Source organism: Callospermophilus lateralis, unplaced genomic scaffold (genome assembly GCF_048772815.1).
Source record: "Callospermophilus lateralis isolate mCalLat2 unplaced genomic scaffold, mCalLat2.hap1 Scaffold_161, whole genome shotgun sequence".
NCBI classification, from domain to species: Eukaryota; Metazoa; Chordata; class Mammalia; order Rodentia; family Sciuridae; genus Callospermophilus; species Callospermophilus lateralis.
Window position 1 is genome coordinate 2236762 of NW_027512709.1, and position 72089 is coordinate 2308850.

At 36.5% G+C, this 72089-nt stretch overlaps 1 protein-coding gene and 1 non-coding gene across 2 annotated transcripts; one reads left to right on the forward strand and one right to left on the reverse strand.

Annotated features, from left to right (window-relative positions):
• The first annotated feature begins 16676 nt into the window (after positions 1–16676).
• Positions 16677–57068, forward strand: LOC143388520 (transport and Golgi organization protein 1 homolog). The gene is made up of 29 exons (XM_077108132.1): positions 16677–16809; positions 19620–19753; positions 22626–22712; positions 24566–27374; positions 28953–29156; positions 31485–31633; positions 37502–37633; positions 39864–39885; positions 40796–40884; positions 41122–41199; positions 41286–41396; positions 42621–42692; positions 42890–42994; positions 43637–43759; positions 43858–43966; positions 44997–45052; positions 45141–45231; positions 45403–45541; positions 50258–50359; positions 51216–51276; positions 51391–51426; positions 51502–51569; positions 51681–51781; positions 51965–52102; positions 52872–52940; positions 53044–53120; positions 53246–53317; positions 54721–54883; positions 55893–57068. The coding sequence occupies exons 1-29, from the start codon at positions 16677–16679 to the stop codon at positions 56204–56206; spliced, it is 5844 nt and encodes a 1947-aa protein (XP_076964247.1). The 3' UTR covers positions 56207–57068.
• Positions 34676–34782, reverse strand: LOC143388533 (U6 spliceosomal RNA). Its single transcript, XR_013090020.1, has one exon. It is a non-coding gene; the product is annotated as a U6 spliceosomal RNA (small nuclear RNA).
• Positions 57069–72089: the final 15021 nt, after the last annotated feature.

A 72089-nucleotide genomic window follows, 5' to 3' on the forward strand; every position in this document is an offset into this window, starting at 1 on the left:
CCCACAAATGGCCTTTTTACAATGACTGTGAGATGATAGAGAATCTTCATAAACTTTCTAAAAGCCATTATTCTAAGAATCTCATATATTGTGACCTAGTTTCAGATTTTTTTGTTCACTTCTTTTTATATCCCACCAAATCATAAAAGATCTTTCAGCTTTTAAGCTCAACAAGAATAATACAGAACAGACACTTACAATTATATTGTTATTTACTTTGTAGATATTTGGCTATCTTTCAGGCTTCATCTTGATCCCCATTTGGTGATCAGTCATTTGGTGAAGGCCCAGACAGTTTATCCAGTAATGAAAAAAAAGTAACATCAACAGCTTATTAATAAACAAAATGCCAGGTCCAGTGATGCACACCAGCAATCCCAGCAGCTTGGGAGGCTGAGGCAGGACAGAGTTCAAAGCCAGCCTCAGCAAAAGCGAGGTGATAGCAATTCAGTGAGACCCTGTCTCTAAATACAAAAAAGAACTGGGGATGTGGCTCAGTGGTTGAGTGTCCCTGAGTTCAATCCCTGGTACCTGCCACCACCTCCTCCCCACAAAAAACCCAAATTATTTAGACCAAGAAAGAAATATGCCATATTCTTTTTCTATTTATTTAGTTAGATTTACAATTTTTTCCATTAAATTTCCTCCTGATCAATAAAGATAATTAGGCATGCAATCTCTGCATAGGCTTAAGACAAAAATAAAACCAATACAATTTTATGAAAAGTCTACTTACCTCTACAAAACTCTTCACAAAAGGGTCCCAAACTCCAGGAGTTTTAATCAATCCACAAATGTTTACAGATGTCTTCCAGCTGTCACTGAGCATACTTTGGGTTGCTGAACTGTATGCATAATCATTTTCATCTGCCCAAATATAAAAAAAAATTTTTAAAGTCATTTGGTGAAGGCCCAGAGTTCAATCCCCAGCATCACAAAAAAAAAAAAAAGAGAGAAAAGTCATTTAGTATTGAGAACTTCTGTTAAGACAATAGTAAACTGAGCTATTGTTAAAAGAATAATACATCATGCTCAAGTGGGATCTATTCTAGGAATGCAAGGTTGGCTTAACAACTGAAAATCTATTAATGTAAATAAAGATCTACTGCTCTAAACCAAATCAGTAGACCAAAGAACAAAAACCACATGATCATCTTGTGACCATCGACAATCTAGGAACTTTCCACAATCTGATTAAACAGTATCTATGAAAAACCCACAGTAAACATGAAATTTAATAGTGAAAGATTGATGCTTTTTTCCCTAAAATCAAGAACAAGATAAGAATGTCCCCTCTCACTATTTCTATCCATTATACTGGAGGTTTTAGCTAGGGCTTACAGCAAATTATAGAAAAGACATCTAGACTGAAAAGGAAAACTATATTTTCTGTCTAGAAAATTCTAAAATTCCATTAAAAATTTATTAGAATTAATAAATGAATTCATCAATGTTGCCAGGTACAAGATAAATACAATAAATGAATTTACAATGAAGAAGCAAACAATAAAATTAGGAAAACAATGCCATTTGTAAAAGCATCAAAAACTAAAAATAAAAGGTGTAAGTTTTAAAAAAGAGATGAAAATTTCCATCTGAAAAGTAATATTGTTGAAACAAATTTCAAAAGACCCAAATAAATATAAAGACACCTCAGATACATAGGTTGGAAGACTACTATTGTTAAACTAGTCTACAGAGTCCTATAATTTCTATCAAAAGCGCAGGTAATCTTTTTGTATAAATGGACAAGCTAACTATAATTTATATGAAAATCCCAGGGACTGAAAATAGAATAAAAAATTTTTAAAAAGAACAAAGTTGGAAGATTCATACCATGACTTTACAAATTCATTACAACGCTACAGTAAGCAAGACAGTATGATATAGGTGTAAGGACGAAAATACATAGATTAATGACAGAAAACTGAGTGTACAGGAACAACACCTTCATGTTTATGGTATCTGATTTTCAAGAAGGGTACCGAGACAATTCAGTAAGAAAATACTTGTTTTCAACAACTATGTTGGCACAACTGAACATTCACATGCATAATAATTTAGTTAGATTGTTTCCTAACTCATATCACACACAAGAATTAACTCAAAATAGATTAAAGACCTAAATGCTAGAGTTAAAATTATAAAACTCTTGTAAGTGAAAATCTCTTGTGTCCTTGAAGTGGGCAATGGTTTCTTGGATATGCCAACAAAACCACAAGCAACAAAAGCAAAAACACATAATTGGACTTCATCAAAGGACATCAGCAAGAAAGTAAAAAGGCAACCTACAGAATAGGAGAAAATATCTCCTATTAAGAGATTTCTATTAAGTCTATCTATTAAGAGACTTCTGTCTAGACTATATAAAGAACTCATGACCCAATAACTAAAAATTAATGGTTTAATCAAAGTATATGCAAAAGATATAAATATAAATTTCTCCAAAGGCATACAAATGGCTCACAGGCACATGAAAAGAGCTCAACATAATTAGTCCCTATAGAAATGCAAATCAAAACCACAGATACCATGGACTTCAGTACCCTTCCATTGATAATGGTGGTAATTTAAAATAGTGCAGCAAATTTTCAAGAAAGGGGTACTGCTGGTCGGCATGTTTTCGGTTGGTGCCCAGCACCTGAGGCTGCACGGAGCGTGGGTGGTGCTCCTCCAGCCCCAGGGCCGCACCTGGCAAGGCCTCCCACCAGGGAGGGGCCGGCAGGCCGAGCAGCCCCCGAGCACAGGCGGCAACGGTACCCTTGCACTCCCCAGGGTGCTACCTCCAAGCACCACCTACGGGAGCCAAGGGGCGACACGGGAAACCGCAGGACCCGCCCACCCCGGCGAGGGCCCAGCCTCGCTGTCACGTTCCTGGCAGGAAGACGTCCCCGGCCAGCGCGGGGGGCTCCAGGCACACAAAGGGTAATGTTTGCCTCCGGTCCTGGCGTAAATGGGCTGTCTATCCGCAGGACCCCTGGCCCTCCAGCTCCTGACCCTCTGACCCAAAAGAGCTGGGTCAGAGCTCCACGTGCGGAGGCTGCGGGCCAGATGGAGACGCGCCGCCCAGCACGCAGCCCCGAGGTCTGGGGCACTCACGAGCCTCGGGCACCTTCTGAGGCGGGGGCCTGGGACCCAGACCCCTAAGCGACCCAAAATCCAGTGGCACCGCGGTCACGCGCGGCATCTTGGGAGCCCCCCGCCCCCCCCCCTCAGACGCCATCAAGGCCCCACCGGCGGCAGGCGCGCGGTGCCCCGCCGCGCTTTCGTCATGTTGCCGAGCACCTCCGGGGAGAACACGAAAACAATGTGGGTCCCCTGAGCACGGCTGCTCCCAAGGTGGCAGCACGTGGGAAATCGAAAAGGAAGGCCTACGGATTTTCCAGCTGCTGAAACGCTCCTGGCCCTGGCGAATCTGCCACTACCCTGCAGGAAGTGTGGCCCTCCTGCCGGAAGCTGACCTTCCTCCATTTTGTGGCCCGCCATGGCGGCGGTGTTAAGGTTGCGGCCAGGATGCAGCGCCTTTGAGGGGGTAAGCCAGGCGAGCCATAGGGGACGTCGCGGGAGCAGCAAAGGACCGGCCCAGACACCGGGGAGGCTGTCATGTAAGCGAGGGTGGGGCCGCGCCAAGCCCGAGAGGAAAGGCAGCGCGAAGGAGGAGGCCGGCCCAGGTGGAGCCGGCTGCTGGTGTTCAGCTATGCCTGCAAGTCGTTCCGGGACGACAAGCGGGCCCTGGCCCAGGAGCAGGGACAGCAGATCATCGCCTGGATGGGGGACCACAAGCTCCTGATCGACAGGTGGGTCGCGCCGCCCCTGCCGCCCTCCCCTCCCCCTCGCGGGTCCGCCTGGCGCCGACATGGGGTCCTGGTGTGGGGGGGGCAGGATCGCCTCGCCTGCCCCAGGGCTCCGGCTGCAGCTGGCGTCCCGCCCATAGCCGAAGGGATTGTCTCTGCCGCGCCTGGCCGTGTGCCCCAGCGGCTGCGACGCGACGCGCGGTGGAGCCGTGGGGTCGGCGGCAATATGCACACTGCAGCGTCGCTGGGAGCGCGCTTTTGTTCTCCGCATCGCGGCCCTCGGACCCCGCGATTTAGGTGCGGCCGCCCAGGCCACCAGAACCCGGGCTCCATGAGCCCTCCCGGGCGGTGGGCGAGGCCCTGCGCGGCCGAAACCCTGCCGCAGGGGCGTTCCTGGGGCTGGGCCGCCGCGGTTTCTCTTCCAGTGTCACCGCCCCTGCCGGGGGAGGGCCGGCTGGCGGTGGAGTGTGGTTGGAAAGGGCGACATACGTGCTGTAGGGTGTTTGCTGCCCGCTCGCTTCCCTCCCTCTCCCCGGGGTGCTGGGATGTCCCTGCCGCTGGGGCAACACTACTTCTGGGGCCCGGACTGAAAGGCTAACCGTGGAATAGTCTCTCCGAGTGAAGGAAGCCGTGTTTGAGACGATTAGAACTGGATTCTGCAAAGTCCTGGAACCTGACTGTAGGGATGACTTCTGAGCTGCCTAGAATGGACACAGTAATGACCAAATAGCCCTTTTTCAGTCCCTGACATTTCCTTTTGGAGGTAGAGGTAGGAAACAAGGACTCCGAGAAGGGAGGGTTGCAGATAAGATTGGCTCTGGATCTAATGCTCCACGCTATGCTCAGACGTGCTGTGCCTTTGAACTGCCATTTCTATGGAATGATGTTGCCTGAGCTCTAGGGCTTGCTTTCCAAAGTGTGACTTGTAATGTGCATTATTAAAGTTCGGTGAGCGCTGGTGTCTCAGCTTTTCATGCAGTTTCCATGTCATTCTGTACATGATTTGACTTAGAACTCTCAAGACTGGTGGGGAGCAAACACTACACATGTAAATGTGTAATATTTTTTTTTCAAAGAAAGAGTGAGAGAGAGTGAGAAAGAGGGAGAGAGAGAGAGAATTTTTTAATATTTATTTTTTAGTATTTGGCGGACACAACATCTTTGTCTGTATGTGGTGCTGAGGATCAAACCCAGCTGCACGCACACCAGGCGGGCGCGCTACCGCTTGAGCCACATCCCCAGCCCAATAAATGTGTAATATTTTTAAATAATAATTTACATTTGTAAGTTAAGGAGGCTTACATTAAAATAAATCTAATTTTAAATATTAATAAAATGCAAAAAAATAAATAAGTAAAACAGTGCAGCTATTTTGGAAAACAATCTAGTGCTCCTTCCAAAGGTTAAACATAGTTATATAATCCAGAAATCTCACTCTTAGGAACATATTCAAGAAAAATAAAACTGAACATAAATATTCACAGCAATATTATTCAAAAAGTAGAAACCACCCAAATGTCGATCAATTGATAAACATGGAATGGTTAAATGTGGTATCTCTGTACAATGGCATGTTATTCAACAACAAAAAGGAATGAAATACAGTTACTTGCAACCTTAAAATCATTATGCTAAGTGATCACATATTGTATAGATGGTTCCACTTGCATGAGATTCCTAGAATACATAAATCTCTAAAGACAGAGAGTAGATTAGTGGTTGCCTAGAAGCTTATGAAGAAATGGAGAGTTCAGGGTTTCTTTCTGGGGTGATGAAAAGGTTCCAGATTTAATGGTGGTGATGATTACTGGGCAACTCTATGAATGTATTAAAAACTATATGCTTTAAGTGGGTATATTTATGTGGCATATAAACTATATTCTCAATTTTCAATAAAGCTATTATTTTCTTAAAAAAAATACGAGACCACTATACCCAATAAACTAGCATATATAAAAAAAATTCTGAAATTAACACATGTTAAGGAAATACTGACAAAAGAAAACCCTCATCAGATTACCAGTGGAATATAAATTGGTACTACTTTGGAAAGAGTTTAGCATATTATATATTGCCATGGTTTTTGTTGCCCAAAGACACACTATGATTACTGGCTTGGGCCTCAGTGTGGTGCTATGGGAGATGAAAACAGTGGGGGATGGAGCTCTTCCAAATGGATTTCAGGACTGTTTTTTCTAGTTCTGGAAAAATGACATTTATTATCATTATTATTATTATTTTAAATATATATATGACAACAGAATGCATTACAATTTATATTACATATATAGAGCACAGTTTTTCATATCTCTGGTTGTATACAAAGTATGTTCACACCAATTCGTGGGTATTTTGATGGGAATTGCATCAAATCTGTATGTTGCTCATAAAACCAATTTCAAACATATACAATCATATTAGTAGTGATTTTAGTGTCCAAAAAGAGGTCTACTAAACAATAATTACTGGGCTGGTTTGGTGACTTGTAGTCCTAACTACTCAGAAGGCCAAGCCAGGAGGATTGCTTGAGTCCAGGAGTTGGAGATCAGTTTAGGCAACATAGCAAGACCCCCATATTAAAAATAATAATAATTACTGATGTCAAAACACATCTCAATCATTATGATAGTCGCTAACTCTTCAGTGTTTTCCTTGAAACTCTAATATACAAATAGTGAATGTCAATTTAGGACTAATTGTGCTGTTTTATATATGAGAAAGTTGATTATAATGGTAAATGAAATCAGCTATCATGAACTGATTTGTGTTTATTTAATTACAATTATCATGCTGATGACTCTACATATTAAGTCTCCACCTATAGTCCCCTAGGTGCTAATTTTAAAAACATGAGTTTTCACTAAAAATAAGAAAATAAACCCCTCCATATGCATTTCAATAATTCAAATTGTATCATAATTTGACTGTTAACACAAAGGAAAATCAATGCAACTAATTCAGATTTAAATTTAAGATTACACAGTGCAAAAGAGGGAATAGTCTTGGAAAGGGAAGTAGAAAAATGTAAGATCCCTCTTAGATGTCAGAAAAAATAAATTCAAAAATGTGAATTTTTTTAAAGGTAGTGTTAACTTGAAGTGAAAAACAAAAAGCAAAAAAACCTTTGAAGCAAAGTCAGTTGTGTTTACAAGGGCCTTTGGGTTTCTTTGATGTTTTAGTGCTTCTGGTTTTTAAAATGTTGATTTGTGGAGGATGGGCACAGGGGATTGAATCTAGGTGCTTAACCACTGATCCACATCCCCAGCCCTTTTTTACATTTTTTTTTTTTAATTTTGAGATAGGGAATCCATAATTACTAAAGGCCTTGCTAAATTGCTGAGGGTGACTTTGAACTCAAGATCCTCCTGCCTCAGCCTCCAGAGCCACTGGGATTACAGTGTGCATGATGAAGCCCGGTCTTAAATGTTCATTTTATAATCCTTTCTTTTTAGCTGATAAGAGAAATTACAAAATACAGAATACTTGCAAACTACAAAATATAGGATACTTACAACTAAAGGTGCTTTGTTAAATGATCAGAGTTTAACTTAAGTTTCAGGCAGTGACTCTCAAACTGGGAGAGTGACACTATCTTATCAAGAGAAGTTTAGAAATGCCTGGGGGCATTTTGTTGTTGTTTCACCATGACTGAGGAAACTACTAACATTTTTTGGCCAGGCCCATAGATAGTATATAACCTTTAGCTAGAAGGAAGAGTCCAAACCAAAGTACCAGTAGAGTTCTGTCAAGAAACCCTGGTGCAAAGAAGTAATCTACCAAGGTCTCTTCCTTAACTGCAAGGAAAACACACTTGCAGTTAAGTAAGAAAACAGAGCAGGTGCCGGGTGCAGTACTGCATGCCTGTAATCCCAGTGGCTCTGGAGGCTGAGGCAGGAGGATCCTGAGTTCAAAGCCAGCCTCAGCAAAAGTAAGGCCCTAAACAATTCAGTGAGACCCTATCTCTAAATAAAATACAAAATAGGGCTGGAGATGTGGCTCAGTGGTCTAGAGCCCTTGAGTTCAATCCCTGTTACCAAAGGAAAATAGACCACCCAGGTGACTTGTTTGTACCAGTACGTCTACCTAAAATGAAAAGGGATTTTATGCAGTCAAATTGTTTTATTATCCATTTAAATATAATTCTTTATTTCTTTATGTTTGTCAAGAAGTAAATATATTTAAGATAAAAATGAAAAATAATAAAAGAATGACAAGTGTAGGAACCTAATGATGATTTACACTTTTTGATTACAGACTTGAGATTCATCTGAAATGACAATGCAATCCCTAGCTATTGCAACAGAAATCTTAACCTCTGAGTGAAAAAAAAAGAGGGATGTTGAGATACCTTCAATCATCTTTTCTCACTTCTGCGTAAGTATCAAGAGAGGTTGGCCAAAAATATTTTAAAACCTAAAACATACGTTTAAACTTGGCTTTTCTTTAAAATAAGTGCAAATGTGTGATATGGCCTAGTGTTAATTTACAATCTCTACTTTCTTATGCTGCGACTGTCTTTAAATGTGCCAGTTTGAACTGAGATGTGCCATAAGTCAGATATCAAAGACTTATTATGAAGAGTGTAAAATAACAGTTATATTTTTATTTTGATTACAAGTTAAAAGGATGACATTTTGAATATATTGAATTATGTAAAATGTATTATTAAATGAAGCTCATCTGTCTTACTTTTTAAAATATGACTTCTAGAAAATTTAATTTACATGTAAAGTTAATATTATATTTCTATTGGTGGTTCTAAGGGATCAGTGAGAAATAAGAGAAAGATCATGTTCAGATTCTCTATTTCATCATTTGGGTTTGATGTCATTCACTGATCCTCTTATGTATTCCAAACCATTTCAAATTTCATGTGGATTTGGGTAAGACTGAGCTTTCATACTAATCGCAGAGAACTTACTTTCCCATATATGTTTGATCAGTGTCCCCCACTGAGTATAGTCTTCATAATAGTGTTTATGATCCTGTTTATAATTTTATACTGCATGCATCAGTTAAAATGCTGAAGATTCAGGAGGGCTTGCTTTGCTTCAATGTATGCTCTGGTAGACTATATGTTATCCCAAAGAACATATTTTCTCCTCCACTCTCCCTGTCTCCTCCAAGAGGTGCTTGTGATCTTCCAAGCACACTTTGGGAGGATGTTATCAGCCTTACTTTGTTTCAGTGAGAAGAGAACAGTTTCCAGAGTAGGCACTATCTAAAAATGGCTCCTTAGTGATGAAAGCATTTATTGCCAAGACTTTTGTTGCTTCGTCAATTGTCTATATTGGCAGTAACAGCCAGGATTTTGCTGTTTAATTATTTAAAGCACATAAATGGGCAATCTTTCATATATTATCTCATTTTCTTCTTAAAAAATGAACTATACAATTTTAACTTTGACCCATATTTGTATAGATGAAATATCTGAGACTCAGAAAAGTTAATGATTTGCCTATAGTCACAGAATTAGACTTCTGACTCTTACTACAATCCTTTTGGCTATATTCCTTACTTCTGCTATTGTTCTGGTAAGGAAGTAATTTATATTTCTGAAAACTAAATGGATCAAGCCAAACAGTGCAGGGCTGGGGATGTGGCTCAAGTGGTAGCGTGCTCCCCTGGCATGCGTGCGGCCCGGGTTCGATCCTCAGCACCACATACAAACAAAGATGTTGTGTCTGCTGAAAACTAAAAAATAAATATTTAAAAAAAGCCAAACAGTGCACTGTGGAAATTGAGATGTATAGGCCACATGTCCCCATTATCTGTTCTGCATTTATTTCAACACACCAAATATTTGACCTCCATGAAAAGAATGCCAAGGTAAATTAGGCAGAACCAGAAACAGGAACTCATATACATGCCATATATTAGTGGCAATTTCAGATGTTTGAGTTTCTTTCTTTGTACAGTTGAAAGTGGAATAATATTTGTCAGGGCTAGACAAACAGTAGATGCTGGCAGAAGACCTTGCCTTGTATATGACTCACTCCCATTAGTACAGTACACTTTGACATGACTTTTTAATTGTGGGGAATGCCTCAGCCCTTCTGGTCATCCCCAGCCTAAAACTCCATCTTCCCTGGATTTAAGGACAGGATACTTGTTTAAATTCCACTTAAGTTATATGATCCCTTTACTTAAAGTCTAATATTTTCTGCATTTTTATTCTATTAAGTCTAAATCCTTATGCTTGATTTTCAAGGAATTTCATAATCTGACCTAAGCACACAAATATGTCATCCTTTATAGAATCCTTTCCTCTTAGCAAAATGAGGTGTCTTTACTGTCCTTTAAACATATTTCTTTCTCCTGAGTCTTTCTTATGCTGTTTAATTCACTTGCCTTTTATTCTCTTTTTAGAATCTGAATCCTATGTACTTATCCAGGTCTAACTCAAATCCCAAGACTCATCTCTTACTTTTAACTCTTTAGTGTTTACAATTTGTACCAAAATACATTTTAGCATTTATTTTGTGGCAGGGTAGGGCCCTTGCCACCCTCCCACTACACTAACTCTTACCAAAGAGGAAACTGGTGTTACCAAGAAAGACCTGTTTATTTTTTAGGAGTTCCCACTCTTGAGATTATAATGAGGATCTAGAATCACCTCCACCCTTGGAGATAGATCCAAGATTGGGGTCCTTAGGCACAGGTGTAAAGGTTGATCCATTGCCTAAACCTCTTACACTGGCACAGAAGATGATGTACACACACACACACACACACACACACACACACACGCACGCCAAAACTCAGAAAGGAAGGAAGGGAGGGAGGGAGGGAGGGAAGGAGGGCAAGGAAAGAAGGAAGGAGACCCTTTGAAATCCATTGAGAAATGATATTGTTCTGGTCAACCTGAAAGAAAATAGATATTTGTTGTCATTTTCTGACTTACCATATTGTGACCAAGCATAGTGCTCTTATTTTTATTAATTTTTTACTAAGACCTTTACTAGGATTCACCTGGTTTATAACTTTCTACCTTTAAATATAACTGAATCTGCTGGGAGGTGGTGGCAGAGTCTGTAATCCCAGATGTTTAGGAGGCTGAGGCTGGAGGATCGCAAGTTTGAGGTAAACTTGGGGAACTGAGCCAGACTCTGTTTCAAAATAAAAACTAAACTGGGCATGGTGGCACACACCTGTAATCCCAGCGGCTCAGAATGGTGAAACAGGAGAATTGGGAGTTCAAAGCCAACCTTAGCAACTTAACAAGGCCCTGAGTAACTCAGTGGGACCTATCCCTAAATAAAATACAAAAGAGGGCTGGGGATGTGGCTCAGTGGTTGAGTTCCCAAGAGTTCCATCTCTGATAGCAAAAAATAATAATAGTAATAATAATAATAATAATAATAAATGAATAAATAAAATAAAAAAAGGGCTGGGGATGTAGCTCAGCAGTAGAGCACCCTTGGATATTTGTTCATCAGATATGGAACATTTTTATTTATTATTTCTTCAAATGTGTTTTTCTCACCTCTTTTAGGAACTACCATAACACATATATTGGACTGGTTGAAGCTGTGTTTCATTTTGGGGAGTCTTTATCACTGCATATTCAGTTTGCTGATATTGACTTCTTCAATGTAGAATTTGCTGTTAATATCATTCAGTGTAATTTTCACCTTAGCCATTGTTTTATCTGAGTTTGAATTAGATCACTTTTATATCTTCTTTTTTCTCCTTTACATGCTTATGCTTTTCCATAGCATCTTGAACATATGGTATACAACTGTATTAATGTCATTGTATAATAACTCTATCAGAGTGTAATTAATGATCATTTCTATTAATTTTATTTTCAAAATGGGTTATATTTTCCTGTTCTTTGCATGCCTCATACATTTTTATTGGATTCCAAACATTGTGAATTTACCTTGTTGAGTATTGGATATTTTGTATTCTTTTAAATATTCTTGAGCTGTGTACAGCTTTTTGCTGAACTATCTTGGAAACATATTTTGTATTCTTTTAAATATTCTTGAGCTGTGTACAGCTTTTTTCTGAACTATCTTGGAAACATTTTTATCTTTTTAAGATTCTGCTAGACAGGAATTACCTTCAATTTTGGGCTAATTTTTGCCTTATACTGACTGTGTTACTTGATGCCCTTTTATTATAGATTTTCCATTCCAGCTGGTGATTACAAAAATTGATCTCCATGCCAACAATCACCACCACCTTCCATCCTGTTCCTTTCTGAAGATTCTTTCTCTGGCCTTACATGTGTGCCCATTGTTGCTTAGCCACAGACTTCAGGGGAACTCTCCATAGATGTCTAGAGAGCTAGTACATGTACACACTCTCTCTCCCTCTGCAGTTCTCTACTCTCTCCTTTACTCTGATCTGTGACTTCTAGCTGCATCGGTCTCTTCAGACTTTAAAATCCATCTCTTCAACTCAGGAGATTTTCTATTTGAGTTTCCCTTCTCTGAATGTGGCCTGAAAAATTCTTTCCAGGGAGTAAATTGGGATAATCCTAGCACTCATCTCTCATGCTTAACTTTATCTTAGAGGTCACTCTTATGCTGCTTATTATCTAATATCTGAGAACTGTTGTTGTTTGTATTTTGTCCACTTTTTTCCAATGTTTCATATGCGAGGGTAAATCTGTTGCCCCTCTTGGAGAGATTTAGTCCTCCATAATGTTTAACACTATTCTCTGGCACATCATTTACAATAGATGAGGTTCTTCCTGGTAACGGCAGTGTTAGGCCTTCTGAATGCTCCTAGGCAAGTGCCTTCACAAGTTTCCAATGGTATATGTTATTATGCTGCCAATTAATTGTTTCAGATATGTTTTTCTTGTCTCATTTAGATTGTACTCTGACATTAGGAACCCTTTATACTTACAATTTTATGTCCCCTCCACCCAAACTGGATACATTTACCTTTAACAATTACTCAACCCTTACCCCCTAAGAATTCCCTTTGAGGTATTAAAGAATAATGCACTTGAGATTATTTATCTCCATGCCAAGAATCACCACCACATTCTATCCTGTTACTTTTCTGAAGGTTTTTAACATAACCTTATATTAAACATCAATGCCACATATTTAAATGCTATGAGTAAAAGTGAATGCTGATTCATCCACTAATTGTATGTATCCTGGTAGAAAGAACTACCACTACCTTATTGTGGCCAGTTGAGAAATTTTCTTCTCATTATCCACCAGACTAGTTAATATGTCTTTAAAGCAATAAGTTTAAAAAATGATACTGATAAATCAAAATATTGAAAACTCTACAAACTAAGCAGCTTGTTATTCAGTAACTGGAAGCACTAACTATGCATATAAAATTATATCTGATGATGAGTCAAAGTAAATATCAAGAAGATAATATGCAATTAGATCATTTTGCTATTCTGATTTTTTCACCAATGAATTATCATTAATCTCTATTTTATAATAAGAAAAATTCTACAATATACCATATTCTATAATAAGAAAAATAAGAAAAAATTAAAACTAGTTTTTAAAGATCTGCTTAAATATTCCAGTATCATGTAACCAAACAACTACTCTCCACAACAACTATGTTTTTATTCAACACAAACATTCAGGGGTACATTCCTGGAGTTGAGGATGCATGCTGCTGAGAGGTGGACCTTAAATGCCGTGTTCCCATAGCTTATGTCCTCTCAGTACTATTTATATATGGGGGCTTAATAGTTAATATATGTGTTTAGGTTAATAGTGTAGTATATTTATAATATCATTGGAACCATGAGTTTATCCAAAAAATCATTTGTTAACTCTCTCATACATTCTAGGCATTTCCCTAGTCACTGATGTAACAGTAGTGAACAAAACAACTAATTTCCTGCTCGTGTTGGAAATTGTGTTTGAGGTTGGGTTGGAGCAGTCAAGTAGATAAACAAATGTAAGGCAAGTAGTAAGAGAAGTCTAAAGTGGTAAGGCAAGTCTGAAGAGAAAGAAGGGTGATGGGCTTTATAGTCATGGCAAGAGGCTCTATTTTGTGTAGGGTGGCCAGGGAAGGCCTTTATCACATGAAATGCCACTGTTACAAAGACATGATAAAGTGAGGGGGTAGTTAGCTAGTCAGATGATTTGGGGAGTTAAGGTTGAGGCAAAGTTGCAAGTGTAAATGCTCTGAAGCACGGGTGGGCTTGGTGTATTTAAATGGAACTAACAGAGCAAGAGAAGAATGTTAGGAAATGGGGAGAAAAGGATGAGGGGAGTCACATTGATTAAGAGCAGTCCATAATAAGGCAGGGCAGTCCATAATAAAGTCATGGCTTTTTTTTTCCTTTTTTTTTTCCTGATACCAGAGATTGAACCCCCAGAGGCACTTAAACACTGAGCAACACCCACAGTCCTTTTTAAAATATTTTATTTAGAGATAGGGTCTCACTGAGTTGCTTAGGGAATCACTACATTTCTGAGGCTGGCTTTGAACTCAGGATCCTCCTGACAGCCTCCTGAGCTTCTGGGATTACAGATGAGTACGACCAGGCCTGGCTAAACTCATTGCCTTTTATTTGGAAATGGGAAGCTACAGGAAGATTTTGAAGAGAGAGAGACAATCAAATTTATATTTAAAAATATCACTCTAGTTGCCATCAGGACAATAGATATTGGGGAAAAATGAGGGCAGAAGCAAGGACAGAAGAAGGCTATGGAAATCATTCAGGTAACTTATGATGTGGGTTTGGCCTGTATATTGGCTTAGCAGATGCAGAGGAGTGGTCAGATTCTGGGCCTGTTTCAAATGCTTACTTGGAAAGAAGGAAGTCAGAAAAATAAATAAATAAAATGCTGTATAATTTATATCAAATTCTAGAAAATGCAAAACAATCTATAATGACAGGAGATGTTTGGAGACAGCCATAAAAGGAGAGGGGAGGGATTACAAAGAAGGATGAAAGACTCTTTTGATTTTAGTGATAGTCTCATGGGTATATTCATGTCAAAACTTATCAAATTGTACACCTTAAACATTTGCAATTTATTGTAGGTCAACTATATCTCAATAAAATTATAAAAATAAAGACATAATATTGTCTAATGGACTGGAGTTGGAATGTGAGAGAAAAGAGATCAAAGATGGTTTGTAAGTTTTGGGCTTTGAGCAGCTGGATAATGGGAATTAAATTGTCATTCTTATTTCTGAGATAGGGAAGACTGAAACGAGCAGATTTTGAGAGAAAAATGAGTTCAGTTTTCAACATGTTGTTAGAGATGCCTACTAGATACATTTTATAACATAATAAATACATGGTAGAAAAGAAATGAAGAATGACTCAGTTCCTCTCTATGATCCACTGGTTCTCCAGAAAGCACAGAAGTACACTGGACCAACGGGGACTTCTCGTGGTCCCTGTAGACAAATGTTTGTGCACACCTTTTTTCCATTGTTTTCTTTATTTAACATTATGAACATGGTGGACTACATTCTTTTCTCTAAGTTTTAAAGATTCAGTTAATTTGGGGAAACAACTGATGGGTTCATTGTTGCAGGTTGATGAATAACTTTAGCAGAGACTATAGTAACAAGCCCTTGGTCACAGACAAATGAGAATGGCTCCACCAAGGATGGGAGCATTGCAGACACTCTTCCTTGGGCTGGCTAGTTTGTGCCTTTCCCCCCCTTAACTGTACATATCAGTAATTCAGCTATATTATGATTTAAATCAAATTTTGCTCCTCTTGTCAGAAAGTACAACATTTGCTTGTTAGTTGATGGGTTGTGATGAAAAGGAGTCTACTCCTTGGGTTTGAAACTTAGCTCCATTACTCACTGGATGTGTGACTGCCTCAATTTACTCTAAAATAAGTATTGGAATAGGACCTACTACTACTGTAAGGTACTATTGTTATGAGGATTAAATGAATTGATATGTATAAAACCTTCAGAATAACAACTGGAGATAAAGAAAGTGTTCAAGAAATGTTAGCTAATAGCTTTCTTCTCTGACACTCAGTTTTGACAGTTGGTTCCCACTAAGTTGTGGACTTTTTCGGACCAGGACCAGATATCTTGTCTTTTGATTTTCATCCACTCCCACACCATGCTAGGGCTTTGTCCAGCATCTGGCAAGAATGGTAGCACAAAATGAAAGTTAAAAATATGCTGTTGAATTAAATGATTTCTTCCCTTATGGATAAAGATAAGAATCTCAAGATCTTAGCCCGAAGACTACTGTCCATTTCTCTGCCCTCATTTGTCCCCGCCTTAAAAAAAGCAGGCCATAGTCTCCAGTTTACACCCTCACTCACAGTTCCATTCTCTTTCCCACTTTCCCCTTTCCTAATCAGAGGGATCTTGCGGTGGGGCTTCAAGGAACCTCTAGGAGTTTGAAGGGGAGGGAGCTTGGAACCATAGACTAGCTCTCACAAGTCATGGGTGGGATTTGGTAGTTCAGAAAAGGAGGTACCAGACCTGGAATGGGGGATGGGAGTGATGGTGAAGTGGAGTAGGCTAGTTCAGGATGGACCAGAAATGAGACCGTTGAGGAAAGCCAGAAAGGACCAGTTGGTGGAGTGGCGGGGGATGGGTGGGTGACAAATGGAATCACGCAGAAGGTGGCTTCTGAGGGCACAGAAGCAAAGGCAGGTGATTGGACAAGAAAGAGAGTCCTAGTTGCCACGGCAGCGACTAGAGGAGAAGGTCTTCAGTTGAGGAGAAGGTCTCCGCTAGAGAAGGACGGGGAGCTCTGGCTCCGTGTGTTCCCCAGTAGAGCCAGTGCATCGACCCCCATATATCCCTGCTGACGTGTCAACCAGGAAAGGCTGAGGCCTTCCCGGGCACCGCCCCTCCGCGCCTCGCTACCCACCCGCCCCCTGAGCCCCGACACCCGCAGCAGCCTACTCCACAGCGTCACAGGCTCCCCGATGTGACCACAACATGGCTGCAGCACCGGGGCTGCTCTTCTGGCTGTTCGTGCTCTGTCCGACCTGGCGAGTGTTGGGCCAACCGGACCCGAGCACCGGCCAGCGCTTCTGGAAGCACAAATTCTGTGCAGACGACGAATGCAGCAGTGAGTGCGCAGGCGGGCGGGCGGCCCAGGGTCTCCGCGGTGGCTCTTCGGGGCTGCATGGGGCTCCGATCCCCCCCAGTCCCCAGCCCCGCGGGCTGGACTAGGGGGTCGCAGGACGATGGGTGGGGCGCAGGAGTGACAAGAGCCTCGGGACCCTGAGTGTGTCCCCTCCGACTCTGCCGGCACCCCGGCCAGCCCGCTCGGGTTGCGGGGGCTTCGACTCCCACTTGTTGCCAGCGTTTTATTTTTCTCTACTGACTGAGGTGGGGTTGGGAAACAGGATTCCCCAGGGACAGCTCTCAGTTTATTCCCTTCCAGGATTCGCCTAGGATCTCAGTGGGTGATGGGGTTGCGCGCCACGCGCCCGGGGCTCCCCACGCTGTAGCAGAGCGCTTTTCTGCCCCCGCCAAAGGGACCTGGGCTGGTGCAGTATCAGGGCAGATGCTCTCCAGGGCTCGGTGGCCCTAATCCCAGCGGCAGGTTGATGGTGGGGCTCCTTGGGAAAGGCTCACTGGCCCCTTTGTCCTTTTGCTGCACTGGGGATTGGGCTGGTTTTGCCTTTTAACAGGGACTAGAGTTTAGGCTTGGGAAGAGCACTGAGTCCAGGCACGCATTGTGTTCCGAGGTCTTGGCCCTGACTCTGCTTCAATCCTGTCATTTCTGTGCATAGAAGCCTCCCTTCATATTTGAGGTGGGGTAGCAGGTGGGCCAGTAATCTTTTGCTTTTGAAAGAGGCCAAGGATCTGCACTGGCCACCTGGGAACTGCAGCCTCTTCTCTGCGCAGGAAGTGGACAGAATTGCTTCCCAGTCCTGGATTGGAGGTGGGTGGTGGGGAGGATGTAGCCATTCAGATTCAGATGAAGAGGTTTGTTGCAATAACAATAATAAATACTCCAAGATTTTATAAGCCAATTCAGTTTTAGACTCAGTCGCTAGTGTTGTTGGAACCTCTTTCCTCTATATACTTACTGGCCCAGAATACTTCTTATGGCCTCCCGCTTGGTTTCTAGTAACCTTGTAACTTGATGACCGTGTTGTCCATAAATTGTAAGCAGTACATATTTTAAAATATTCATGCTAAAAAGGCCAAGAAGTTTACCATTGAGCTCTTTATGCCTAAATTGGTGTTACCAAAAACAAATTTTATAATTTGAATTGTTTGTTCCACTCCAATAAAGAAAAAAGATGTCTCCAATATATGTTAAGCAGTTCCTAGAGGTAACCCTAAGGCTGGAGTAAATAAACACTCAGAAAAGCAAAGCAGCTGCCATGATATTTCCTTTCAGTTTTGGGTGAACAAAATCAGGCTTCCAGCATGGTAGAATGTTTGCTATTCTTGGCTATCAAGCGCTATCCTACATGGGCTACCTGGACAATCTCATCACTGATGCTTCCTCGGTACTAAGACATGGTGTTGGTAAGGTTCAGTGGGGTAACATAACTTGAGAAATGGCCTGTGTCCAAACAGATGTGACCAAACACAACAGGTGGGTCTGTGTTGTGTTGTAGGAAGTAGTGAGGTGTGTATGTCAGGTGTCCTTGTGTGCCTTCCAAATAAGTGCTCCAAAAAAAAATAACTAAATAGGTGCTCCATAGTATGCATTATGTTGTCACCTAATATATTACTGATTTGTAAATCCTCTATGACCTAAGGGGGAACAAGAGAAACATTGCCATTTCCACTTGTGATGAGCATTCCCCACCTTAAAGTGTCTCTCACCTTCAACTTGGCCTCTTAATTATATATGAATTAGGATGCTGACAGTTTTGAAAATAGTCCTATTTTAGCTTCAAAATAACAAGTTACCCTCTCCAAATCTGTGTTTGTTCCTCAGACATATATTTTTATAAAACACACATTCTTGTGTATTTTACTGCTAATTGGCCTTTAGAAAAAGTGTTATTTCCATTTCTTCTTTGTGCTTTTTACATACATCTATTGTCCATTTCATCTTAAGTCAGAAACTGTGTATTTGGTCAACCAAAAGAGAAATGTTGCTTCTATCAGTTTCTAGATCAATTGTGATTCTAGTCCTGCATTTTAAGCATGAAGGTATTGCCTGACCTTTTCTCATGGTTAAACTTGTTCCTTGTCAGATAGGATACCCACTTTTGATTTTGTTTATTAAAAAAAAATACGAATGAGGATGTTTTGAAACAATCTTTATGTTGGATATAGTCAACAATATTTGCTCAGAGAAAATACATTTCCTGGTAATTTACCCAGATCCTGAACACAGAGACAGCAACTCTGCTGCAAATGAAATTGACAGTGTTTATGGCTGCATGGTAGCACTTGCAGCCACTTAAAGGTAATGTCTTTTAGCGGTTAGTTCAAGTTAATTAACCCCTTGGGGGTTCCTGGATATTCTTCCCTCTTCCCTCCCTATTACCTCTGCATGAAGCCATACTTAAGCCTGTCCGTGTCTACACTTGGATTTACATATTTGCAAAATGAAGCTTTTTATGATTATGAAACAGAAAAAAATTGAGGCCTGCAAGAACCAAGAGTTTCACTGAAACCAGCCATGATTGGTGGTAGCCACATTGCTTTTTATTTCTCAGCACAGAGAAAAATAGAGAAGCTTCCTTTTCCCTTGTCTAATTGCAGGGAATATTGTATTTTATAGCAATAAAATCTCAAAGAATTTTAGATACTTTGAGCAGGTGAATTAAAAGTGATTCCAGAGAGTACTGGAAAAACTTGATTTTTGTTCATAGTGGGATTCATATTTCCTGATGGGTCAATGTGGATTGTGAAAAATCAAATTCTAATGTTTGTTTTTCTTTTTTCAATGTTCATATACAGTGTTAATGTACCGAGGTGAAGGTCTTGAAGATTTCAGAGGCCCAGATTGTCGTTTTGTGAATTTTAAAAAAGGTGACCCTGTATATGTCTACTATAAACTGGCAGAGGTATCACCAGAACTTTGGGCCAGAAGTGTAAGTAAAAGTTTGACAGGTGTTATATTCTTACACTTAATGGGTTTTTCAGCAGTGTAGATTTAAATGACTGATTTCTTGGGGTCTTTGTAGAGTTAACCTAACCTCTCTGCCAGGCCCTGTGCTCTAACATGCCTTAGGCCTGGCACAGCATAGAAAGTCAGTAGACTTTCTGAAACAGAACTGAACTGGTTGTGGTTGCTACCCCTCACATCAAGTTCCAGAAGGCTCTACACATCATAAAGGTTGTCATGGTGAAAACCTGACAATTTTTAGCTTTGCTGCTTCAAAAGGGAAGGATTCAAGGACATTAGAGTTAATCCTGTAAATTAAGTCTGAGATAGTAACTCAGGCATGCATATTTAAAGTTGATTTTTTTGTGTATTTTACCTAATCATTTGTGCTGTTTTTACTCTAAAAAAGCAGAATATTATGTTCATTATGTGCTTTTTTTTCTTTTTTGCAACTTCTGGGTCATCCATTTCCTGCTTTTCCTATAATCTATGCCTGAAGGTTCCCCCAGGGGTTCTACTTCTAGCCAGTTGTATGGATCTTCTGATGAAAGACATGACATTGTTTATATCATGCTTTGATATTTTAAATGGGGAGATTCACTAGGAGTGACCTCATTGAGAGACTTATGAGTATTGTCCTTTTCATTTAAATGTGATATGTGGATTGTTTACTTAAAATAGTAGCAAGGGTCTTTGATGACTGTAGGAATGTTCCAGTTTAGAGACATTCTGGGTTGCATCCCTGAAAGTTCTCACCCTAAATAAAATACCACACAGCAGAAAATAAGAGTAATCCCTATGGGAAAACTAGTTTCATTTTGTTGCCATTTCTGATTCTTAGGGAATGATCTTGAAACTTGGTGCCTTTAGGTACAAACTTTATATTTAGACAGAGTCCCAGTTGCAGTGCTCCATATAAAGAACCATCTATTGTTTCTTTCAAGTATACCAAATAGGATTTGTAATCTTTAAACTTGGAACTGTTTTTCCATGTACCTAAGTGGCATTTTTCATACAGTAGTCGTCTTTCTCCCCTTCTTTGAACTTTTGGATAAATGGGCTTGATTTACATTTTCTCCTGTCACATTGTAGCCTGTTAACTATGTTCATCCCTAGGACTCTTGCCATTCTGGGTGGCAGCACTCATCCTGCCTTCCTGAGGAGCCCTGCTTTCAGCACCTGACCAGAAAGGATCTTTGCCGACTGATGAGTGTTTGGGTGGCACTTTGTTTGTATTACTCCTGTGGCATTCATTTGTCTTCTTTGCCTTCAGTCAGGTTGTGTTTTATCTTAGCTCCCTATAAAGTGAAAAACTCCGTTAGGAAAGGACCCCTGTCTAATCCATCTTCCTTTTGAATATTTCCTTTCAGGGCAGTGGCACTTAAGTACATTTGTTCTGATAGTAGCTTATGCAGAATTTGTTCTCTTGTGGCAGTTCTTTGCTCCCCACCCACAAATCAAATCAGCAGCACCTTGGCAGGGATGATGTATGGAAGGAAAATTAGGTATAAAAATTATTTCCAGTCATGAGCCTCCTTGATTCTGCATCATTTTTTTTTCATGTCACAAGAAATGGGATACCACCCAGTGTGTAATTATGGAGCTTTATATAATCTATGGTCTCAATTGACACAGATTAAGAAGAGATAAATGTGTTTCCTTTCTCCATACATCTCTAGTTTTTTTCCTTTTCCAAATTTAACCTTAATAGAATTTTCATCAGAAGGGAAAAGTGTATTTCCCCTCAGACTCGCCTCTCATGTCATGAATGTTATACTTAGGAAATTAAAAACTCTTTAGTTTTCAAAATGATTCTCCTTTTGGGTTTTTAGTTTTCATTCTGCAATGTTGTTGATTTTCTAGAGTCTCAAGACTTTATCTGCCAGTGATGAAGCTTTTAATTGCTCCGTCTTATCTAATCTTCATGGCAGTATTCTACCACTAATACTGGCTCTCAGATGGTTTCTAGATATAACAAGAACATTCATGAATGGGGATATTTTAGAGTTAGTGATAAGATGCCTTTTTTAATTTTCTTTTTTGGGCGTTTGATTTGCCTATCAGTTTCCTTTAATTATTGGCAAGAATCTTCTGTTCCTTTTAGTCAGTAGTTAGTAATAAGAGTGTCTTTCTCAAGGGGAACTTTATATACCTTTTGTACACTTTATGTAACTTCATATAATTTAGCTGTTGGTGCTGAAAATAAATGGGGTTCTTTTCTGCAGAGGATTTATTTTGGGTGAAACTGAAGCTTGATATGTGGTTTAGTGTGCATTATATTGTAATTTTATTTTCTCCCCAAGTACTTGTAAAAGTAGATTTGGAAAAAGCTAGGAAAGCATATACTATCAATACATTTGCTATAGTGGTAATACATTTTAGCGATTTTGTATTGTTTTTACTTATTAATTTTCATGACTGTTGTGTATTGGTTAAGAAAGACATAAATATTGGTTTATGAGCAATGCTACAAAATGTACAGGTAAATTCTTGCTAGAGGTTATTTGGAATTGCATTTATAACCAGCTTTGATTTATATAGTTTTAACCATATAATATACAATAATCTCCTATGCAGATCTTTTATTTACTTCAGAAGTCTTAACTTTATATGCTCTGTGTTGAGAATTAAGCTAAATGTAAAAAAGAAAACTTCAGTGGTTGGAAATGTTGTTTTAACACTTCTGTACTTACTTTTTATTTGGAATAATAATCTCAGTGTAATTGTTATAGCAACTTTCTTTCTTGGTTATACCATATACCTATCTATTATGTGTATATTTCCTGCCACTTCTGAGAATCTCTTATTTATATTCCTTGTACAGAATTTATTTTATATTTGTCTCCTTTGCACTATAGGTTGGCCATATTTTTCGATATTTTCCGAAAGATTTCATCAAGGTAGTTCGTGAATATACTAAAGAAGAGCTACAAATTTCAACAGTTGTAAGTTATGGATTTCTTTTTTGTTCTCAATTGTAAACTGGCTTATAAATCCACCCATTATATTCAGTTAACTGCTTCTGAAAGTTTTATAATGTGTTTATAACATTTGTGTATCAGATTTTCATTTGAAATCAGACTACCTATAAAAAAAGTTTGAAAGGCATTCAAGGGTGATTATATTATAATCTGAGAGTTTTCTAATATATTGAAACAGATATTCTTATAGAAGGCTGTTTACTCAACTATAGGGCTTTTCTCTTCTGTTTTATATGTGAAAAATAAATAATGTAATATATTTGTACTTGGCTATTAAATTTAAGAGGTAAATAATTTCATTTTACAGGCAAAAGGAGGTATTCCAACTTGAAAACTACTCATTGGATAGTTATTAGACATTTTAAGTATATTTAGGTTAAATTAATAAACTCTAACTTTTATACTAGGCTAGAAATACGTACTTACAAAGGTTTTCTTATTCTTAGTCATATATGTTATCGTAGTCATGTTATAGATTTGGAAAAGGGGACCTGAGCGTTTCAGGTGATGTTCAGTCTCAGATCTTTTAAGGCCCCAACTGCTTCCTTTATACAGCATTCCTGTATTGTGCTCTGACTTAAATTGATTTTGTGACTGAAAGGATTTCGTGTTCTAGAATTCTCACTTCAGCTGATTATTTTCTAGAGTTTTAAATTGTGTAGTAATTTATGCCCACCAACATTGAAACATCTTTGGGCAGCTCTTTGTATTGGCTGTAGAATATGCAAGCTGCTAGGCTAGGATAGTTCTTAGATTAGATGGGGTGAATGGATAAAGTCATCCTGTTTGTTGTTGCTGTTCCTAAAATTTCTTCATAATCTCAGGGGCCATAAAATCACTTCTGTTGCTTGTTGGACTTCATTGTTGGTAAAGAGAGTTAGTTCTTGGGATTTAAGCTGTGACAGCAGTTCACTGATTACAGAGAACTCATTTGTTTTGAACTCTGCCTTTTCATTATGTTTCCCATTACATGCATCCCTCATGGCTTAGAAATGCATGTGATGGGGAGAGGAAATCACTCATCCCTACTACATTGAACTGCCTCCCCGACCCCCAGAACCCCCACAGAATATTATGAACATTTAATTAGGAGATGGAAATTTTTAAAAAAATTTCCATTCATATTATGGCTCCTTTTATATGTCAATTTGCTTACTAGTGGCAAGAAGGAAGACTAAATAAATATATAGATAGTCCTGAGAGAGGTCTTAGTGACTGTGAAACCCTGATGAAGAGGAAGGTGTATAACTTGTTGAATCTTGTTTTCAGTTTGTTCTTGTGGTAATAATAATGTGAGGAGCCTCCTTAATATCATTCTTTATTCCATCAAATGTACTTGTATCTCAGTAAGATACTTTAAAACTGATTCATCTTTCTCAATGCTGCAGGATCTTCCAGCTTCTCCTGAGCAAATGATTAAGAATTAAATTCCTGAAACATAGGTGTAGATTTTAGAGCTGGAGGATCCTACAAGTGATACCTTGCCTTTCCCTACTTATTCTCAGAGCAAATTGAGAGAGACCCAAGAGTCAGGCTGTTGGAGACCAAATTGTCACCATTTTTACTCATTATGCTTTTTAAAGAATATGACCCATGTTAAAAAAAGAAAGAAAGAAAGAATAGACTTTTTAACACTGTAGTCTAGAAAAAGACAGATTTACTCAGCCATAGAAGGAGTTAGCCAATGGGGGTTGGAGGAAGGTAATCTGGTTGACCCCAAAGATTCTTTAGAACCAATCCTGAATTTGGGAGCATGGATGAGTTTGCTTTTGTGACACTTTGTTATTGACACACTAATGTTTTCCTTTTCCTTACAGGAGACAGATTTTGTCTGTTTTGATGGTGGAAGAGATGATTTTGATAATTATAGTGTAGAAGAACTTCTAGGATTTTTGGAATTGTATGATTCTGCAAATGAAGATTCTGAGAAAGCTATAGAAAAAGTGGAACAATTTCCTGAAGTCTCCCAGGATGTTGAACCTGAACCTAAACCAGTACTAGCAAACTCAGAGCAAATTGAAAGTGCATTCTCAGAAAACACTATGGATCTTGAGGAACAATTTCTGGCTCAGAAGAACCATCCTCATGCAGATAGTGAAACAGATAATGCTCAAGGTGAACAAACTTCATTTGAACCCTTTGAAGAAATACTACAAGATGAATTGAAAGTGCCAGAAAGTGAAAACAACAAAACCAACAACAGTTCTCAGGTCTCAAATGAACAGAAGACTAATGCTTATACACTTTTGAAAAAAGAAATGACATTAGACTTGAAAACCAAATTTGGCTATACTGCTGATGCACTTGTGTCTGATTATGAGACGACCAGACTGGTGACTTCATTAGATGAAGATTTTGATGATGAGGAATTGGATGCTGATCATTATGCATTTGATAAGGAAGAAGAGGAGAATGAGGAAAGCTTTGGGGAGCTTCCATTACTAACCTTTATAAGTGAAGAAGGCATGAAATTCCCAGTGGAGTTTGGAGTGGAGAAATATTCAATAGGTGAAGAGCAGAATTCAAATGAAGAAGATAAGGTTGAGGTAACTCTGCCCCCAGGCATCAAGGATGATGACAAAAATATACTGACAACCTTGGAGGATACTTTATTTATTGACACAGGTGGTGACGAGAAAACAGATATGATGGATTTGGGGAATTCTTATTCAGAAGAAGAAAAAGAAGATGAGGAAGCTTTAGTTCCAGATAGAAAACAGAAGAAACCACAAGGAGCAACAGATTATATTTATCCTGAAAGTGCAGAATATGGTCTTTTTGTGGAAACCTCTAAGACAGATAATGATGAAGAGCCAAAAGTGGACATCGAACTTCATATTAAAGGAAAAGAGACAGATGTTCAGGAGCCTAAGAAGCACCTGATGCAAGATGTTTCAGAATTAGAGGATGAGAAGATAGAAGGGATAATTGCATATACTTCTCCCCAAAGCAATAAGCTCAGCTCATTGCCAGCTGTTGAAAAGGGCAAGGACACATTAAAATCAGCCTTTGAAAACAAAGAGAATGACCTAAAAGAAGCAGTTATCCATATCTCAAAAGACTCAAAAGAAGTGAATGAAGAACTCTCTTCACCTGGAGAGAAGATTTTGGAAGATAGCTTAGAGAATAAATCTCTACATAAAGTTGTAGGGAGTCTGATGACCCAAGAACAGAGTAAACCACCAGAATCCTTGGGTATTGCAACATTCCTGGGAGATAATCAAAATGATGCATCCAAAGATGGAATGGAGGAGCCAGGTTCAGTAAATACACCAACCCTGCACATAGACTCAGTGGAGCATCAACCTCAGGAAATTAAAGAGGGACTAGTTCTGAAAACTGAAAATCAATCTGGATTCTCCTCTCCAGATGGAATTGGTTTGTTAAGAGAACCGGAAGAAGAGGTCCACAGTCTCAGGAAAAATCTTTCTTGGCAACAAGAAAGAGATGTGATTGTTACAGTTAGTCATGTAAATGAGAAGATAGGGCTTTCCAAGGACAAGGGTAAAGAGCAGTCCTTGGCTGAAGAATTGATTCAGCATAAGGCAACACAGGGGACACAGGAAATTAAAAAAATAGAGCAAACTGACGAGGTAGAAGTACCGGGTCTCCATACCGAAAGGCCAGCATCAGTAGAGGAGGATTATTATCCCCCTGAAGAGCTACTGGAGGATGAAAATGCTGTAAGTGCAAAACAGTCAAAAGAAAAACATTCTGGGATTCAGAATGTTAACCAGCACGTTCTTGAGAAAGCAATTTTAGAGACTATCAATCCTGATCTAGGAACCAAAGAAAACAAACAAGAAATGAGTATAATTTGGGAGATTTTTAAGAAAAGTGAAACCACAGCCAAAAGGGTAGACATGATGGACAAGGAACGAGGTGATATGGAAATGGGAAAGGAGGAAAGTCCTCTGGCAGATGAGGAAGCCCAGGGACTCTTTGATGGAAGTGATGAGGAAAACACTCAGACTTCAGGGATAAGTGAAGTATTTCAGGATAAAAATTCTGATGATCTTGAAAAAGACAACCCTAAGGAACATCTGAACACTTCAGGGTCAGAAAAGGCTACTGGAAAAGAAATCTCAAAAGAGGACCTTGAGGACATAGGGCATATCACGGATGCAGAAAGCCAGGGTCCTGCTTATGCAGATCTTGAGGATGATATACTCCCACAGAGTCCACATATAGCCCTAAAGCCAGAGCTTAGCGATCAGGAGGAAGACTTGCCCATAATCCGCAGCTTCTTTACAGAACAAAAGTCCTTGCAACGCTTCCTGAAGTACTTTGATGTCCAAGAACTGGAAGCCATGTTGCAGGAAATGTCATTAAAGCTGAAATCGGCACAGCAGGAGAGCCTGCCCTATAACGTGGAAAAAGTTCTAGATAAGGTCTTTCGTGCCTCTGAGTCACACATTTTGAGCGTAGCAGAGCAAATGCTTGATAATCGTGTGAATGATATTAGAGACATAGGAATAAAGGAAAGTAACATATTTGAAGAGGCTGCAGTGCTTGATGATATCCAATACTTGATCTATTTTGTGAGGTACAAGCACTTCACAGTGGAGGAGACTGCTCCATTGATAACAGCGCCTCCTCTACAGGAAATCTGGACTAAAGCTGAAGGTAAATACCTGCTTGCGGCTTGAGCTGGAGAAAAGGAGTTGTTCCATCCAGGTGTTTTTTTGTATTATTGTAAAATTCTGTTCAGTTTCCATGTGCCTAAAGGAGAAAGAAGGCTGACTCAGGAGCACCATATATTCCTTTATTCATTCTTTTGGGCTAGAGCATGAAAGGACATTGCTTATTCTTTTTTCCTTTAGGACAGTTGGGATTGGTTAGCATGTTCAAAGAGAAATTTTATAAAAAGTTAAAGAGAAAGATATAAATGAGAAACTAATGCACAAAAGTAGACCTGTTAACAGTACAGATTTTATGTTAAAATTATAAAAGGGCTTTATTAAACATAATTTCTTAATCATAAAATATCTCTACTAGATCATGTGGGTGTGGAGTGACTAACATAACTTTTTTTTTTTAGAATTTAATCTCTTTTTATGTGGTGCTGAGGATCTAACCAGTGCCTCACCTGCACTAGGCAAGTGCTCTGTCACTCAAGCCTAGCCCTAGAATAACTTTTAATGGATAGCTTGCCTGAATTCCCCTCCCCAGCATTTATCTTTTGTGGATACCATGCTCTTTCCAGTCTCTTGGGGGAGAGGTCACTTATTCTGGTTTTACTCCTCTGGGTTCTAAGGTCCTTGCATTCATATTAATCTAGGATGGAACCAGAATGACAAGCCTTATAATGTAGTGCTTGACACATAGAAGCCTTTCAATTAAATATTCGTCAAACTGACAATGAGCCAATATCCTGATAAAAGCTTTCTGTTTCCTGGTTTCATATTTGATCATCTCTATTCATTGTTTTTCAAAATGAAATATTTCAACTGAGAGTATATGATAAGAATTCCAGAAGGACATAAAGCCATTGGAAAATTTACATCCCAAGAATGCTAATTTTACCTGATAATTTGGGGAAGAAAACAGTTGTACATTTAATCAAAGCAGATATATTTTGGATAAGAATGCAAAGTACAAGTGAATGTTCAGGGTAAATATGAAGCTGTAAAGAGATAATCTTTGCTCTGGATCCTATTGGTCTATGTCCTGAGCTCAGGAAGGAGATAGGTTCACCATTTGGCTCCTAGGTTACTTGGAACATATTTGAAAGTCACATTAGCAAGCTAGATTTACGGAATTCCCTTCTCTATACTGGCTCGGTGAGACCAGCACACTTGTAGATGAAAGAGTTCCTGTTATTTCTGAGCAGAATAGACACTTCACATTTTTGTTCTGGACCAGAATTCTCTTCTGCACATTTATTCATGTGGGTATATGTTGGTTTGCCAAGGGAAGTTAAGTTATTGAAGCCTCTATCATAAATGTATTTGTTTATGAAATACTTTGGATTAAAGGCTTCTTTATAAATTTGACTGTATAGTTCAGTCATCCTTTAAATGGGATGAAAACAATTAACCCTCCCGTATCCTTGCCCAGTTGTTCTCATGGGCGCATGCCAGGACAAGGAGGGCAGTGTTGAGGTATCTGGAGCTGTGTGCTGAGGGGGAGTGCTGATCATTGGGCTTAAGTGGGGGTAGATACTGTCATCCAGCTGGCTCAATGCATTCTTCTCCCCTGTAGAGATGCAGCCACCCCATGAAGATGATTTTCCTAAAGAGAACACAAATCATCTTAATAGAAATCTTCATGAAGAGCCTCGCCTCCTGAGTCATCATTTAAATATGAACCATCCTGAAGAGCCCAGCCTCTTGAGTCAACCTGTGACTGAGGACATGGGTGTCTTAGAAGTGTCTCAGATCCCAAATACTGAGAAAGTAGACCCAGGTAAAGCTTGCCAATTTTTCTCTACAAAGTAGAGGCATTATCATAATGAAGGCTTTCAAGGATATTTGTTTGCCAAAGGTACAAAATAGAGCAGAGAGTAATATAGGTACATGTGAGTTCAAAAAAAAATCTCTTAAGTGAGAGAAAATCAAGAATAAAGATGACTAGAAATCAAAAATAGGCCAGAGACTGTAACTCACCTAAAAGCAAATGTTTAGCTATGACTAGCTTGTGTAAACCATTTACAACTAAAATATTATTCTTCAAAGGCCTAATGCTCTAAAACTGTAATTTTCAACCAGACCAACAGCACCAGAAACTCTGGGGGTGGGACCCACAATCTGTGTTTAGCAGGCCTTCCAGGAAAGTCTGGCCTGGTACAAGTTAGCTTGAGAATCACTGTTCATAGTCTCTTAAATTCTGTGTTTTTTCCCTTTTCTTCTAAATGGAATGTAATATACCTCAAGTCCTGTTTTGACTTGCTTCCTGGACATGGTAATTAAACTTTTTCAATTGCAGTCAATCGTCCAGATCTTTATACTATATACTTACAGGAAGCAGTACAGAACTGCAATCCATTTTAGACTGACACTTATGAATACTTCATCATAGTGCAGAGTATCCAGTGGGAGATGAGAAACAATTTTTCAAAAAAATCCCCAATAATGGCATCAATAGCATTCTACTTTTGTGTTGCTCACTCTAATTTTATCAGTAAATTAGATGATGACTAATTGTTTTATTTTATCCATCCAGTATGGTGCTATGAAGCCATAATTACTGTATTTTGTGTTTTTAAAGGTTCTGGTCTGTAAGCATAGCTATAGCATTATCCTGCACCAGTGCAGGGCTTAGCAGCACTGATCCTGACCCCGCCCCCATCTGCACACACAGAGTGTAGGAGAACTCATAGCAGGGGGGATTCAGTTAATTTGAGAAGGAATAACATATCAGTTCTCCCATTTTCCAGAAGACATTGCATTCATATATGAACACTACTGACTTCTGAACTGTGTTTAACTCCATAAGGTTCTGAAAATGAATCACGCACCATTAAGATTTGTTATTTTCATGCTCCAAAACTTTCAAGATTAGGGAAAACTTGGCTTACAAAATTAAGCATGAATTATTTCCCTGGCCTTTTAGGTTCCACCACAAAATGATGTCAATCACCTTTATATGTAAAATCTTCCCAAATGTCATTTAATGTGTCTCAGGTGCTGAGATGCTGAGCCAATGGGCAGACTTCACCAGCAGTCAAATTCATAGACCAATAGTGAATGGAGGGTCTGGGGTTGTAGCTCAGTGGTAGAGTGCTTGTCTAACATGTGAGGCACTGGGTTTGATTCTCAGCACTGCATACAAATAAATAAAATAAAGGCCCATCAAAAACTAAAAAAAAATTAAAAATTAGGCAAAAGCTTAAAAAAATAGTAGTGAATGGAATCTCAGGGTTGAGAAAGACCTTTTTTTTTAGAGAGAGGGAGAGAGAGAGAGAGAGTTAGTTTTAATATTTATTTTTTAGTTATCTGCGGACACAAAATCTTTTTTTTTTTTTTTTTTATGTGGTGCTGAAGATCGAACCCTGGCCGCACGGCCAGACGAGCGCACTACCGCTTGAGCCACATCCCCAGCCCAACTGGTCCAACTTCTTAATAACTGCATGTTGGACCCCTAGCTGTTTAATCAAACGTACCCCAGGCTCATGTAACTCATACTGAAATTCCACCCCTACAAGCTCTCAGGTCTAACTGGAATTCTACCTCATTCACAGAGCCTCAGTGCAGGTCTGTACCCAATTACCTTTAGTCTCTCTTGGTATTACTGTGTTCTTTTTAAATAGCTGTCATCTGTCCACTCAATAAATAGTTGTTGAGTATCTCTGCCAGGTGCCAGATGCTGTGTTAAGCCTTGGCTCATTCCACCTGTAAATCTGCAAACCAAGACTCCCTCTCTTTCAGCTTTCCTAAAATTTTTAACACAAAGTTTCACCAGCACTAAATCCATGTTTGTTGAATGTGACCCTGTCTATATATCTCTGGTTTTAAAAATTTTCCTTTAGTAAATATTGTTCTGATAGCAGTTGTATGGCCATGGAAGTAGTGGAGAGTAGACTGGAGATTGTTCATTTTATAATTGAAGGGTCTGACAGCTCTAATTAGGATTTTGAAGTTTTCTTCTCTGTGTTAATTGTCTTTAGGAGAGCCACATATTCCAGGCACTGTGATTCATATATTTAGTGAAACACTGATGAATATTGAAACGGAAGAGAGACAATTCTTATTCTATAGCATAAAATAAAATAGCCATTTCCCCTTTCAATTTTAGAGCTACTTATAACAGAAGGTACTCCTGTTGATGATGCTGATACAGAAAAACAACTAAAGGACATAAAGGTGGAAGAGCCAGCAGATGCCACCCTTTTGGACAACATGCTTTCCTTGTTATATTCATACTTGCTTTATTTCACTAAGATGGTAAGTTTGACATAGTTTCTTCAATTAGAATGTTGATTATTTATTAGTTTTTAAGTGGCTTCTGGTCATGAAGTGAAGAACTTAAAATGTCTTTATGAAAATGACTCCTGACCCTTTGAGTAGATAGCTCCTAAAACAAAAGCCATAGGGGTGTGGCTTAATGGCTACTTAGTTTAGCATATGAGGAAGATTTGCTGTCTACCAAGGCTGGACATTTGAACACCTGTAAAAACTTGGTTCTTCCCCTCAGAACCTTTCATTCTGGCAGGGAGATAATAGCATTCACTTGAAACACAGTAAGATAATGGCAGAAAGAGAGGTATTTATTTGATGGTAGAACATTATTGTCCATAAATGCATTTATTATGGTTGGAAGGGTGATCAATAAGGTCAGAAAGTAGTTGAGATGTGTTTGAAGCACAGGCAAAGGGCAAACAGGAGTGTGGCATGTGGTTTGTTGTTGATTAGACAGGCTGGGGTGGAGGATGGTGGGGGAAGCTGGCAGTCAGAAGAAATGTGTTCAGAGAAATGGAAACATGAAGAAAAGTATATTTGGGGAGGCCAGGAGAATGTAAATATTTGGTGTTGTATAACGTGTGAAGTTGGAGGGGGATGGTCTGTTGGAGAGGCCAGCAAATCTTAAAGGAAGTCATGAGCCAAAGTAGCATTAGACCATTAATAGTGGGGATCCTTAGAAAGTTTTAAGAATGAAAGGAATTAGGTTAGATATGTTTCTTAGAAAGAGTCACTTAAGACTGACCTTTCTAAAGAAAATCATGATCCAAACAAGACATTTAATCTGTCTAGAAGCTTATCTAAGCATTTTAGGACTTACCTCCCCCTCATGGTATTTGTTGATGTTGGACTTTTAGAGTTTAATTATAGGAATGAGAAAGCTTTTAGAGCTTGGAGGATAAGATGGTCCTAGGGCCATTGTGACAGTAATCCTTCTCAACTGAAGTTGTTTCCTCTAAGTTGTGTTATTTTAAGACTTGTGTAAGAAAAGTGATGTTGTTGTTTTCCTTGTAAAATGTATAGACTTTGAAGCCAGGTAGATCTGGTTTCAAATCCCAAGGTTATCATTTAGAAGTTTGGGCAAATAACTAAACTTTTGAATATCAGATTCCCCATCTGAAAAATGTAGATAATGCTTACTCCAATCATAAGAATTAAATGATTTGACAAGGTAAAGTGTCTGGTGAGGTGTCTGGCATTTTGTAGGGTTTTACCCCCACGCACACCCTAATTCTCATGTAGGCAGTCAGAGGTGGTATAAAGACAATGAATACCTGGGGAGGAGAGACCACCAGGGTGGAAAAGATGTGATGGGGAGAAATGAATCATTTTTCAGTTGGCTCCATGTTTGTTCATGGTGGTGGCAGCCACCTGGGTAAGGAGTATGTACAAGCCAGGCAATAACAATAATGATATTTCCAGTGATTAAAGCCCAGTCTTCTACAGTCATAATTTGATTATCAGAATGAATCAACATCACTTGGAAAGTTTACAGCCTCATGATATGGGAAGGATTTCTTTATTCATATTTTTACATATGCACAGAGCCCTCCTCTAGGTCTAGGTCGGGGTACACGAATGTGGTGCAGGTATGGTCAGTGATTTTGCGGTGATAGGTAAGACATTGACGTGAGTGGCAAAGAAGAGGCACAATGTTATGAGACTGATTTGAAAGGAGCCTTCAAAAAGGCATTTTGATGGCCCAGTATGTACAGGACATTGTGTGAGGACTAAAAGAGTCTAACAGGTGTAAGGCATGATTGTGATTTTTGAAAGCCTTAAGAAAAGGACTTAACAAATATATGCAAAAATTATGAACAAGTCAATGTAAAATCTTAAACAAGTAGTATGATATCTGATATGACTGGAGAGTAATAGGCTCTGATGTGTTTGGGAGATGTGCACCAATCAGATTCATTGATCAATGGAATCTTAGTAGAATCTTAGTGTTAGAAGAAACCTTGGAAGGCTCTTAGTCTAGTTTCTCACTCATTGGTGTAATTTTCTTTACTGTGGCCCTGACGAGTCGTTATGAGGCCTGTACACCAGTATTTCCTAGCAGGAGTCACTCTCTTACAAGGCTATATGTTCTTCTGTTGTCTAGTTCATCCTTGTATTGACTCCAAATTTTCCTCCACATGATTTCCTCTATAAAATTGAATTCTTTTCTACATAGAAATCCTTTAAATATTTGAAGTTATATCTTAATTTAAAAATTATTTTTAGTATTTTTATCATGGAAACTTTCAAATAAGAGCAGAGAGAATAGTAGGTGACTATAGGTAATCATAACATACTGTACATTTCAGAATACTAGAAGAAAATATTGTGAAAGTTTTACCATAAATGATGTTTGAGGAGGTAGATATATTTAACCTGATTTAAACGTTACATAGTGTATACATGCGTCAAAATGTCATGTTACCTACTTCAATAATTATAATGTTTATTTCTATGTACTAATTAAAAAATAAATTTAATTAGAAAAGCTTTAAAGAAAAGCATAGAGAATAGTATAATGAACCCATGGGCCATCACCCAACTTAACAGTAATTCCTTGATAGCCAATATCAGTGAGTTTTTTTTTTAATTTGTTCTAATTGGTTATACATGATAGCAGAATGCATTTTGATTCATTGTACATAAATGGAACAAAACTTTTCCTAGTTGTACACAACATGTGTAGTAGTCCTACATGTACCTCGGGTAATGAGGTTCATCTCATTCCACCATCTTTCCTATCCCTATGCCCTCTCGCCTGTCCTACCTCCCCTTTGCCCAATCAAAGTTCCTCCATTCTTTCCATGCCCCTTGCCACCCACCTCACCCCCATTTTGGGTCAGCATCCACTTTCAGAGAGAACATACAGCTTTTGGTTTTGGGGATTGGCTTACTTCTCTTAGCCTGATATTCCCATTCACCGCAGATGCCATAAGTTTTGTCTCTTTTAATGCTATAAGTAACATTTCATTTTGTATATGTACCACAGTTTCTTTATCCATTCATCTGTTGAAGGGTTGTTTCCACAAAACTATGGAATGCATCACAAATGTGGGTGTCATCCTTGCTCTGGGACCATGCTAATTTTTTCTGTATTGTCCCAATTTTAGTATATGTGCTGCCAAAGCAATCACACTCTGAGTTTTAACAAATGTAGATACCCATGTAAAAACTACCATAATCAAGATATAGAACAGTTTTTTCACTAGAAAAGGGGTTTCCTTGGGATCCTTCCCAGTGAGTTCCTTCACCACCTGTTCCAGGCAACCACTGATAACTTTTTTTTTTTAAACTATAGATTCATTTTTCCTACAGTACTATTTCATATATATGCCCCTATAAGTGGACTCATATCTAGGAGTGCAATTGCCTCCTATGTTTAATGTATGTTTTTATCTTATGTGATACTGTCAAGCCATGCTAATAAATGACCATAATCATTTTATACTTCCACCAGCAATTTAGGAGACTTCCACTTGACTTCATCTTCACTAGCACTTGGGCCATTCTAGTGGGTATGTCTTTGTGAGTTTATTTCCTGATAACTATAATGATATTGAGTGAACTTTTTTTTTGAGATAGGGTCTTACTAACTTGCTTAGGCTCTTGATAAGTTGCCAGCCTCAAACTTGGGATCCTCCTACCTCAACCTTCTGAGCTGCTGGGATTACAGACATGTGCTATCATGCCTGGATCAAATACTTCTTCATGAGCTTGTTGACCATACTGTTTTTGTATGTCAACTCTCTCTGACTAGCTGGAATCCAGACTTCTCCCAGCTCAGTGCCAACTGTGGGATTGGTTAGCTTATAGTTGTTCTTGACCCTCGCAGGTACTGCTTAGAATGTAGCCCCAAACTGAAGACCACCTCCATGCAGATTTCTGGAACTCTTTTTCTTTGTGGCTCCCATCTTTCTGGTAGTTTTCTCTACATGTTTTTGGCTGCTTAATCTCCTGGAACTCTGGTCTCTTTCTCCTCAGTGAGACTGTTAGGCCACATTTGGGTTCCCCTTCCCAAACTGAGGTCTAGAGGGTGCCTCAAGGTAGAATGCTCACCTATTTGTTCTCCTTCTCTTAGGGGTGACAGTTGCATGTCCCTTGTGGCTTTCTATCTGAAAAATAGCTCTTTAAAAATATATTTTGACTGTGCATGGTGGCACATGCCTTAATATCCTAGTGGCTCGGGAAGCTGAGAGAGAATCATGAGTTCAAAGCCAGCCTTAGCAAAAGTGAGGTTCTAAGTAACTCAGTGAGACCCTGTCTCTAAATAAAATACAAAATGGGGCTGAGACTGGGGATGTGGCTCAGTGATCAAGTGCTCCTGAGTTCAATCCCTGGTACCAAAAATATATATATATATATTCCAACTTTCTGGTTGCTTTCAGTGGGAGAACAAGTCTCATATAAGTTAATTGATTTCTCCTTTTCTTGTAACTTTTTGCAATAATTGAAAAAAATATGTTTGTGGGACTTCTAGGATATATTGCAGTTTTGGTAAATAAATGACATCCCCCTGGTACAACAATTTAACCTGTTTTCTCTATTGCCTTTTTTTTTTTTTTTTTTTGGTGGTGCTGGGATTGAACCTCGGGCTCCATGCATTCTAGGCAAGTGCTGAGCTAACAACCTCAGCTTCTCTCTGTTGCTTTATATTTCTTGGAAATTCATAGTCAGGTTTAGGTTCAATTCTTTTTCTTATGAAAACTTAATAGGAAATATTGCATTGACATATGCATATCCTCTCCTTTGATGTTGACTACTAGTCAACAGTGACATTGGTGAGATTTGCTAATATATTATAGGTTGCAAAATAGCAATGGTCTGAGTTGCTGGATTTTTCTTTCTTCATTTAAAGGATGGGATGACTACACAAATAAAAATTTGATTATTCTTTTTTTTGGGGGGGGGGTATTGGGAATTAAACTCAGGGGCATTTGGCTAGTGAGCCATATCCCCAGCCCTATTTTGTATTTTATTTATATACAGTGTTTCACTGAGTTGCTTAGCAATTCCCTTTTGCTGAGGCTGACTTTGAACTTGCTATCCTTACTCCTCAGCCTCCCTAGCTACTGGGATTACAAGTGTGTGCCATGGCGCCTGGCTATGATTGATTATTCTTTACACAGATATTTGGTTTGTATAGTTAAGGCAGGAGATAAATATTTGATTCCTTTTCTTTATTTAAACACTTTTCAGAATAGTAAGGTATTCTTCTAGCTTATCAAATGATACCCAAAGGGGCTTGAAATCTTTTTATTGTTTCATTGTTTTTATTTGTTGCCATAAAATTAATTAGTTCTTTCATATATTTAAGTTTTTGTCTTAAATGATTTTTTTAAATTATAAAAACCAGGTTATCTAAGAGAAAAGAATGATCCAGAGGGATTCTAGCCAGGTGTTAGACAATGTGATGATATAGGGCCTGTTACAAACTGGAAAATTTAAAGTATGCTCAATTTAAAGTATTTAGATTCAGGCTGGGGTTGTGGTTCAGTGGTAGAGCTCTTGCCTAGCATGCATGAGGCACAGGGTTAGGGTTAGGGTTAGGGTTAGATGGTTAGGGTTAGGGGTTCGATCCTTAGCACCATATAAAAACAAAATAATGTGTCCACCTGAAACTAAAGATACATAAATAAATTTTTTAAAAAAGTATTTAGATTCATTATACTTGAAAACACTGCAAGTGAACAAAAAATATGAGACTGTCAGTATCCATTCTCTTGAAGAAACTATTGGAAAATATTGAGGAGGTGGATTTCTGACGAGGAGGTTGGTTTAGAATTGCCATGATTCTTTGTGACTGTTTTGTTATAAATTTAAGGTTTCCCATTTTTTCTAATTTGTCTGTTTCAGCTGTTTACTACATTGCCTGATGAGTATCAACCTGGGCCTGATTTTTATGGACTACCATGGGAGCCTGTAGTTTTCACTGTTTTCTTTGGATTGGTATCCTTTGTCATTTTCTTTTGGAGAACTGTTCTTGTTGTGAGTAAATTAACTTACTTATACCTTAGCACATAAGCACAAGGATTATTTTATATAGTCACTGCCCCCACACTTTTTTTCCTTTTCAGTTGCTAAAACACAAATTAGTGGTTTAAGTCAAACTAACCTTATAAAATAATTTAGTGTGGGTGCAGTTGGTAGAACTGGTAATTCTTACAGCCATCCTGACCAGTAGTTTCATACGTATCCGAAGTCTTAAAAGTGGAATAAAAGATGGGATAGGTTAGATAAATATCCTTTTATGTAGCATATATGTCTAGTAATCTATATTAAAGAAATAACTATGCTTTGAAGATTTTGGTAATGTTTTTCAGTGGAACAGTGTATTAGATTGAAGACTTAGCACAACATAATTCATTTAGGGGATACTGTATGTTCGCTTAATGGAATAGTAGGCAGATTTATCTATTTCAAAGCTTTGAGGTACAGAAAATGCTCACAATTAAATGTGAAGTGGAAAAAAAGCAGAAACTAAGATTTAAATGTTGATGAACTGTATGTTAATATAAACACATATAAACAGGGGGAAATGCTACAAAGAAATACAGTAATATGAGAAAAAGGAGATAAGATAATTTTTCCAGTCTTTTATATATATTTTTCCCAGATTTTATGATTTGATCTTATGTTCAGAAAATACCTTTTTATTTGGAAGTATAGATTATGTGTTGTCCAAAAATCCATTAAATGTTTTGTTCATTAAGTCTTTTTTTTCTGAGCAGAATTAGTCTATCTCTGTGTATGTGTGTACACATATGTATAAGCGTATATATATAAGCTTATACATACATATGTTTGTACTGTAGGTCATTCTGTTTCATAGTTATTTAACATAATTGGAAGAAAATTATTTTAGGTAAATGAACTTTGCATATGAAAAGCCTAACAGTTAAAGAGGCCAAAAGCATTGAATACAAATCTTTTCAAATCTGAGTGTTCTTTTTCTAATTTCTTAATTATATCAGACATGTCATTGTTAAGATAAGTTTCCTCTCCTTGTACAATTGAGTGTAAAATCTCTTAAAACGCATTCCCTTCTTAAATAGAAGAATCGTTTGCCTGGATTCCTGTGAGGAATTTTCACAGTTCAATCTCATTGAACTTTTTCTCAGCTAAAAGGAAAAAGGAAATAGAAGGATAAAGAGAAGGGAAAAACATGAAAACACTTTATATTTCTCTCTTATTTCTTTCATTTCAAGAAAGAAACAATACCTGTTTCTCTTTCACTAGGTTATGTGGGATCTGGTTCCTAGCTGTTGCTCCTCAGTTTCAGCATTTGACTTTGGAGCTTTAGTCTCTTCCTTAGATGACCGCTTTTATGCTACTTCCCATTTTCTTCTGTTGTCATTTTGAGTAAAAGGTTAGCAAGGCTATGACATTAAAGAAATGCCATTTCTTTCTGTGTTGGAGTTTTCTGAATGCAATTTCCTATTACGAAGATCCCATGGATGATCCATGGACACATCTGAGTATTCCATCACCATTTATAACATTTGAAAGGATAAGTATATGCTAAGTTACAAAGAAATTTAGTGATGTCTTTTAAAAAATTTCTGCTTAGGTTTTATTATCAGGCAGTTTATTGCTGTCTTTAGGAAATGATTGTTTTTGTCCTTTCCAGAATATGTTAATTGTCATTTCTCTTGTTGCTTGTGCATTTTCTTCTAGCAGTCTTCCCTTTCAGATTTCTTGCTATATATTTAGTGGTTTGTAGAAATAAGATGATGTAGCCTATTAGTTTCTAAATTCAACCAATAGCCAAATTTAAATTGGAATTCTAAGATGTTTTCTGGTGAGTGAAAGTGGCATATCTTAGTACAAAGATTATGCCTTAATATCGTTTCCTCAGATTCCTTTTGAATAGTCATTGTTTCTAGACTTTATCCTGGTTATTTAGAATTCTCAAGTAAATGATTTTGAGTACACACACACACACACACACACACACACATACACACACACATCTTTACTGTGAAATAAGGTACATATCTTAGTGTTTTTATGTCAGAGCCTATTTATGAAATATAACTACCAATTAAATTTAAAATGCTTGTTAACCTTTACTTATTTTTAATCCTATAAATTTATTATTCTGAACCAGAATGTTATTAAATTCTCACTTGGTTATGATTCTGACTGTTGTTTTAGGAATGCTGTTTCTATTGAGCAGATGTTTGACATCAAATTTAATCTTTTTTCTCTCTTCTAGGTAAAAGATAGAGTATATCAAGGTAAATTTTTAGGTTTCTTAAACTTGTATTGGTGTTTGATGTGTGTTTTATGTATGTTAGAAGTAGATACAGTGACTTTTAATGTCTATTACTTTTTTTACCTCCTGAAAATTTTACTATTCCTAGGTTGCTAGCATGGATAACTGAGTAGATGATGATGGTTCCAACTCTGAGATAGGAGATAAAGAGGAGGAACAAATTGTGGATAGGGAGATTTAATTTAAGTTTTAATTTGGGGCAGATTAACTTTGAATATTGATGTAATGCAGATGTATTACATTTGAAGAGTATTTCTATGCTAATGATTTAATCATGCATTAAGTAATTGAGTGGATAATTTAAAGAATGGTAATGTGAATCAGTATGCTTTCATTTCTGTTTTTCTTTGCAAAGAATTAAATGATTCCATTTTCTGAAAAGAAAGTGTTTTGAGAAGGGAGGAATATCGAGCTACAACACTTTACTGTATTTCCCATCTGTGAAATAAGCTTAAATTGAAATATCATTTTGGATGGGAAGGGTACCTGGGATTGAACTCTGGGGCACTCTACTGAGCCACATCCCAAACCCCCTATATTTAGGGACCATGTCTCACTTAGTTGCTTAGTGTCTCGCTCTTGCTGAGGCTGGCTTTGAACTTGGGATCCTTCTAGCTCAGCCTCCTGAGCCACTGGGATTACAGGTGTGCACCACCGCGCCCAGCAAAATATCATTGTTCTTATATTTTTCTTAAATTTTAATAATTTTATACTCTTATTGCTAATAAGCATAGATTGCTTTTTAAAAGCATAATAGTTATGCTAAGAAGTATTTCCTCATAGTACCATATAACATGTCTTTGCTTTTAGTAGATTGAGTAATTGGATTTCATTTAGTGATTGTAATAATCTTGTGTATTTCCCCCTTTTAGTCACTGAACAGCAAATTGCCCAAAAGATAATCAATTTTATGAAAAAAGATGAAGAACTGATACAGAAATTTTCAAAGTATGAACAGAAGGTATAATTATTTTTTTGTTTCTTTCTCCCTTGGTTCTAGCTTGAATCATTTCTACCTGTTTTAATTTAAAAATCATATTTTAAAGTTTTTATTTCATTTCCTACAAATCATCCAAATTCTAAGCAGTCATATGTATTAAGTACTGCTTTCTTCTGGAAAGGGTCACTTGTCTGGAAGTAACTTGTATAGTAGCACTATAATTTGTGTATCTTAATTCTGAATGCTTTATTTACATAGATAAAGGAATCAGAGAAACAGATCCAAGAAACCATGAAACAAAATATGATTCTTTCTGATGAAGCAACTAAATATAAGGTAAAAATCCCTTCTTTGGGGGGAATTACATTCTAAACTCAAAAGTAAATGTAATGAGTGAGTAATCTTGACACCTTTTTTCCCAGGATAAAATAAAGCTTCTTGAAAAAGCTAAAGAATTTCTGGATGAGAGAGCTAAAAGTCTTCATGTTATGTTAGAATCTGAAAGAGAAGAGAATGCTAAGAATCACGACTTGGTAAGAGTTTTGCTGCTAAGTGTTGCTTTAATTTGGCTTTTGAAATATTTTGTAAAATTGGTTAAGTTGAACTTAGTCTAGCTGTTAACTAAAGTAAGATTAGGAGTCAAGGAAGTTGAACCCACATCTGTGCCCATTTTGTGGAACTTTTAAGTACTGATACAACAAATTATTTTTATGGGCCTAGGAAATATTTTTATTCTCAACCTTGGATAATTTTCATATTGCTTTGCTCTGCCCTTGGAAACATGCAGATCAACTAAAAAACTATTGTCCAATTGAACAGTATTTGTTTACTTTTTACTTGAAAGAGTAATGAATTAATCAATTTTCTGTACTTAAAAAAATTTTACTTACATATTTCATTTTCAATTTCTATAAGTTTCTGTAATTACATAAAAGTTGCAAAAGATAGTAGAGAGTATGTTCTGAAATATCCTACCCCCAAGTAAGCTTGATCACCTAGCTGAGGTAGTATTTATCAGATTTCGTCACTGTAAAAATTCTTTCCAATCCTTTTCATATTATATTCTTTGGAAGTTACCATGCACAGCCCACAGTTAAAGTATGAAGAGTTACGAGCTCAGGATGCAGCTCATGGTAGAGCACTTGCCTAGCATGCATGAGGCCCAGGATTCAATCCCAGGCATTGCAAACAAAGATTGGGGAGTTATGTCCACTTCCTTAAGGAGCGAATATCTTTATAAATTTTTGGGAATTCTTCTGTATGTGAGATTAGTCTATTCTCCCTTAAATTTTATCATTTTTTACTTCAGATAAGAAAATTTTAAAAATGATCTTGGGAAATTTTTTTTCTCTATCACTAGAAAAAAAAATTACTAATTTGAACTGATTTATTTAAAACAGTAATTAATTAATTTTCTATGCTTTAAAACATTTTATTATTGCATTATGATTTTCTATACTTTGACCTCTTTTTCTGGTTATCTCATAAACAGTAAGGTTGTGGATGCCATGAAATATTTATGACTTCATTTTCCCTCATCTCTTTCAGTTCTTGATTTTTTGCTTAGTCCAAAGCTGGATCCCCTGCATTACTGAAATGTAATGGGATGGCTTGACAAATATTTTGTTGTGTTTATCTTTTTTAGTATATATATGTGTGTACACACACGCACACACGCACACACACACACACACACACATATCACTATTTCTACTGAAATCCTAATGCATATTTTGTGTTCTGTTTTCACCTGGCAGATAATTGAAAAAAAGAAATCTATAGAGAAGCTTGAAGATGTCATTTCAGTGAATACTTCTGAATTTTCAGAGGTAAAGCTGCCAACTCTTGCTAATGGGATAGTTGGCATAATGGGATATTAATACTATATCTTAGTTTTGTTGCGGACCAAAAATTTGAAGTGTGCTAAAATGTGCAAAAAATGAGAACTATATGATGTCTGGTTTGGGAAAGTATAACTTTGTTTTTTCTTTGGAATTAATTCACTAACTCTAGTGTTTTGCATTAGCTTCAAATTGTCTTTAATGAAGCTAAGCTTCGTGAAGAGAAGGTGAAGTTGGAATGCTGTCAGCTTCAGAAAGAAAATACCATACTTAAGACGACGAAAGAGCAGGTAAAGAAAATTTGATGTCATACATAATGTAAACTAGAGAAGTGAATATCATTATCTTGTATCTTTCTTGGATCTGTTTCTGAGGTAAGGAATATTCATGTAGGACCTTTTCTAGATATGCAAAGTTTAAACATGCTCCCTAAATTGAGTGCATGTATATGTTCTCCATCTGTTTTGGATTTTTGGATTATTGCTTTTCTTATCAAATGTCAATCAGTTATTAACTTGCATAGCCTCAAAGAAACTTTTTAAACCAGAAAATTAAGTATTTTATGATCCTCTTTTGAGTAGTTACTGATTTACTGGCCAAGGGAAGATTACATGATAAGGAGTCTAAATTTAGGAGACAGTCATATATGCCCAGCCATTCCTGCTGGAGGTAAATTATTTGAATTGGCAGCAATTTTCTGGGGAATGCAATAAACAGGGTCAACTTCCTGAGAACTCTGATGTTCTTACTGCAGCTGTGAGAGTTGGGGCCACTCTGCCCTCTTCCTTAACCAAGGTCTCAACCCCCTCCATTGAGGCAGGCCACCGAGGAGTATGGTTCTCTATTTCTTTGTCTAAGTCTTGTAGTCCTGATGTATCCAGTGCAGAAACCCCTCCCTAACCCACAGGAATTCATGTGTTTTGACTTTTCAGTTGCAGCAGGAAGTCAAAGACTGGTGTACATCACACGCTGAGCTCAGTGAACACATCAAATCATTTGAGAAGTCCCAGAAAGATTTACTTGTATTTCTTAATCACAAAGATGATACTATTAATGTAAGTTTATACTCCAAATACATGTTTCATCTCATGATTTCTCCTGAAATTTTCTGAATTAAAATCGAGAGTCTTCCAACCTTTTGCTTCTTTTCTAGACTTTGACTAATTATATCACACAGTTGAATCGGTTACAATGTGAATCTGAATCTGAGGATCAAAATAGAGAAGATGAGTCAGATGAATTAACCAACGGAGAGGTAGCAGGTAAGATCAGTCTCAGGGAGGTTGAATCCTTTTTTTGCTTTCCTGTCTTTAATTAAGTATTTATACAGATGCCACTTTTCAGCTAGCTGATTTTCTTCTTAAGCTTCAGGGTTGTAGACACATATCACTGGATCTATAGATATGTCTGTTGCATTGGCAGAGGTGGGTTGCTGGGGTATAATGTAGCAATAGGCATGTGAAGAACACTGACCTTTTCTATCCCATTGAAAACTAGTAAGTACACTGCAGCTACAATAGTCACATCCTGTACAATACTTAGAGTATTGAACATTGTACAGTAAGAGAAATTTATTTCTTATGCAGATGATAGTTGATTTTGATACTCATCATCTCTATGGCTCTGTGGTTTTAAGGTCCACAGTCAGTCTTAAGAGTCCAGAGGTAGTTGGAACCATAAACTAAGGCTGTGAGAACAGAGTCTAGAGACTATCAGAAAGCTAGAGAGAGGGAGTGTAACAGTGTTTACTGATGAGGAAAATATTTCCAGATGTTTTCTCCCAAGTTGGATATTGCTTACATAGCAAGTATTTCAAACCACACCTGGTAGTAGATTCAGGGAGAAAATAGAGGATTGAATCTTTCTAAATAAGACACTTACTTGCCCAGGTGAAGATAGATCTGAGAGAGAAGAAAAGCTTTTATCTTACAAGAATAGCATAGATAACATTTTAGTTGTGCAAACTAGAAATTCACCTTTTTTTGTTTTGTTTTTAAGACAGACAGTACTTTTATTTATTTTTATGCTGAGGATCAAACTCAGTGCCTCACACATGCTAGGTGAGCACTCTACCACTGAGCCACAACCCCAGCCTGAAATTCACCTCTCTCTCTCTTTTTTTAAATCTAAGCTTGCAATTCTCTTAAAAGTCATTAGTCTAATCAGTTTAGTTATTTAATTGATTTTTTTTTCTTCTGGTGTTTGAACACAATCATTATTTAGTTTGGGGAAGTTAGGAGAATATAGAGTTAAAAGTAAGGAAAGAAAAAGCAAAAGTCTTTTGTTTTTTAGGTGATCGGAACGAGAAGATCAAAGATCAAATTAAGCAGATGATGGATGTCTCTCGGGTATAGTTCTTTGTAAGAGTCCCATAGTGCCTGTGAATTCTTCCTGTGCCTCACTTTTAAGAATACCTCTCTTTTCTGCAATTTTTAGACACAAACTACAATATCAGTAGTTGAAGAGGATCTAAAACTTTTACAACTTATGCTAAGAGCCTCGATGCCCACAAAATGTAATCTAAAAGGTGGGTTCTTTTTGAGAAGAAATTGCCATGTTGGAAAGACTTAAAATTTTATTGGAAAGATAAAGAATGGCTTCTTGCTTTCATGCTTCTTACTTTTCTTGGCACTACTCCCTCAAACAAGTTCTTAAGTCCTTGTACACATATAGAGATAAGCTGTTTTATCCTTTACAGACCAAATAAAGAAATTAGAAGGTGACTGCAATTCACTACAGTCTTCTAAAGTTGGACTGGAAGAGGAATGCAAAACTCTAAGGCAGAAAGTGGAGATTTTAAATGAACTCTACCAGAAAAATGAGATGGCACTACAAAAGTAAGATTTTCATTGTTTGTTATTGTTATCACTGTGTGAACTAATAGATAATTTTATGTTTTCTTAAGATTATTTACAATTTCTTCTAGTTGTAATAAGTAGAGATTTGTCTTTTTTCCTTTGTGTTTGTTTCCTATAAGTTGCATTTTTCTTTCCATTGTCAGTCTTAAGAGTCCTGAGGTAGTTGGAACCATAAACTAAGGCTGTGAGGACATCGTAATCAATTGTCAAATTCATATGAAGGCAGGAAGTGGTAAAATGGTATTAACAGTCACTGATGTGGAAATACCTCTCAAAGTTCTAGACCCTTTCTATGATCTCCCTATTTATTTTAATTACCTTTCATTGTGATCAGTTATGTAATTCTAATGTTTTGAACTTGTATCTCTAACTCTGGACCTTTAAAAATACTGAGTGATTTGGAATGACATGTTTTAGTAGAATAAAAACTTCAAAAAGGGATAATATTTACTTATTGATGATACAAGTTTTGGACTTGAATATCTCAGATGTTCACACAAAATTGAACAGTGGCAAGGACCTTAGGAGTTATGATTACAGAAGTACTTGTTTGTAGAATATATTTATATATTAATCTTCTTAGTGTGGAGCTAGTTATTTTTTGAAAGTTCATTTGAAGTTTTTAATCCACAAAAATACTTGGATTCTCTAAAAATAGGTTGTGTCAGATTTTATTTGTTTGCACCTGATTTTACTCATATATATATATATATATATATATATATATATATATATATATATATATATATATCTTGTAAAGCAAAGACAGACCTTCTTACAGACCTAACTATTTTTAGGTATTTTGACTTCTGTTGCCTAATTAATGCTTTAAATATTGAAACCTTTCCATTAACTTTTCTAAAATTCTGTGATCTCCAATCGACCTTTTTAGAATCTCAAATTTTTGTTCAGGCCAGTTCTAAATTCCTGGCCTGTTTCAAAGAAACATTTCTCATTTTATCACTTTTTTTTTTTAAAAGAACACTTGTTTTCTCTGTCCCTACTAGTAATCTGAATGACCTAAATGGCAATTAATTTTTTTGTAATGCAGTTAAATTGTAGCACTATTTTTCTCAACTCCTCCAAAATTCATTCAGTCATCATCTGTGGTTTTTACTCTTTTTACTGATCCCCAGGTACTATGTTAGTTCATGCCTGTGTCATCTTTTCTGTTTCTAACCTAGATCATCTGTCTTCATTCTACATTTTTTATATTTGTATATAACTTATTTCAAATTCTTAGTAGTTTTCTCTATAGCCGCTTGAGTGGACTTTCTAAAATATAAGTCTGTCCATGTCAATATGTGCGTGTGGTTTATGAAGAATTTGCTTTCTATTTGATGACCTGTTCTTTTTTTCTTCCTTGTATCTTTTTAATATTTTAAATATTTTTAATTATTTTCCTCATCCCCTGTATAAGCTTGATGTAATCATAAATTATAATGGAATTATAATTATATAATTATAATTTTATTCATCTTCTCATAATTTAAAGGCCATGGTATATATTCTGGATTTAATAAAAACCTGACATAGATTAATAGGTTTATTATTTTTTTTTATGGGCTTTAAGTAGCTCCTGAATCAGATAACTGTTGTGGCATTGTATGTTAGTACTTCATATACTGTGAACTCCACAAGACATTCATTCAATTTATACACATATTTAAAGTTTCTGTAGTTCTGCATTCTACACTGTTGGTTTCTTATTTGAAATTATTTTCATTCTATTTGAACATTGTCCTTTAATGATAGATTTGATTAGTGTATCAAAGGTAATACAAGGATAAACAGAGAATAGTATTTTACTCACTAAATATTGCTACCTTTATAATCTGTATTAGGTTGACATGAACTTCATGATTAGAGTTAAAACCAGTTTCCATTTTTAAAGGATCTTTCTTTTGGCTACTGAATTTTGACTGTTACTTAGTTTTAGCAATTTAAAAATATCCAATTAATTACCATCTGTTTTAAATTTTTTTTTAAGGAGTCCATTATCATTGTTGTTTGGTCTTATCCCTCTTCTAGTTTCTGTAGTCCTTTCTCTTTTTTAACAGTTGTATTGGGAAGTGCCTAGGTGTAGTTTTCCCCACCCCACCCACTTTTCCTCTTGCAGTTATGTTGCTTGGGACCATTAAACACTTCTTGAATTTTCGAGTCTTTTTCTAAATGTTGATTTTACCTCATTCTCTCTTCTGATTATAATAATGTATATTAGAATTTGATTTCCCCTGCCTCCTACATTCTGGATTTACTTCTTCTGGATATTTTCTTCTGACCTATGTTAAAAGCTCTAGGATTTATTTCACTTCCCAAATCTGCTGTTAAAATCATTCATTGAGTTTAGGATTTTAAAAAATTCAGGGTTTAAAATATTATTTTAGTTGTAGATGGACACAATATTTTATTGTTTATAGGATTTTTTAAGAGAGAGAGAAAGAATTTTAATATTTATTTTTTAGTTTTTGGCAGACACAACATCTTTGTTTGCATGGGGTGCTGAGGATTGAACCCGGGGCCGCACGCATGCCAGGCAAGCACGCTACCGCTTGAGCCACATCCCCAGCCCGACACAATATTTTATTTATTTTATGTGGTGTTGAGGACTGATCCCAGTGCCCCACACATGTGGGGCCTGTGCTTCACCACTGAGCCACAACCCCAGTCCTATTTCAGTACTACAGCTCAAACCCAGGACCTTGAGCCATGTGCTCTACTATTGAGCTACCTCCCCAGACTCCTTGCTCTTTCTCATAAGGGACTAGGGTCTTACTGCTTTCCAAGATGTCTTTAATCTCATAATTCTGCCTCTGCCTCCTGAGTATCTTCGACTGTAGGTAGGTCACCACACCCAACTATTTCTTTGTTTTATAGTTTCTAATCCTTTGACAAAATTCATAATCTTTTTTTTCCTCTTTTGTGGTGCTGGGGTTTGAACCCCAGAGCCTTGTGCATGCAAGGCAGCACTCTACCAACTAAACTATATTCCCAGCCCTGAAATTCATAATCTTGACTTTACTTTTTTGACTATATAAAGCACAGTGATTTTAAAACATGTGCGGATAACCCCATTAGCTGGTTTCCTTTTCTGTGGGATTTTTTCTCACAGAATTTTGTCTTATGGAGTGCCTGGTCAGTTTTGATTGGCCAACATTGTTGTGATAATTATAGATGAAATTTGAGGACTAAGACGAAGTTATCTTCTTATAGAAAAGTGTTGAGGTTACTTGAGTAAGATTGTCACTTTAAACTTAGTCAGCAATTAAGATAATTAAAAAATGACTTGTCTTTTCAATGTTTTTCAGTATTGTTCCTTTTGGATTTTTTTGCCTGTTCATCACTTAAGTGTGCAGTACTTTCTAATCTAAACTCAAAGGCTAGGGCTTTTATTAAGGGTCCCTTTATTGGTAGCCTCATTTTTTCTCTAAGCCCAGGAATTTAATGAAGGCTTGGTTCAGACTCATATCTTTGTGTTATCTTCAATAGGAGAAAAGTATCTTAAAGTGCCAGCCTTACTTGTAATTCTGAGATTCCTTTTTCTAATGGATCTTGGCCACATACATATATCTTCACTGACTTTTTAGCTTGGATCCCTTCAAACACAATTTTATATTCTTAGATGTTTTGATTGTTCTTAGTGCTCTCAGACTAACTCTTTGATAATTGGAAACAAAATTCTCTCTGTCCTTCAAGATTCAGTTTTCTCCATATTCTTTCTTAAGCCAGTGGGGAAAATTATTATATTCCTTTAGGCATCATTTATACCTGAAACAGTGAGCTCTTTTATTCTTTAGCATCTTACAAGGTAACTAGTATATTATAGCCACTCATAAAATACTTGCTGAAGAATTAAATGAGAAGCTATATAAGAATATATTATCCCCTTTTTCTATTTGGTACCAGTAATCCTTTTTTACTGTAGTTCTTCTGATTTATGGAAAATTAAGTTTCAAGTTAATTATCTTTTGAATTGGAAATATGGCTAAAGTAGTACAAAGATAGCAGAAAATAGTATTTTTTAAATCATTAAATGTGGCTACCTTTGTGTCAGTAGATGAACATCTTGAGTTTCATGATCAGAGTTAAAACTTGTCAGTAGATAATACTCTGATAGTGGGTCACTTTGGCTTCTTTTTCTGGTTGATAGACATTATCAAAACTCAGATTTGTCTTTTTGCTTAATTTACAATTCTTTTGAAATAAATATCTAAAGTGTGAAAAATGTTCTGTGGTTAATTGCATAGCTAAAAGATATATTCTAGAAGATTTTTTCTTTGACTGACTATATGGTACCAGTCTTGGATTGAGAAAAGAGTTCCTCCATGACAAAGATATACTTAGTGTCCTACCCATGGCAGAAACGAGAAAAGAATTATCCCCTGCTTTATCCTAATATGTTTAATTATGTTAGGTTGATCAGTCCTGATCTTCCACATTGAAGTAAAGTGAGTTTTTATTATCTTACACACAGGAGACTTGCCCTTGGGGCACATGTTGTTTTCACATTTATTTTATTTACTGGTAAGTAGAGAATTAAGAGGATAAGTTAGAAAATGTAAGTGATTTGCCAGAGTTTGATTTATGAAATTGCAGGTTTGAATTCCTATTTTATGTGCCTAAGCATTTTATAGAATTGTGGGAAGTGATATTCACAAAGAGAAACTTTTGATTTGATAACTGGTTTTCTTTTAGGAAACAGAGTCAAGAAGAATGTGAGAGACTAGAAAAAGAGCAGCAGCTGTCAGCTGCAGATGAAAAGGTGGTTTCCGCTGTACAGGAAGTTAAAAATTACAAGTGAGTTCAGTTTCTAAAGGAGGGTGTTAATGTCTCATGAATTAGTGTTAGCTTTCTTTTTAATTTTTTTTTTTACATTATGTAGATAGAAGAAAATAGCATGGAAGTATAAATAACGAGAGGATATGAACACATTCAATTCACACAGGAGAAAAAATAAATTTCAACTTAACAAATGAAAAATGTTAACAAAAATTTACTTGTACCCAATGGGCAAGACCATAGGGAACTTGGTCAATGCAAACAGTTCTGGGGGTTTTGTATGTTGTAGTAATTCTTTAAGAAATCAGTTTGCTGTGTGTTATATCAAGACCCACAAAAGTGTGGCATTTGATAGACCTTGGAAATCTTCTATGGATATAATTTGAAAAAAAGAAAAAGTTTTAAGGAGGAAGATATTTCTAGCAGAATTACTTGAGAACACACTGATGAACAGTTAAGGAAATTATAATTTATCAATTCAGAATCTCTAGCAATTAAATGATAAAGAAGTTATTAGTATTAGGTTTTTATTTTATTTATTTATTTATTTATTTATTTTTGGTGCTTTACTACTAAGCTACATCCTTAGACCTTTTTTTCACTTTGAGACAGCGTCTCAGTTGCATAGGTTCCCACTTAATTGCTGAGACTGACCTCGAACTTGTGATCCTCCAGCCTCAGCTTCCCAATCATTGGGATTACTGGCATGTGGCATTGCACCTGGTCTGTAGTATTAGTTTTGAACACACTGGATTCATATAACTTTAGAAATGTTTTTCTTATGTATGATAAAAGTCTTTAAAAGTATAGCTGATGGAATAAAGAGAAAATGGTCAGAATGTTTCAAATTTTATTCAATTGTTGTAATTCTTAGGCGGAGAATTGAAGAGATGGAAGAAGAATTACAGAAAACCGAGCGCTCATTTAAAAACCAGGTAGTAATTAATACTGTCCTGTAGTTGCAGAATTCTTTGATATCTAATACAGACAATTATAGGCTATAATAATGAATCCCTAAAAACATTTTTTTAATGTGTTGCCTTTTTCAGATTGCTATGCATGAGAAGAAAGCTCATGATAATTGGGTAAGATTTTTTTCCCCTTTTCTTTATTTTTGCATAGCCTACCGCAACTGAATTTGAATATTTTCTCTTTAATAGCTCAAAGCTCGTTCTGCAGAAAGAGCTATAGCTGAAGAGAAAAGGGAAGCTGCTAATTTGAGACAGAAGTATGTGATTTTTGGTATCTTACTGTATGTTTTATAGTGTTTTAAGGTTATGCTAGATATTATCTATGATTGCTGTTTCATAATTCAGCCCATTCTTTCTCAATATTCAAGACTACTGAAAATGACCCAAAAGATGGCAATGCGGCAAGATGAACCTGTGATTGTAAAACCAATGCCGGAGAGACCAAATTTACAAAATCCTCCTCGGAGAGGTAGGGGGCACTTTGTAAAAGGAGCTATTTTATTTCTTGGTGCAGAATGTATGTAAATTACTTTTTATTTCTGTGTGTAATGGTTATGAAATAATCTGAATGATTTGCTAAAGCGGGAGGTGTGGGGGTTGGTGTCAGGGAGAAGGCTGCCTTAAAGTAGTAACACGGCATTGTTGTCTTTAGGTCCACTGAGCCATAATGGCTCTTTTGGTCCATCCCCCGTGAGTGGTGGAGACTGTTCCCCTTCACTGACAGCAGAGCCAGCTGGGAGACCTCCTTCTGCTACTCTTAATCAAAGAGATATGCCTAGAAATGGATTTGGTGAGCATTCACATGTTGCTTTATAGTAAACTGCTTCAAGGTTTTGATTTTTTTCCCTTTTGAATATTCTAATGAAAACATAGAATTTGGGCCTGTACAATATATAGAAGATAATTTCTTACTTTATCTTAGTGAATGTTTTCTGTAAAATCTGTTCTAGAATAGAAAACATTTTTTTTTCCCTGGAGGTCCCTGTATTGTTTTTTCTTTTAAATTTTACACTGTGAAGTGTAAACCTTTATCTTTAAATTAAATCTCTATGGTGTTCCTTTTCCACATATTATAAAAGTAGCCTTAAACTTTATGTAGCATACATATTTCCAATATGAAATACTTAGTCTTATTTCCAATTCTAAATAGGACTGTAGTCTTGGTAAGATTGGAAGTCAGGTTATACAGACTAAAGAAAAGCCAACTTACACATACTTCAAGTCTGTAGCTTAAAGTTTAGGACCAGTACGTATTAATTTGCTGTTCTATCAACCCAAGGCAGTTCTTTATTTTACTTAAGTCTCTTCATAAATTGTGATTTATGTATTGGGCAACCCATTTTTTTAAAATATTTTTAATTGTAGATGGTGTGGTGCTGAGAATCAAACCCAGTGCCTCACACATGCTAGGCAAACACTCTGCAACTGAGCTACAACCCCAGCCCCTGAGCAACCCATTTTAATGTTGCTTTCTAGTTATTGTTGAACCCTGACCTGTCCACCAGTGGTTTATTTCTTCTGAAAAATACATACAAGGGCTCTGATCTTTCTTTCCCAAGGGTCAATGGATGGACCTTTACCTCGTACTCAATGGTCTTCTGAGGCATCTGGGAAACCCGTTGCCTCTGGTAAAGAGACCAAGTAATTTCAAAGAATCTGTAATTGTGGATGCAGGATTTTTATTCTCTTCATGTTAGAATAAGTCTGAATCCATTCTTTGATCTCTAACAGACCCAGGATGTGGTCCAGCTCACATGAACAGCAGCTCCAAAAGTTCTTCTCCAGCTAAGGTGACGGATGAGGGCAAGGTAAGTTCTGTAGTTACTGTGAATCACGTGGTGGTGCAGGAACATGTTGCTTTCCTACAGTACTTGCTCTTTGCTTTATCCTTCTTTGTGTTCTATTTGTACCATCCCATTTGTTTTTTAAAAAGCAAACTGTTCCCCAAGAACCTGAGACCCCCTCAGTTTCTACCATTACTTCTTTAACTGAGCATCCAGTTGGAGTAAGTACTTAGAGGTTGAGAACTGAATTGGGTTTTATTCTGTGCATTTCTGGGAAGGATATTCAGAGCATGACACTGATCTTGTTTGCTTTAAACTGCATGCAATATTGAGCTTACTTTTCTCCTTGGAAATGTGGCTTAAGTGTGTACAACTATAATGAACTACAGAATGTGAAAAGTTATCACTCTAACTTTATATGGTGTTTTGTGTTGAATGTTCTAAGGCAAAGTAAATTCATTATAAATTATATAATTCATCATTTTTATTTTTGTTTGGAAGAATGCTATTTAAGAATTCCTCCATTTGTGCAAACCCTATTTTGAGTGATTTGAATTAGATTGGTATCAGATTTTCTGAAAGTGAAATACTGTTTCAGTGCAACAATGATAATCTGAAATGACCTCTTGAGCCAGTCCCAAGCAATGGTCTCATTTGTTCACATAAGTGCATTTTCTTGTAACTGTGTTGCTATTATATCTGGTAGGTCTTCTGCAGCTCTATAATAAAATAAATTTTTAATTGTTTAGTTTCAAACTCACTACTCATAGGAAATGATAAATCAATATCTCAAATGGTGTACAGTAAATGAAAGTAAATATTAAAGCCTTGTCTTCCTAATTTGTGTATATAGCATTGTGTTGGAAAATACTTCTCAAGTTCCAGTGTATACATATTCCAGGAATATACATCTCTGGAGCAATCTAAGGGCAGCTTAGATAAGACCCCCAAACCCCTTTGTAGTAGAAGATTTAAAAGAGAGCAAAGACCCGTTGTTATAGAGGAGTAGAGGTGGGAAAAGCATGGCTTGGAGGCAAACCTGGGATTGAGACCCTTTAATATGCAGTGTGGCCTTCAACAAATTATGATAATCCATTTGCTTTTGTTCCCTCTTATTTAAAACAAGACAGTCTACTTAAAGATCTCAGAGGTTGAATAATTATGAAAGACTTACTGAAGATACTCTGAATAGTAGCTATTATTACATGGGTACAGAATGTATTTTTCATTTTATTCTGTTCATTCTTAATATGGAAGTAATGAGCTACTGTGATGAAAGGGAAGTGATGGGGAGGGGGGGACTCCCTTTGAAATAGGTTGTAGTGAATACAGCATGACATACTGGTCAGAAATCACCTCTGTTAATAACCTCTGCCAGTCCTCTTGCCTTTCCCTTTCCTGTGCAGATATAATCACTAACAAACTGCTCCCTCTTGTGGAATCCTTCTAACTTCTGTAAGCTGTCAGTGGGAATACACAGGAGGGGTGGGTAGAGTTTTGTTGCACTGATGGTATTCTCTGGACAGGTGCCTGTTTTGGGTTTTAGCTTTTATCGGTGTTGGTACTTTGTCTTAATACATAGGAATTTTAAAACTTTTAACTGCTTTCAAATCTTAAATTGCAGGTTAATATGGCTATGAAAGGGCCCCCTCCTTTCTCAGGGGTACCCTTCATGGGCCCCCCTATGGAACCCCCAATGGGACGGCCTCCACCACCTCCCTTTTGGTATGGACCGCCATTTCAGCTCGGTAGGCCTTTTGGGCCTCGGCCAATTCCTCCACCATTTGGTATGATGATCTGAACAGTAGTGATTGACTTATAAATCACATTCATCTTTCATTTCTATTGCTTGCTAAAACAGTTGGTTGCTATCTCAGGTCTTAACAATGAAAGGATACAACTGAGTACATTTTAACTTTTCCTCCAGTTTTCTGGGATATATGGGACACTACATAATCTTATACTGAGATAGGCAATAGCTATCTCATAGACAAGGATAAGGGGCTATATAGCGAAAAGCCACAAATATTACTTCTGCAGATGTTTGTTGAAAATATGTTGATATGCACTGCAATAGATGGAAAGGTGGATGAGACACATGCCATAACTTAAAATTTTGTCACAGATATGAAAATCCTATAACATAAAGTTTGTAATCACCCATAATGGAAGCATAAGAAGTAGGTTATAGAATATATAAAAGGAAAAGTCAAACCCTCCTTACCTTGAGAAAAGTCAGAGGGAAGTGTTAAAGAGGAGGATTTAACAGTGACCTAATAAATGTTGCTGATTTAATTAGGTGGCTGTGGAAGGCCTTTTCCAGGGGGCATGCACCTTGATTCTGATGGCATGTGTAAAGTCCATGCTGAAATACTTCATGAATTTTTAATGGATACAATAATAAATAGTGGGATTTCCTTTTATCAAAATTTCTTTGATGTAGTAAAGTTCTTATTTCATAATCTATCATCTTGTCATGGTAATATAGTACTTCCAAATATAAATGGAGCTCTTTTGAGATAGAAATAATTCTGCAATTATATAGTAGGGAAAGAAAAAAGATAAGCCTGGAGCTAGGTAGAGCCATGTTTAAATCCTTAATATGTTGCTTCATGGCTGGTTGGCCAGGCTATAACCTAAACTTGTTCTATTTCAGTTTGCCTCATCTGGCAAGTCAGGATGTTCACCAGTTGATGTTCTAGGCTTGGGAGAAATTAAAGACTATATTAACATACTTGAAATCACCCAAGTTCAGAAATTTCTGGGTATTTACATCACTTCCTTTTTATTTTCCAGGTCCTTGTATGCGTCCACCAATAGGCTTCAGAGAATATGCACCAGGTGTTCCACCTGGACAATGGGATTTGCCTTTTGACCCTCGTGATTTTTTTCCAGGACCTGCACCATTTAGACCTTTAGGCTCATTTGGCCCAAGAGAGTACTTCATTCCTGGTGCCCCATTACCACCTCCAACTCATGGTCCCCAAGACTATGGGCCACCACCTGCTGCAAAAGACTTAATGTCTTCAGGCTTTAAAGATGAACCTCCACCTACACCCGATTCTCAGAGTAGTGAGGGCTGTTCACAGGCCTTAAAACAGGGCCCATAAAATTAACCTCTGACACTTAGTCAGAAAGTGGACTATGAACTATTCATTGTGTTGAAGGATTATTGGCTTGAATATATAAAAGTTTATTTTAAATGCCTTATGTTTTTAGAATGAAGCTGCCTTGGTGCAGTATACATTTGGAGACAAAATATTTTCCCCCTAAATATCCCCCACTTAAACTAGAGTATCCTTCCAACTTTAAAACGTGCAATAAGGAATACCTTTGTTTTAGTTAATGTAGCATATACAATTGCTAAATGATTTAGAATGTCATAATTATGGACATTTCCTGTGGAAATGCTTTAAGAACATGTATTTCCATTATCCTATTTTTAGTGTATTCCAGTTGATAACAGAGAAATGGTGTTTTATAACCTTGATTTTTCTCTTTAAATATCTGGTCACAGAGACTGTTACGCTAAAAATGTTTACTCAAAGATCATAAACTTCATTTTCCTTCTTGCTGAAGTTCTTTGTTGTAATAGTTCATAAAAAATTGTTTATTAATATTTCCCAAGTGTCTGTTGATTCATTGGATCGTCATGAGACTTTGTGCCATTGGGGAAGCATGTAAACTCACTCTCAGAACTGAAGATGGTGACTTGGCAGCATATTTCCTGTTGCTCACTGTTAAGGAGGCTGGACCTTGGTCAACTGTGGACTTATACAGAGGAATTTCTTTTACTTGTGAGAAGTCTTGTGGCTCTATTTTTGTAGCACATTCATGTACTTTTTTCTAACCACTGTTCATGTGAGAATGGTTTTCTGAAAATGAGTTTACATTAGTAGCAAGAGTTGTTTGGCCTGAAGTTCTACTGCTTTTGCCATTATTGCATTATAACAGTAAAATATAGGGTGGTATGTTGTGTCTATAAAAAGTAAGGAAATTAACCAACAATAAAAATTAATTTAAAAAAAAATAATAAGGAAATTTCTTTAAAAAAAATGTACACACACACTCTTCTCTTTCCCATACCTTGCCACTGATTTTCAAGGAATATGATAAAAAAATTAGAAAAGTATAATCCTCTGAGAAAGAATGAATGAAACTCTAAGGCTTATAATGTCTTTAATCAGCAACTATGGGCTGAATTAAATTCTTTTTTTTTAACAGATACTCAAATATATTTTATTTAAAAATCAATTAAAGCAAGTCCTGAATCTGTAACTACTGTCTTTAAAACAATGTTCCTAACAACTAGCTCTCCAGAGCTGTAATTTTAATTACAGCAATTTTAACAGTACATTTTAAGAGGTTTAAGATTTAAATAAAATTATAAAAGCCTGGTACTTCTGTTTACTGCTAGACCATATTCTTCTATTCTTTACTAGAAAGTAATAGGATTGTTGAAACCTAGAATATATCATTGTTCTTTTTATGTCCCCTAAGTATTCTCAAAATAGGGGAAAAAGCTTCAGTGTGAAACAAAATCTCTAAACTTCTGAAGATGACTCAGAATCAAAAAGAATGAGTCCATTAGGAAGAATTCAATCTACATAGCCTCCATTTAATATCAGAAGCAGCAGCTGTGTGTAAGAGGAAAACCATATAATAGCTTATGCCATTTTTAACCATGTAAAATAAAATTTAAGTCACAAACACCAATTTTGAATGTATCTTTCAACCTCTACAGGACACAAGGCAATGCTGAAGTTACTATAACTTCTAATTTTAAAATAGCATTTAAATAAAGGTGATGTCAGCTAGGAAGATAGATTTTCAAGGAAAGCCAGATTTATTTTTTTATTCAAAGCAACAGTAGTTTTCCCTCTAAAGCCTTTTTTGTACTTATTCTATTAGTAAGCTATAATGCATTCTACGTAGTTTATCTGAGCAGTTCTGAACCCACCCATAGTTGCCTCTCCTTACATCCATCTGATTGTACCACTTCTGTAGCAAAGCCCAAGGTAGCTGCCCATATACCAGTTGTGAGAGAATACTGTCCCTTGATTCAATTATACTTTTGTATCTCAAAAGTTTTAGAAGTCCTCTCCAGCAAATTGTGTTTGAGTTTAGTTACTAAAATCATTTCATTTGTGAAGCAGTAGTGTTTCAACCTGAAAGTATTACTGCTATATTTGTAATTATTGTCCAGTGACTCATCCCCTTCCACACTAGAAAGTAAATTTAAACAACTAATTTGTGAGATACAGATTGTTTTGTGTTAATTGCTTCAAGATAAAACCACCTTTTTTGGCGGGGGAGGTTTGATCATTCAGGTCTGAATTAAAGCTAAGCTAATGACAATGTTCAATTTAAGTTTGTTTAATGCTGATGAAAGACATTCCTACAAAGCATCCTCTTTTTTTTTTTTCATATAACCCCATTCTTTAGTGGCAGCTGGGGTTGTGGCTCAGTGGTAGAGTACTTGCCTAGCACAGGCAAGGCCCTGGGTTTAATCCTCAGCATCACATAAATAAATAGAGGTTAAAAAAAGCATTCTTATGTGAAGGATGCTAAATGTTTCTTCATATAAATTATCACTTTGAGGGGCTGGGGTTGCCTGTGAGGCACTGGGTTTGATCCTCAGCACCACATATAAATATAAAGGTACTGTGTCCATCTACAAAAAAAGGTGTTTTTTTTTTAATTATCACTTTGATATACATGTTTTATAGTCTATGAAAAAACAGAAAGAACAATGTATCAGTTTTGCTACATTTTAATAGTAGATTTTAAGGGAGCAACTTCAACATCAGTAACATCAAACAAAAAGGTACTGAGTACTCCACAGGGTACAGATTGCTGCCAAGCACCTTGGAAAGCATGACATGGAGAAGATGAGGCCCTTCTCTTGAGAAGTTTACAGTCTGGAAATTTTGACTACTCAGAGTTTCAGTTGAGTGAACATTTTATTAAGGCAAATTCTTCATTTCCTAGAACTACTGTAAACTGAACTATTTTTGCACTTGTGAAATTAACCCAATCCAGATGAAAGAAAAGACTAAATTTGGTTGAGAATTTTTTCAGCCTCATATAGTTTTATTAACATTCATCTAGTAAACAAAATTGACCTAACAGACAACTGAAAAATTAAAGACTAGATCTCTTGAAGTGCAAGGGCTAAAATAACTGTTATTCGTTTTAAAAAGCAAACAGATGGTATGATTAGGGTTTACACTAGTTTAAAAATAGGCCAAGTATTGCATTCCCTTCATGCATTGTTCATTTAAAATAGTGAATATTAAAATACATGGGTTCTACATGTAACCCACAAAAAAGCTCCTCACAAAACTTTTATGTTCTGTGTATCAAATATCCACCTTGTGTACTATGAAAGATTTATTTATGTCTCATCATTAAGTTAAAAGTAATGTAAATGGTGAAATTACAATAGGCTAATGATCTGCATATTTTCATATGAATGTCAATATATCTAAATAGGAAATAAATGGCAGTTGTATCTACCTATATTTAAAAAAAATAGAATATCTTTCCAGATTTTGCATACCCATCACTTTATAAAGACAAGGTATGCAGGTTTTAAGGTTTCACTATCAGTTGTCAGAAAAACAGCAGTTGTTCCTGCAGTATCTCATTAGCATCTGACTCAATTATATTTAGATGACATGATTTAAACCCACCCAAAAATTTGTAATTATTCTGAGAGAGATGGTTTTAATGTTAACCCTAGAATCATTAATGTTAACCCTAGAAACAATAGCAATGTGATGTAGAACAACTAATCAACATGACTAAAAATATGCTTACTTTCAGAAAAACAATCTGGTCATCTGGAAAAAAATCACAGCTACAATCTGGGGGGCACTCCCCTATAAGATATTGATCTGGTCAAGGCACACTATTTCTAAGTAGAACTATCAGATAAGGGTGAATTTAGTCCAGCTCTAAGGAACAGCCTATAAGACAGACCATAACTGATCCAATTTCCTTTCAAAGCAATCTGGAACTATCCTACCCAATTCAATTCAAAAGTTTGAAGTTAATTCAAATCAAAAGACCATATTGGAGCAAAAGTGAGCAAATGTGTAAACTCTAGCACATTCTTATTGCTGTATTTTAAAGTTTGAAGATGAGCATACCTACTACATCAGTATTGTTCCAGGAAGCAGGGTAGGAACAGTGGTAAATTAGGAAAAAGACTATTAATTGCAGAATTAATAGAAAAGTAAAAACATGTTTCAAAATCTACAATAAACCTTGTATCCAAAGGAGTCATAACAATGAGGTGCAGGACTTTAGTTCTGTGGTACAGCTTTGCAGTGGACTCACTGGCCTATAGGTACGGCTCACTTCCTGCCTCCTGAAGGATGAATATGCTACCCAGAGCTATGATGGTTTCTACTGAGTGGTATAATTCACAGAAATTCCACATTACTCATGTCAGAATCATTCATTGTGCAAAGTTTGATGTAGATGAAGATAAAGTGGTTTCTTGGTCAAAAACTGCAATTTCTTTCTTTTAAAGTCAGTGGGTTTCTTGTATCTGTAACCACAATAGAAAGATGATTGTTTAAAATACTTTGATGATTGATTTACTCCAATGTTACATTCTAGATAAGAGGGACTAAGAAGAAACATGAACTAGTAACCATTAGTACAGTATGAATCCTATATGTATGTCACTTACAGTTCTATTACAATTGGCCCAGGTTTAATCTCATCCATCTCCATGAAAGCAAAACACTTGGTGCTGGTAAACCTTTTTTTAGGCTTGTAGTATTTGAATTCAAAGAAGATAGCTGCACCTAAGGAATTAAAACAAACCACATAAGCCAGAGACTACACATTTCTTATGTGTCACCAGAAGCCTATGATTTTACAAAGTAACATGTGTCAAACAGTCAGATGACACAACTGTTGATAACTCACTGTGGCTGTCACTCCAAGCTCTTCTACCATGTCTGAGTGACATTTCTCCATATCATTTAATTCTACAAAGTACAACAAAATTGTATAGCAAGAATGTAAGTTATGTACACAGGTAGAATCATAAACTACCAAAGAATATAAAATATTAAATACCACAAGAAAAACAGAAGTTACTTAAGTATCAGCAGTACCTATAGAAATGGTTTCAATAAGCACCTATATTACAATAGAAATTTAAAAGAGTTCCTTTGATATTTTATTTCTCTCCCTCCTGAAACCACCATGCCCAGATTGTCCTTTCCATATTCTTACAAACTAACTGCCAGTTATAGTATCTTTTTACCCAATGCATCTTATTGAAAGAAAAAAAATAATTTCTTAACTGTTAGAAAGTAATCATTAGGTTCCTAAAAGGACTTAAGGTAATTATTAGAGAACCTGCTTTCCTTAACTCTGTATTATGAGAAATACTTCCCTGTCAAATAATATTTAACCACATTATTACACAACTAGATAATGCAACTGCTAATTCTCATATTTTAAAAAAAAAATTGTTGATTTGACTTTAAGTCAATATTCATAACTATGTGAAATAAGATCTTGTTTTAAGTACACTATCAACACAAACCCAGATAAGTACTTTCCTTAAGAAGTCCTTAAGAAGTCAGTAACTGATAATTACAAACCTTTGGTTAATTTTTTAATATGCTTCTGGAGCTCAATGTCCACATTAAAATGACCATATTTATCTTATCTTCTTGAAGCCACAGGAGTATCTTGCACAGGAGTTAAATCTATGCCATTCAGATCTGGAGAAACAAATAAGTTTCTGCTTATGAGCATTCACATATACAGACGGAAAATCTAGAAACTGCAAAGGTTACAGTTCCTAAAGAGGCATGGAAAGAGCTGAGAGGAGATTCTCAGGCTAAGAAATTCCTATTTGGTGTGAGCAAGTATGTGAGAGTTGTTGAAGTTCATGGGGTATGTGGAGAGAAATGAATATAGACTGGATAGGAGTCCTCATGAAGGGGACAAGGAAGCCTTTACATGGCCAAGTGGACAAAACTTGATCTTCATAATGAAGTGGTAAAAAGAACAAACATGTTTTCCTTAGGGAATATAATTTGCCACAATGGAGCTCTGCCACCAATTTCTAACTTTGATCAAGTATATGGCTTATTTAGAAAAGCCTTTAAACCTAACCTTATCATAATTTCCCTGTTAAGAACCAAAAATGGATGAGAACAGCCAACAAAAACCCTTTTGTTAATGAATAATTTTTCATATATATTATCTAAATTCTGGTTATACTGTTTACAACATACCCTGAATTTACAACAACCAGATGGTACGTTATATATAGTTTTAATTTTCTGTGTTTTAAAATCTCAGTTTAATGAAACTCAACATGGACTCATTTAATAACTTCTCAGTGTTTATGTGTTATTCATTTATGTGTCTCAAAAAGCTCAAAAACAATTTAGTACATTTAATAGTTAAAAAATATTTACATAAAAATATTTCAGTTTAACATATGCAAAGGTAACTTAACATTTACAACATCATTAAATATTTTTGTGTTTTAAGTATACTTTCTGAATGAGTATGCAGTTTTACAAATGGTCTATCAAACGATGTAAATATTTTCCAGTATACTATATATTTGATAAGTGGTAACATCGGAATTTAAAAGTGTACCAGTATTAGTGCTGTGGATTATGTTCTTTAAATAAATCTTTTTCTTTGTGGTCACATTTTTCTTTTAATTTGCACTAATTAACCCATGGATCTGACTTTATTTCTGCAATTGATAAAAGTTCCTCCATTTAATTTCAGCACCGATCTGTTCCTTTGGTGCAAAACTACAGATTAAAATAAGCCATTTGTACTAATTATAGTTATTTCTGTAAAATGGTATAATTTATTCCTTAATCATATCATCATCCCACGGGATTGCTTTCAGGGCATGGATGTTATGGATGCACCCTACTTCCCTGTCCCCTGATTTTCATCTGCCTCTGTAGGACTCACCTATGTAGATACCTCAGTAGCACAGGAAGAAGAGGGGCTGAAGCAGGAGAGATGGGAAAACAGGACATGAGGCTTTGTGTAGAAAACTACACACCCATGGAAGGTGAGAAGTGCTATTGTTAATCTACATCCTGAAGGCTGTAGCTGCTGTTAAGGACAATGTGTATGTTTAGTCTGCACATTAGCTGGAATCTGAAGAGCAAAAATCTATACAAACTCAAAAGCAAGTAGGAAATATATTTTGTAAGTCTTTCAGAACTGTGTTCTGTTATGATCTCTTCTAGGATTTTGCCTCATTATAGAATGCATTAAAGTAAGTTGTCACATATAAAACACCATCCCCTGTCAAAAACTTTGTCCCATATAAGAAAAAGCATAATGCAATTTGCCAGTTATTTACCCTTTACACTAACTGTAATATAGGGATCAATGCACTGTCCAGCGTCTTTCAGACCAATTTTCTCAATCCTGATAGTGAGTAATGTCATTCCCGGTTCTGATGGCAACCTTGGTAATAAAGTACCTGGCAACAGAGAAACCTCAATAAAAGTTAGCTCCACCAATAATTCAGAGTAAATACTTTGACAAACAGAAGATATAGCCTACCTCTTAAGAACTAGCTAGGCATTATGTATTTTTATTTCCAAAATTCATGAACATCTGATTTATACTTTTTTAGAAAAATATTTAATTTTACACATAATATATCTGCATTTCCCAACCATACAATCACCTTTAAGCAGAAATAATAATTTCTATAATAATAGTGTATAGTATGTATAATAAAAGTTTGTTAAAAACATCACTTGAGGAAGCCCAATTATACATAATAGTATAATATGCTCACATAATATTTATATTCCATATGTACTTCTATATTATACTCAGCATCTTAATATGAAGTGGTAGAACAAAGACAAGAAAAGCTTTTAAAATACTTGTTATTCTGTTCTAAAGTCTGAGACATTTAATATCAGAGTTGATCAATACATTCTTTCCTTTAGTTACTCCTAATAAAGAATAATTTACAATTTGATATTTATGTTTTAATTTAACTATATAGTCTAACTTCTATTCTTTATTCTATTTTGTATGATTTATTCTCAGAAATTAGTACTATACAGACTGCCATATAAAAGGGCCATTTGTATAACTGAACATTTTCCCCAAAACCAACTAAAATTTTTAAAACTAAAAACCCACCCAGAACAACATGACAACATTCACCCACCAAGAACATATGAAGAAAGAAATCAACTGTTCAGTATGTTCCCTTTTTCGAAACTACCAATAGAGGACAGATGCAAATAAGCTGATTTTAATCAAGTATGTATACAGAACCTCAAAATACATTTAACAAAAGATTTTGGTTAATGTTTTTCAAGTTTCTATTCATCAATGTGTTATGCTACTTTTAATGATTAGTTATTTGAAATAAAGGAAGCAATCAACACACTATATTTGAAAATACACATTTGATTGATGGCAAATGTGGCTTGAGGAAATTTTGGGAGGTGATGGGAATGTTCTGAACTTGTATAGTGATGACAGATGCAAAACTCTATAGAGGTGTCAAAAATCAATGAATTTTATTCTTACAGAAGGGAAATGTTATGATATACAAATTATACCTCAACAATGCTGTTAAAAATGTATTACTTTCTAATTTAAACAAATATGAAGACAATACAGACAAATGCAAGAATGGGAAGGCCTGGAGGCTGCATTCCACTGTTGCATTAACAAACCTAAATGGGCTCAGGCTGATATCATTAAATATATGCATAATACCTTTTATGCATCTTCTTTGATTGACAAATGAGGGTACTTTTCCAAGAGGGGCTTGTACCTGGACATCTGGGATGAACTTCAGAGAGCTAAGAAACACCTCTGAAATTTTATGAAAAATGTGAATATGTATACATTTATATTTATATACATACATATTCACATGTATGTATATTATATATGAATTTTTCTGCAGAAAAGTTCATTCTATTATGTAGTACATGGCTGTATAAATATGCTACAGTTTATGTACAAATTCTTGTGTTGATAGATATTTGAATTACTTCAACTGTTTGGATATAGTTAACAAGGCTATTATAAATACTCTTCTGAACATCTTCTGGTGCCCATAAGCACCCATTTCTGAAACAGAGGAATCACTAAGTCACCTGGCATATTACCTCCATACCTCCTATGTAACAACAATCCATTTCCCAAGGTGGTTGTGCCAATTTTTATTCCTAGCCCAAGTGCAGTAGTGTTCCCATTGCTCCACTTCCTCATTAGGTACTGTTTTCTCAGATTCTTCATGTTAGCCAATTTTGGTATAAAGAGATCAATCATTTTAATTTGCATTCCTCTGAAGATTAATAAGGTTGAGCACCTTTTTGAATAAATCAAATAAATGATTTCCTCTTTTCTGAAGTGTGTTCAAATATTTTGCTCGATTTTTTATTGAGATGTCTATCTCATTCAGCTGTAGGAGGTCTCTATTTTTTTGCTAGACAAATGTTTTACAAATAGCTTCTTAGTAGTTTTCTTTTATAAAGACTTTTTGTTGAAGTAGAGCATATACATTTTAAAATGTACAAATTGTCAGCACAGTTTGCTGAACTTTCACAAAGTGAATACACCTGTATAACTAGCATCAGATCTAGGAAAGATATGATCAGCCTCCTGGGAGTGTCCTTCCCCACACCCTATCCAATTCACTCTTCCAAAAGATAGCAACGGTTGCTAACTTCTAACACCAAGTATTAGTTTTGAATGTTAAGAATGACTTTTGTCTGCCATGGTGTCTTCTGATTATGATAAATACTTACTGCTAGTAATATCAAATTTCTTAATATCTTCCTTTACAATCAGTGCTTTTTATGTTATATTTAAGAAAACTTACCCCACTCCAAAATCATAAAGGTATTATCTTGAAAGCATTTTATTGTTTTGCCATTCACACTTAATTCTATATGTCACACAGAATTATTGTCTATGGTGTATAGTAGGAGCTTTAATTTCATTCAGTTTCACATAAATACTCAATTGTCTCAGCACTACTTATTAAAAAGACTGACATTTTCCACCACTGATCTGCAGTCCCACCTCAATCATAAATCATGTGGCAATCACTTTCTGAGTTTTCTGTCTTACCGAACTGTTTATCCTCTTATCACTAATACAGTATCTTAATTCTATAGCTGTTTAAGAGGTCCAGGAACTGCAATAAAAATTCAGATGAGTTTCAGAAAGAGTCTATCTTTATAAATTACTTCTTCTAATTTATGAGCTAGTATATGTCTTTACATTTTAAAAATCACAACATTTATTTAATAGAAGTTTATTTGACCTAAAAGCCTTCAGAAATAAAGACCTACAGATCCAGGGAAAACTCCTGTTTTTATGTTTATGTTCCATGAAGAATGGATGGCCATGTAGAAATGACTGGAAAGGGGGTGTGAGCTAATGGTAAAAGGCTGCCAGGGTCCTAGCAAGCCCTGTCTGGTCAGATTCTTCTTGGCCTCTCTGTATAGCCTTCTTTCCTTCGGGACCTAAGGCAGGTCCTATCTGGAATGAGGGTTTTTAAGGGAGGGGGTAAGGGAGGGTAAGGGGACAGGAAGGGAATAGCAGGGAGGGTAGAGGAGAGAGAGAGAGAGAGAGAGAGAGAGAGAGAGAGAGAGAGAGAGAGAGAGAGCTTTCTAGGTTTTATGAGAGAAGGCTTTGGGAGAGAAGGGTGAAGGACAGGAGAGCAGGAGGAGGACAGAGGCTTTGCTTCTGAGGTTGCTTTCAGGATTCCAATCTCCTTCAGTTAGAAGTTCTCAGCAAGCCAAAACCCCACCCTTTGGGCTATCATATTTTTCCCCCTCTCCCTCCCTCCCCCTCCCTTTCTCCTTTTAAGAAGGGAATGTGTAGATCTTTCCATCTTCTTCTGATTTCTCTGTTTAGGGTTTTGTAGTTTTCATTGTATAGATCTTTGACTTCTTTCGTTGATTCTCAAGTATCTTATTTTTTTGAGGTTACTGTAAATGGGGCAGTTTTCCTCATTTCCTTCTCAGAGGCTTTGTCACTGATATACAGAAATGCCTTTGATTTATGGGTGTTGATTTATATCCTGCTCCTTTGCCGAATTTATTTACTATTTCTGGAAAGATCTACCTTGCTCTTGGGATAGGCAGAATTAATATTATCAAAATGACCATACTACCAAAAGCACTATATAGATTTAATGCAATTCCAAACAAAATCTCAATGGCATTCCTCATAAAAATAGAAAAAGCAATCATGAAATTCATCTGGAAAAATAAGAGACCAAGAATAGCTAAAGAAATCCTTAGCAAGAAGAGTGAAGCAGGGAGTATCGCTATCACTATATGAGACCTTAAACTATACTACAGAGCAATAGTAACAAAAACAGCATGGTATTGGCACTAAAACAGAATGGTAGACCAATGTTACAGAATTGAGGACACAGAGACTAACCCACAAAATTACAATCATCTTATTTTAGACAAAGGTGCCAAAAACATGCACTGGAAAAAAGATAGCATTTTCAACAAATGGAGCTGGGAAAACTGGAAATCCATATGCAACAAAATGAAATTAAACTCATAACTCTCACAATGCACAAAACTTAACTTAAAATGGATCAAGGACCTAGGAATTAAGCCAGAGACTCTGTGTCTAACAGAAGAAAAAGGTAGGCCCTAATCTTCATCATATGGGTTAGGCCCCAACTTCCTTAATAAGACTCCTATGGCACAAGAATTAAAACCAGGAATCAATAAATGGGATGGATTCAAACGAAAAAGTTTTTTCTCAGCAAAAGAAACAATCCGTGAGGTGAACAGAGAGCCTACATCCTGGGAGAAAATCTTTACCCTTCACACATCAGATAGAGCACTAATCTCTAGGGTATATAAAGAACTCAAAAAGCTAAGCACTGAAAAAACAAGTAACCCAATCAAAAAATGGGCCAAGGACTTGAACAAACACTTCTCAGAAGAGGATATACAATCAATCAACAAATATATGAAAAAATTTTCAACATCTCTAGCAATCAGAGAAATGCAAATCAAAACTAAGATACAACTCTAATCAGAATGGCAGCTATTATGAAGACAAACAACAATAAGTGTTGGCAAGGATGTGGGGAAAAAGGCATACTCATACGTTGCTGGTGGGACTGCAAATTGGTGTAGCCAATCTGGAAAGAAGTATGGAGATTCTTTGGAAATCTGGGAATGGAACCACCATTTGACTGAGCTATTGCTCTCCTTGGACTATACTCAAAGGACTTAAAAACAACATACTACAGGGACACAGCCACATCAATGTTTATAGCAGCACAATTCACAATAGCTAAACTGTGGAGCCAACCTACATGCCCTTCAGTGGATGAATGGATTTTTAAAAATGTGGCATATATACACAATGAACTTTTTTAAAAGAGAATAAAATCATGGCATTTGCAGGTAAATGGATGGCATTGGAGAAGATAATGCTAAGTGAAGTTAGCCAATCCCCAAAAAACAAATGCCAAATGTTTTCTCTGATATAAGGAGGCTCACTCATAATAGGGTAGGGAGGAGGAACATGGGATGAATAGATGGATTCTAGATAGGGAAGGGGGGAGTGAGGGAAAGGGAGGAGGCAGGGGATTAGCCTCCTAATGAATGTGGAATGAATGTGATGGACATCATTATCCAAAGTACATGTCTGAAGACACAAATTGGCTGTCAATCTACTATATATACAAACAGAGATATGAAAAATTGTGGTATATATGTGTAATAAGAATTGTAATGCAAAAAAAAACAAGTACATGTATAACGTGAATTGGCATGAATATGCTTTATACAAAGATATAAAAAATTGTGCTCTATATGTGTAATAAGAATTGTAATACACTCCATTGTCGTGTATTTAAAAAAAATAAAATCAAAGAAAAAGAAGGGAATGGGGAATGGGTAGGGAAAAACTGTGGAATGAACCCAAACTAACTTTCCAATGCACATATGTGAATATACTATAATGAAACTCATCATTTTGAATATCTATAAGATACTAATTCTTAAAAATGTAAATAAATAGATCAGTAAAGTGGATCAAAGGGAACAGTGGGAGGGAGGATGGGGAGGGTGAAGGGACTGAATTGGAGCAAATTATATTCCATGCATTTATAATTAGTCCAAATGAATCTAATGTCAAGAATAACTATTATGAACAAATGAAAAAAAGAATAATGACTTCACTGTTTTTTATAAAATGCATTCTCATAAACAATTCAATCAAGAGAAATGAAAAAAGTAAAAGAGAACGTACAATTAAACATCTCACCAACCATAACAATTATTAAGTCACTCTTCCATCTTTTTCCCTAATTTCAAGATTACTTCAGTTTCCTTTTCCTTTTGATATTCTTTTCTTTCTTTCAACAAAGGTTTATTTTCTACATAAAATTCTTATATTTATTTTGTTGAATTTATAATAAGGTCCTTGATATTATTTAATACTACTATAAATATTATAATAGTTCATTTTCTAAGCAACTATTACTTGTTTGAGATAGAATTGATTTGTCTGTACAGATTTTATATCCAGAAACCGCATTATCTTATTAATGAGTTATGAATAGGTTTTTTTTTGCATATTCTCTATATATTCATAAATATGCAAATAAAGAACATCCCCCTTTTATATTTCATTTTTCTTATCCTAGTGCAGTAGCTAGGGCTTCCAAAACAATTCTGATGAAAAGAAGTAATAGACACTCTTGTTTTGTTCAAATTCATCATTAAATGATTTTGGGCTGTAAATGTCATGTAGCCATGTTTTATCAAGTTAAGGATGTTTTTCTGTTCTTTGCCAAGAATTGTTTAAAATCAAGGCTGTATTTCAAACTTAACTGGGAACTTTTCCTGCATTGTTGACAACATTATGAAATCTTTCCCCTTAATCTGCTAATGTGAACTACCTTGATAAATTCTGCTAATAATATATTTTGAAAAATCACTCATTAGTTCATGGAGATTTTCTGAATTATTTTCTACAGCATCCTATGTATCATAGTTTATTCAGTCAATCTTCATATGGCAGTTACATTATTTCTAACTTTTTATCATTATAAAAAACACCTCAACAGAGAATCTGGTATATATGCAAGTGTTTCCCCCTCTTTTTCCAGTATTTTGCGGGTGCATCTTCAGAGTAAATTCTCAGGAATGGGATTGCTAAGGAAAAAATATGTACTTATATATTCTTAGAGAATGCTCAATTTCCCTCCAAAGGAACTGTACCATTTTTCTATTTCCACCAGTGATTAATAAGTACCTATTTCCCCTAAGACTCACCAACAGTAGCTTTAATTTATGTTTTTTATTAAAAATAAAGTTGAGTATCTTTTTATATGTTTAATGGGTACTTTTAAATGTGTGTGTGTGTGTGTGTGTGTGTGTATGTGTGTGTGTGTGCACACGTGCACACTCACTCATGTTGTCTGTTCCTCTCATGTATTCGGCTTTGGTTATTACAATTAAAATTTTTCTTTATATATTAAGAATGTTGGGTTGGGATGTAGCTCAGTGGCAAAGTGTCTGCCTTGCATTTGCAAAATCCTGGATTCAACCCCTAGTTCCAAAAAAGACAAAAAAAGAACCCACCCTACCCCACCCCCCAAAACCCCCAAGAATGTTACCTCTTTTATGTCTTACCTCTTTACTACCCTTTTTTTGACAGTCAAAAGACGATTGCTTTACAGCTTTCAAAGTCTTTTTGATGTTAAGATTATTTGTTTCCAAGTTGATATTAAACTTGTTGTTACTTTGGGGTGAGTCAATTTTATAACCTGTGATCATCTAGATCTTTCAGTTGAAATGGTAGGGCTGATGTACATTCCTTACCAACAATCTTTTTGCCTGAGACTACACAGTAAGGTTTAATGTAATCATTATGCTTCGAATAATTTAATATGGAGGCAGTGATTGCAAGTCTGAATTTCTTGTTTAATTCAAGGTAGAATGTCAAATATTGTGCTCCATGATGAAGGAAGCTGACTATAATTAAGATCATAGATTACATAGAAAGGTGCCTATTTAAGGTGTTTCAGAATGGTCTATGATGTGCTCTCTCTCTCTGCATGGTCAACATTCTACATACTCAGTGAGTCCTAAATCTGGCTAGATTTATTGAACTCCCTCAGCCCTTCATTTTGCCAACCTATGACATTGGTGCACATCTCTAATCATAATCATGTGCTTTTGGCTCTGTCTTGCTGACTACACAATAAGCATACTGAAAGATGTGGGAACTGTTCCTTTTGTAGTATGCACAAGGAATAAACAGATCTTTGTTGAAGAAATATTTTATTGAATGAATGACTGAATTTCCAGTTCTAGTGGTTATCATGCTCTAGTAAACAAATGGCTAGAGAATCTATATCAATGAGTGAAGAAATGATAAACATAAAAGAAGATCAAATACTAAAATAATACCATACCATCTATAGCTCCCAGGTTAGATGAAAAAGGTTGCATGTTTTTGCATCAAAGATAAAACCATGATAGTTGTAAATTGAGCCAATGCATTAAAAGGAAGATTTCTAAGTGAAGAATTAACATATCCAATTTCATAGTGTAACATGAGAACAAGTCAAGTAAATTCATAAAATCTGAAGACTAACAAGGATAAGAAAGAAATCACTACACACAATCCAGTGTAAACTGTGCTATTCCAGCTAGATCATCTGCTCACAGATCTAGAGCAAAGATCAGAAGAAATGTTCTTCCACATGCAATTGCTATGTAAATAAGAAATAGCTAACACTTGTGAGCATTTTTGATGTGCCATGTACTGTACTAATATCATTTTCGAAGCAAAACTCAAACACAGTTTGTTGTAATTAGTAACCCTAATATTACCAGTAGATGTATGACTACTTGGATTGAATGTTTGTATGTGAATACCAGATTTCATGTATTTTTGAAAATATCATTTCAATCCATTATTTAAAATAGT

Excerpts from the sequence above, each read along its gene's own strand:
- LOC143388520 (XM_077108132.1), top strand. The coding sequence starts at position 16,677 with ATGGCTGCAGCACCGGGGCTGCTCTTCTGGCTGTTCGTGCTCTGTCCG. Across the intron at positions 22,713-24,565 it reads AGCTACAAATTTCAACAGTT|GAGACAGATTTTGTCTGTTT; the intron begins GTAAGTTATGGA and ends TTTTCCTTACAG. Across the intron at positions 45,053-45,140 it reads AGATGATGGATGTCTCTCGG|ACACAAACTACAATATCAGT; the intron begins GTATAGTTCTTT and ends TGCAATTTTTAG.